Below are 72089 nucleotides of genomic sequence, written 5' to 3' on the forward strand. Positions count from 1 at the left end.
TTTTATGTATTATGAGATATTTACAAATCTGAGGACTAGTATGACAACCATCTCATTAAATATATATACATTTGCAAGCCAGCACACATAGAAACATTAAGCATTTGATTCCTTGTCCTGAATTCTTTCAACAGCTCTCTATTTTAATAATACGTAACAAAGAAGGGTGACAACAGTAAGTTTCAGAAATGAAAGATGATGCCAACTACAGCTGATGCCACAGAAATCAAAAGGATTATAAGGGACTACTATGAAAAGCGATACACCAAAAAAAATGATGACCTCGAAGAAACAGATACATTCCTAGAAACATATAACTTACTGAATCAGGAAGAAATAGAAAATTTGCACAGACCTGTGAAGGGATTAAAGAGATTTAATTTGTATCAAAAATCTCCCATCAAAGAAAAGCCCAGAACCAGATGGCTTCACTGAAGAATTCCACCAACATTTAAAAAAAACGAATTAACCCCAATCCTTCGCAAACTCTTTCAAAATATTAAAGAGGAGACACTTCGGAACACATTTATGAGGCCAGCATTGCCCTGATTACCCTGATATCAAAGCCAGGCAAAGACACTACTAGAAAAGGAAACTACTGGCCAATGTCCCCGTTTAATATCGACACAAAAATTCTCAATGAAATACTAGCAAACAGAATAGGATCATACATCATCATCAAGTGGGATTTCTCCCTGGGTTGCAAAAATGATTCAACATATGCAAATCAATAAATATGCCACATTAGAACAAAAGATAAAAAATCAAATCATCATATCAATATATGAGACAAAAGCATTTGGCAACATACAAGTACTTTTATAATAAAAACACTCAGTGAACTAGAGATTAAAGGAAATGATCTCAACACAGTAAAGCCCATATATGGAGACCCCACAGCTAACAGACTACTAAACAGTAAAAGACTGAAAGTTCTTCCTCTAAGAGAAGAAACAGATAAATGTCCAGTCTTAAAACTTCTATAATACTGGAAATATTAGTTATAACAGTTAGATTAGAAAAAGAAATGAGGGGGGCGGAGCAAGATGGCCGAATAGGAACAGCTCCAGTCTCCAACTCCCAGCGCGAGCGACACAGAGGACCGGTGATTTCTGCGTTTTCAACTGAGGTACTGGGGTCGTCTCACTGGGGAGTGCCGGACAGTCAGTGCTGGTCAGCTGCTGCAGCCTGACCAGCGAGAGCTGAAGCAGGGCTAGGCATCGCCTCACCTGGGAGGCGCAAGGGGGAAGGGAGTCCCTTTTCCTAGCCAGGGGAACTGAGACACACAACACCTGGAGAATCGGGTAACTCCCACCCCAATACGGCGCTTTAAGCAACCGGGCACACCAGAAGGATATATCCCTCACCTGGCCGGGAGGGTCCCACGCCCACGGAGCCTCCCTCATTGCTAGCACAGCAGTCTGTGGTGATCTAGCGGCAGGGCAGCAGCGAGGCTGGGGGAGGGGCGCCCGCCATTGCTGAGGCTTAAGTAGGTAAACAAAGCCGCTGGGAAGCTCGAACTGGGTGGAGCTCACAGCAGCTCAAGGAAACCTGTCTGTCTCTATAGACTCCACCTCTGGGGGCAGGGCTCAGCTAAAAAAAAAAACAACAGGGGAAACAGCAGAGGCCTGAGCAGACGGGAACGACTCTGTCTGACAGCTTTGAAAAGAGCAGTGGATTTGGGAGGCCGAGACGGGCGGATCACGAGGTCAGGAGATCGAGACCATCTGGCTAACATGGTGAAACCCGTCTCTACTAAAAAATACAAAAAACTAGCCGGGCGACATGGCGGGCGCCTGTAGTCCCAGCTGCTTGGGAGGCTGAGGCAGGAGAATGGCGTAAACCCAGGAGGCGGAGCTTGCAGTGAGCTGAGACCCGGCCACTGCACTCCAGCCTGGGCGGCAGAGCGAGACTCCGTCTCAAAAAAAAAAAAAAAAAAAAAAAAAAAAAAAAAAAAAGAAAAGAGCAGTGGATCTCCCAACACGGAGGTTGAGATCTGAGAACGGACAGACTGCCTGCTCAAGTGGGTCCCTGACCCATGAGTAGCCTAACTGGAGACATCCCCCACTAGGGGCAGTCTGACACCCACACCTCACAGGGTGGAGTATACACCGAGAGGAAGCTTCCAAAGTAAGAATCAGACGGGTACACTTGCTGTTCAGCAATATTCTATCTTCTGCAACCTCTGCTGCTGATACCCAGGCAAACAGGGTCTGGAGTGGACCTCAAGCAATCTCCAACAGACCTATAGCTCAGGGTCCTGACTGTCAGAAGGAAAACTATCAAACAGGAAGGACACCTATACCAAAACCCCATCAGTACGTTACCATCATCAAAGACCAGAGACAGATAAAACCACAAAGATGGGGAAAAAGCAGGGCAGAAAAGCTGGAAATTCAAAAACTAAGAGCGCATCTCCCCCTGCAGAGGAGCACAGCCCATCGCCAGCAATGGATCGAAGCTGGTCAGAGAATGACTTTGACAAGATGAGAGAAGAAGGCTTCAGTCCATCAAACTTCTCAGAGCTAAAGGAGGAATTACGTACCCAGCACAACGAAACTAAAAATCTTGAAAAAAGAGTGGAAGAATTGACAGCTAGACTAATTAATGCAGAGAAGGTCATAAACGAAATGACAGAGATGAAAACCATGACACGAGAAATACGTGACAAATGCACAAGCTTCAGTAACCGACTCGATCAACTGGAAGAAAGCGTATCAGCGATTGAGGATCAAATGAATGAAATGAAGCGAGAAGAGAAACCAAAAGAAAAAAGAAGAAAAAGAAATGAACAAAGCCTGCAAGAAGTATGGGATTATGTAAAAAGACCAAATCTACGTCTGATTGGGGTGCCTGAAAGTGAGGGGGAAAATGGAACCAAGTTGGAAAACACTCTTCAGGATATCATCCAGGAGAACTTCCCCAACCTAGTAGGGCAGACCAACATTCAAATTCAGGAAATACAGAGAACACCACAAAGATACTCCTCAAAAAGAGCAACTCCAAGACACATAATTGCCAGATTCACCAAAGTTGAAATGAAGGAAAAAATCTTCAGGGCAGCCAGAGAGAAAGGTCGGGTTACCCACAAAGGGAAGCCCATCAGACTAACAGCAGATCTCTCGGCAGAAACTCTACAAGCCAGAAGAGAGTGGGGGCCAATATTCAACGTTCTTAAAGAAAAGAATGTTAAACGCAGAATTTCATATCCAGCCAAACTAAGTTTCATCAGTGAAGGAGAAATAAAATCCTTTACAGATAAGCAAATGCTTAGAGATTTTTGTCACCACCAGGCCTGCCTTACAAGAGACCCTGAAGGAAGCCCTAAACATGGAAAGGAACAACCGGTACCAGCCATTGCAAAAACATGCCAAAATGTAAAGACCATCGAGGCTAGGAAGAAACTGCATCAACAAACGAGCAAAATAACCAGTTAATATCATAATGGCAGGATCAAGTTCACACATAACAATATTAACCTTAAATCTTAATGGACTAAATGCTCCAGTTAAAAGACACAGACAGGCAAACTGGATAGAGTCAAGACCCATCAGTCTGCTGTATTCAGGAGACCCATCTCACATGCAGAGACATACATAGGCTCAAAATAAAGGGATGGAGGAAGATCTACCAAGCAAATGGAGAACAAAAAAAAAGCAGGGGTGCATGCAATCCTAGTCTGATAAAACAGACTTTAAACCATCAAAGATCAAAAGAGACAAAGAAGGCCATTACATAATGGTAAAGGGATCAATTCAACAGGAAGAGCTAACTATCCTAAATATATATGCACCCAATACAGGAGCACCCAGATTCATAAAGCAAGTCCTTGGAGACTTACAAAGAGACTTAGACTCCCATACAATAATAGTGGGAGACTTCAACACTCCACTGTCAACATTAGACAGATCAACGAGACAGAAAGTTAACAAGGATATCCAGGAATTGAGCTCATCTCTGCACCAAGCAGACCTAATAGACATCTATAGAACTCTCCACCCCAAATCAACAGAATATACATTCTTCTCAGTACTACATTGCACTTATTCCAAAATTGACCACATAATTGGAAGTAAAGCATTCCTCAGCAAATGTAAAAGAACAGAAATTATAACTAACTGTCTCTCAGACCACAGTGCAATCAAACTAGAACTCAGGACTAAGAAATTCAATCAAAACTGCTCAACTACATGGAAACTGAATAACCTGCTCCTGAATGACTACCGGGTACATAATGAAATGAAGGCAGAAATAAAGATGTTCTTTGAAACCAATGAGAAAAAAGATACAACATACCAGAATCTCTGGGACACATTTAAAGCAGTGTGTAGAGGGAAATTTATAGCACTAAATGCCCACAAGAGAAAGCAGGAAAGATCTAAAATTGACACTCTAACATCACAATTAAAAGAACTAGAGAGGCAAGAGCAAACACATTCAAAAGATAGCAGAAGGCAAGAAATAACTAAGATCAGAGCAGAACTGAAGGAGATAGAGACACAAAAAAGTCTCCAAAAAATCAATGAATCCAGGAGTTGGTTTTTTGAAAAGATCAACAAAATTGACAGACTGCTAGCAAGACTAATAAAGAAGAAAAGAGAGAGGAATCAAATAGATGCAATAAAAAATGATAAAGGGGATATCACCACCGACCCCACAGAAATACAAACTACCATCAGAGAATACTATAAACACCTCTACGCAAATCAGCTAGAAAATCTAGAAGAAATGGATAATTTCCTGGACACTTACACTCCCAAAGACTAAAGCAGGAAGAAGTTGAATCCCTGAATAGACCAATAGCAGGCTCTGAAATTGAGGCAATAATTAATAGCCTACCCACCAAGAAAAGTCCAGGACCAGATGGATTCACAGCTGAATTCTACCAGAGGTACAAGGAGGAGCTGGTACCATTCCTTCTGAAACTATTCCAATCAATAGAAAAAGAGAGAATCCTCCCAAACTCATTTTATGAGGCCAACATCATCCTGATACCAAAGCCTGGCAGAGACACAACAAAAAAAGAGAATTTTAGACCAATATCCCTGATGAACATCAATGCAAAAATCCTCAATAAAATACTGGCAAACCGGATTCAGCAGCACTTCAAAAAGCTTGTCCACCATGATCAAGTGGGCTTCATCCCTGGGATGCAAGGCTGGTTCAACATTTGCAAATCAATCAACGTAATCCAGCATATAAACAGAACCAAAGTCAAGAACCACATGATTATCTCAATAGAGGGAGAAAAGGCTTTTGACAAAATTCAACAGCCCTTCATGCTAAAAACGCTCAATAAATTCGGTATTGATGGAACGTACCTCAAAATAATAAGAGCTATTTATGACAAACCCACAGCTAATATCATACTGAATGGGCAAAAACTGGAAAAATTCCCTTGAAAACTGGTACAAGACAGCGATGCCCTCTCACCACTCCTATTCAACATAGTCTTGGAAGTTCTGGCTAGGGCAATCAGGCAAGAGAAAGAAATCAAGGGTATTCAGTTAGGAAAAGAAGAAGTCAAATTGTCCCTGTTTGCAGATGACATGATTGTATATTTAGAAAACCCCATCGTCTCAGCCCAAAAGCTCCTGAAGCTGATAAGCAACTTCAGCAAAGTCTCAGGATACAAAATTAATGTGCAAAAATCACAAGCTTTCTTATACACCAGTAACAGACAAGCAGAGAGCCAAATCAGGAATGAACTTCCATTCACAATTGCTTCAAAGAGAATAAAATACCTAGGAATCCAACTTACAAGGGATGTAAAGGACCTCTTCAAGGAAAACTACAAACCACTGCTCAGTGAAATCAAAGAGGACACAAACAAATGGAAGAACATATCATGCTCATGGATAGGAAGAATCAATATCGTGAAAATGGCCATACTGCCCAAGGTTATTTATAGATTCAGTGCCATCCCCATCAAGCTACCAATGAGTTCTTCACAGAATTGGAAAAAACTGCTTTAAAGTTCATATGGAACCAAAAAAGAGCCCGCATTGCCAAGACAATCCTAAGTCAAAAGGACAAAGCTGGAGGCGTCACGCTACCTGACTTCAAACTATACTACAAGGCTACAGTAACCAAAACAGCATGGTACTAGTACCAAAACAGAGATATAGACCAATGGAACAGAACAGAGTCCTCAGAAATAATACCACACATCTACAGCCATCTGATCTTTGACAAACCTGAGAGAAACAAGAAATGGGGAAAGGATTTCCTATTTAATAAATAGTGCTGGAAAAATTGGCTAGCCATAAGTAGAAAGCTGAAATTGGATCCTTTCCTTACTCCTTATACGAAGATTAATTCAACATGGATTAGAGACTTAAATGTTAGACCTAATACCATAAAAACCCTAGAAGAAAATCTAGGTAGTACCATTCAGGACATAGGCATGGGCAAGGACTTCATGTCTAAAACACCAAAAGCAATGGCAGCAAAAGCAAAAATTGACACATGGGATCTAATTAAACTAAAGAGCTTCTGCACAGCAAAAGAAACTACCATCAGAGTGAACAGGCAACCTACAGAATGGGAGAACATTTTTGCAACCTACTCATCTGACAAAGGGCTAATATCCAGAATCTACAAAGAACTCAAACAAATTACAAGAAAAAAACAAACAACCCCATCAAAAAGTGGGCAAAGGATATGAACAGACATTTCTCAAAGAAGACATCCATACAGCCAACAGACACATGAAAAAATGCTCATCATCACTCGCCATCAGAGAAATGCAAATCAAAACCACAATGAGATACCATCTCACACCAGTTAGAATGGCAATCATTAAGAAGTCAGGAAACAACAGTTGTTGGAGAGGATGTGGAGAAATAGGAACACTTTTACACTGTTGGTGGGATTGTAAACTAGTTCAACCATTATGGAAAACAGTATGGCAATTCCTCAAGGATCTAGAACTAGATGTACCATATGACCCAGCCATCCCATTACTGGGTATATACCAAAGGATTATAAATTATTCTACTACAAAGACACATGCACACGTATTTATTGCAGCACTATTCACAATAGCAAAGACTTGGAATCAACCCAAATGTCCATCTGTGACAGACTGGATTAAGAAAATGTGGCACATATACACCATGGAATACTATGCAGCCATAAAAATGGATGAGTTTGCGTCCTTTGTAGGGACATGGATGCAGCTGGAAACCATCATTCTTAGCAAACTAGCACAAGAAGAGAAAACCAAACACCGCATGTTCTCACTCATAGGTGGGAACTGAACAATGAGATCACTTGGACTCGGGAAGGGGAACATCACACACTGGGGCCTATCATGGGGAGGGGGGGGGGGGGAGGGATTGCATTGGGGAGCTATACAAGATATAAATGATGAATTGATGGGTGCTGACGAGTTGATGGGTGCAGCACACCAACATGGCACAAATATACGTATGTAACAAACCTGCACGTTATGCACATGTACCCTAGAACTTAAAGTATAATAAAAAAAAAAAAAAGGAAAAGAAATGAAAGATCTTCAAATCAAAAAGGAAGAAATAAAATAGTCTGTTCCCAGATGACATGATCTCTTATGTATAAAACCTTAAGGATTCCACAGAAAAGGTTGGAACTGATAAAATGAATTTTGAAAGTTGCAGAATATAAAATCAACATACAAAATAAGTAGCATTTCTATATACTAGCAATGCAAATCCAGCAAGGAAATTAAGAAAACAATCCCAATTAAAATAAAAAAGTGTAAAATGCTTAGGAATAAGCTTATCCAAGGAGGCAAAGGATATATACTAAAATCTATAAAACATTTCTGAAAGAAATTATAAACACAAATATATGCAAAGACATCTTATGTTCACAGATCGAATACTTCATATTTTTAAAATGTCTACCCTACCCAAAGCAATCTGCATATTCAATGCAAACCCTATTAAAATCCCAATTTTGCAGAAAGAAAACCCAAATCTAAAATTGAAATGGAACCACAAAAGACTCCACGTTGCCAAAGCAGTGTTGAAGAAGAAAAATGATGAATGTCTCACACTTTCTGACTTCAAAATATATTTAAAAGCTAAAGTAATCAAGACAGTATGATAGATCAATGGAACAGAATAGAGATCCCAGAATTAAATCTATGCATAGGTGGACTACACAATGGAGAAAGGACAGGCTCTTCAACAAGTGTTATTGGGAAAAATGATTATTCACATGCAAAATAATGAAATCAAACCATTATCTTGCACCACCACAGAAATTAACTTAAAATGGATTAATGACTTAAACATAGACCGGACACTATAAAACTCCTAGAAGAAAATATAGAGAAAAATGCTCAACATCAGTAATCGTCAGGGAAATGCAAATTAAAACACAATAAGATTTTATCTCACACCTGTTAGAATGGCTATCATAAAGAAGACAAAATGCAACAAATGTGGGCAAGGATATGAGAAAAGGAAACTCTGTACACCATTTGTAGAAATGTAAATTAATTTAGCCACTACGGAAAACAGTGTGAATTTTCCTCAGAAAACTAAAAATAGATCTACCACAAGACCCAGCAATTGTACTTCTGGTTATATATCCAAAAGAAAGAAAATTAATATGTTAAAAAATATTTTCACTCCCATGTTTATTAAAGCATTATTAAAAATAGCCAACATATGAAATCAACCAAAGTGCCCATCCACGAATAAATCCATACAGAAAATGTGGTATATATACACAATGGAATACTATTCTGCATTAAAAATGAAGGTAATCCAGTCATTTTGTGACAACATGGATTAACCTGTAGAGCATTATGGTAAATAAAATAGGTCGGATACATAAAGATAAATATTGCATGATCTCACTTACATGCAGAATTTTTAACAATTGAACTTACCAGAGCAGAGAAAAGAATGGTGGTAACCAAGGCCTGATGGGGAGCTGATGGGAAATGGGAGATGTTGGTACAAAGTTTCAGTTAGACAGGCGGGATAAGTTCTGGAGACCTATTGTACGACATGGTGGCTGTAATTAGTAATAAAGGATTGCATGTTTTTAAGTTGCTAAGAGAGCAGATTTTAAGTGTTTTTACAAAAACCATGTGAAGCATGAATACATTAATTAGCTTGATTTGCTCGTTTTACAATGTGTATTTATACCAAATATCATCTACACAATAAATATACAATTTTTGTCAATTAAAAATAAATTTAAAAAATAAAGATGTATTTTAAAACGCAGATGTATTTTAAAATGCACAATAAATATAAAATTTTTGTCAAATCAAAAATAAAAAAGATGTTTTTAATAATGCAGTATATGTATATGTGTGTATATATGTATGTGTATATGTGTATGTGTTATATATGTGTATATATGGCATTTTAACCGTATATGTTTGTATATATATACAGAGCATGTATACATATGTGTACATAGCATATATACATAGTACATGTCTTTACACAACACACACATACAGTGAAATATTCAGGCTCAGAAAAGATGTAAATCATGTCAATAATACATGGAAAACTCTTGAGGATAAATACTTATTTCACTATGCCAAGTAAAATAAGCCTGTCACAGAAGGACATATGGCGCATGATTCTACTTGTATGAAATGTCTGAAGTAGTCAAATTTATAGACACAGAAAGTAGACTTGCCAGGGGCTGAATGGAAGGAGAAATGGAATAGTTGCTCTTCAATGGGTATACAGTTTCAATTATACAAGATAAAAAGATCTAAACATCTAGAACATTGTATAACAACATACATTTAGTTAATGGTACTGTACTGTACACTTAAAATGTGCTAAGAAGTTATATGATGTTACATGTATTTTACCAAAATTAAAAAGAAAACAATTAAACTAAAAACTTCTGTTCTCTAAAAGACAGAATAAAATAGAAAGCGACAGATTAAGATACTTGTAAATCATATGTCTGATAAAAGATTTGTATTCAGAAAACATGAAGAAGTCTGAAAACAATGTAAAAACAGACACCTATTTTATAAAAAGCACAAAGAATATGAACGGATATTTTTTCAAAGAAGATATAAAGATGGCAAATAGCACATTAAAATACGTTCAATGTCCTTAGTCATTAAGGAAATGCAAATTGAAATCCTAAGTAGATATCAATATACACCCATTAGAATGGCTAACATAAAAAAAAGCCTGACAATAACAGGTAATAGTAAGGGTACAGAATACCTGGTGTTCTTATTCCTTGCATGTAGGCATGCAAATAGCTCAACTTAAAAAAACAATTGGGCAGTTTCTTATAAACATACATTTTTTATTATTACCCAGCAATCTCACTCCTATGTATTTACCCAAAAGAAATAAAAATACATAGTCACACAAAAACCCATACAGGAATGTTTATGGCAACTTTATTCATAATTGTTCCACAATGGAAATAATCTAAATGCACATTAATTGGTAAATGGATGAACAGATTGTAGTATAACCATACAATGAAATACTACTTAACAGTAAAACATAATTAACTGCTTATACAAAAGCAAATGTAAATGAATCTCAATTGCATTATGCTGAAAGACAGAAGCCAGATCCAAAAGGCAGAATTGTCTTTACTACCAATTAAATGACATTCTGGAAAAAGCAAAATTATAATGATTACCAGTTTGCAAGAGTTTGAAGGTGAGAGGCAGGACTGACTCCAAAAAAACAGCATGAGAACATTTTGGAAGGTGATCAAACTGTTCTATATCTTGCTTGTTGTAGGGGTTTACAAGACTATGCATTTGTCAAATTTCATAGAACTGTACACCCAAAAAGATAAATATTAGTAAATATGAATTTAAAAATAATTTTTTAAAATTAAAAATCATAGCATATGAAGAAATGGAGCCTCTCTACTACATGTTTTGTCTTCCTCTTTTTCATTTCAACTGCTCAAGCACTGCATCCCTCCATCCAAGCATAATCTGTATAGACACACATGACTGCATTTGTTACTTCAGCTTTTCAATTCCAGTGACCTTTTAATGTTTTTTTTTTTTTTCTTTCCATGGGTCACTATCTTTTCTTTTACAAAGTAGTATATTTTTTATGAATTATTTTATGTTATTTCATCCAAAGCTTCCCTCCACCTTCCAGGATGGTCAACATGCCTTTCCTGTGAACTCCTATACATTCCATATGCATTTTCTTTGTTCTGTTCATTTTAATAAATTACCATTGTTTACTTTTGGAAATACTCATCATACTAAAGCAATTTATTACCAATGCCTTACCTAATGTCTAAAGGAGAAAAGGTATTTGAAAGAAATATTTCAAATGAGCAAAAATAAATAAAGATTGCCATTATTAGAAGAAATTAGATATATACCAAATTGCTATTTTTGTCTTTAAAAATTTTATAATACAAGTGTATTGTATGTTAACACTTTCTAACTCCTAATTCTAGGGTCTACCTATCTGAAACATGTTTATTATTATTTTTTCTCTAAGGCAGAGATCAGGAAAGTGTATCATCTACTCTAAGATAAATAGATTATTTTTGTGGCTTTGGAAATGTCTAATTCAGAGATACACTTCTAAATTCAATCTAAAGTTTAACTCAATGAAATATTTTCGAGAGTTTTGGAGTTCTACCACACAATAAGGCTAGCACACAAATAACTACTTCTGCAACTTTAAATTACTTTATATATTTATTGAAAAACTTGGCAGGGTTCATAGATAAATTTTCAATCTTCATTTTGTATATATCTGACAATGCCCCCAGACTACAGAATTTCAGTGGAAGATGTTACGTCCCCACATATCTTGGTTGGAAGTGATGTTTCTTAATCACTTCTGCTTTTTAAAACACCCATACTAGGTAACTAAAGCTATAATGCCAGGATAACATTAAAAAGAAGATAGAATGCTCTTCGCTTCCCAATGTGCTTGCAAATTGATCAACATATTCAACTTGAACTTGATGGCCAATAATCATGACTTAGCCATGTATAATTAGTTTATAATAACAGAAGTGATAATCTGTTTATTTAATATCTTAACATTTTGATATACAAATTTTTAAAAATTATGTTTAAGTATTACCTTCTAACACAGATGTTTGTGTGTGTGTGTGTGTACACATTGGATGGAATGAGAGATGTGGGTATAAGACATTGGATGTGTGTACACATTGGATGGAATGAGAGATGTGTGGGTATAAGACATTGGACTATTCAACTTCAGTGAACATTCAAAAAAATCATGATTTTATTCTAAGAAAACACTTTGTTGAAAATAAGAGTTAATTATGCTAAACATAGTAGAGTGATACCTAAAACTTAATTTTTATAGTTTAATTTTGCTAAACATTATGCATTCTTTAGTTTTAATTCCAAAAGATATTTACTCTTTCTTGTGTCCAGTTGTACCATCCTAATGCTAAAATCTGAATAGAGAACATATTTACCAGTCTTAGGTTTTAACACATTCATATATTTACTCTATTAAAAGCAAATATGCAAACAAGGCCCAGGATGTTGAGACTACAGTAGCCTTGGTCCTGCCACTGCACTCCTGACTGGGTGACACAGCAAGACCCTGAAAAAGAAAAAACGGAAAGAGAAGAGGAGAGGAGAGGAGAGAAGAAAAAAGGCAAGACAGGGAAGGGAAGGGAACGCAGGGCCTTGTTTGCATATTATCTTCCTGCCTCAGCCTCCTGAGTAGCTGGGACTACAGGTGTGCACCACCACGCCTGACTAATTTTCATACTTTTTGTCGAGATACAGTCTCGCTATGTTGCCCAGGCTGGTCTTGAACACCTGGGCTCAAGCGATCCTCTTGCTTTAGTCTCCCAAAGTCCTGGAATTACAGGCATGAACAATCTACTGTTCTCAGTCATTTGATGCACAGTGAGAAGATCAAATATTAGCATAAACATGATAGCAGATCCAAATGGACAGGAGTTGATAGAAGCTGTCAGTCACTATGCTCTTCTAGTAGTTCTCTTGATGGAAATTACAGCAGCACACCCACATGGCCATCACAGTTCACTCTTGTTATACATAGGTCCACTTCTCCATCTATACTTGGCAGCAGCTACTTCATGGTTCTTTAAGAGGGAACTTAGCAAAAGAAAGTTAGTGAGTTGAATTGTAGCCATCATCCTTGCAGTTGCTCTTGGGAACACACCTGTAACTCATGCACTTTGCCTCTTATTGGACATTCTACATTCTCCGTACATCTAAATTCCCCCCCTCAGCTATCATCTCCATAGGTTTTGGTGTCTTATGTGGTAGTGTGAATGAAAACTATATTCCAAGTGGTAAGACCCTTTGACAATCATTTTTCCCAGGTCTAGTTGCTTTATATGTCCATTTATATGTTCAGAAAGTATGGAAAAGGGCTCAAGTACATCAGCTATTTTCCGCAAGTATTTCTTCGTGTCCTCACATGTAAAACAGCCCAAAGTCCTCTGGCTGAGTAGGGCCAATTATCCCAGTCAGGACGATGACTTCTTGTCTGATGGCTGCAGAATAAAATGCTCTGACAAAAGCAGCAGTTTATAGCTAAATGGAACGATTACGATGTCCACATCAAAAATGTACCTATTTGGGGGATAAATAGCTTCAATTCTCAAGATCCCAAACATGGAGGGACAAAAAGCACAAAATTCCTGGGGGTTATTGGGTATCAGTGAAAGAAGGGCCACTCCTGTTTTGTAATCTTTCATTCCTGGACCTGTCTATTCTTTTTATTATGGACACAATGCCATAGATGGTTCTCTGATTTGATGAGTGTACTGCATCCTGAAGGGTGGAATTTCTTCTTTACAGAATGTTATCTCAATGCTACTACTTCAGCCGTACCTTTTGTAGGCAATTCCAAAAGTGTATGAGAACAGGTGTGTTGGCGTGATACAGCATGTGCCATAGCCGGTGGAACCCATGGTTGTGGGACCACTGCTGTGCCTCCTTCACTGTGAGAATTCTTCCTGGTGAGTAGCCATGTCTTGTCATATGGGAGTTTATGCCAATGTATCAGTTATAGTGTAAACCTCCAGATAATTGACTGGCTGAGGTTGTTTGGGTAGAAAACGTAAGTTCCTATATTAAATATCCCTACAGCTGTGAGAATGAACTGTTGGCCTTTCTAAGATGGAAGTGATGTGATGTAATCTACTTTCCACCAAAGGGCTGGCTGGTCTCCTTAAACTATAATTCAGTATCAGTAATTCAGAATTATGCAACATTCTCAGTATTATAGGGAACTGCACTACTTTTCATGAAGTTTGCATGTCCTCTCTGGTCCATTCAAGTTCAGTGCCTCTGGTGGTATTATGGCTGGAATTATGTAACCCCCCAAAATATATACATTGGAGTCAGCTCCTCAATAGCTGAGAATATGACCTTATTTGAAAACAGGGCATTTGTAGATGTAGTCAAGTTAAGATGAAATCATCATGGTGGGATCTAATCGAATATAACTAGTGTCCTTATAAGAAGAGGGAAATACCACGTGAAGATAGAGACACAGTGAGAATGTATGTGATGACAGAGACAGAAATTGGAATGATGGAGCAGAAAGCCAAGTAAAACCATCAATTGATGGCTACCACAGAAGCTAGGAAGTGGCAAGAAAGAATTCTCCCCTATGGTTTCAAGAGAGAACGCGGCATTGCTGTCACCTTGATTTTCAATTTCTGACCTTGGAATCTAGGAAGCAATACACTTCTATTGTTTTCAGGCACCCAGTTTGTGGTATTTCATTATGGCACACTAGAAAACTAATATAGGTGGCTTTATAGAATATCAATTTGGCTCAGTTGAACTATGTTTCTTCTAATAGCCTTGCCTGTATATTTCCAGTTAGGATGAACCACAAGAAATATTGTACAAGCTTTGTAGGTGAAGGCAAAGCAACAGCCATTATAGTTCCATGGTTAGGAAAAATTATTTTTTAGCACATATACTTTGTCATCTACCTGCTAGCTAGCTTACCTCACTGGTTACCTAGGCATAAGCAGGTTTGCAACAACAGTTGGCCATCTATATCCGTGAGTTCCACATTCATGGATTCAACCAACCACAGATGAAAAGTATCTGGAACAAACAATAGAATAGTTATGTTTGTACTGAACATCTACAGACTTTTTTCCTTATCACTATTCCCTAAACTAGACAGTGTAATGAATATTTACAAAGCATTTATATTGTATTGGGTATTATAGTTAATCTAGAGATTATTCAAAGTATATGGAAGGATGTATATAGGTTTTATGCAAATACTGCATTATTTGTAGAAGGGACTTGAGCATCCTTGGATTTTGGCATCTGTGGAATATCCTGGAATCAATTCCCATTAGGTATGAAGGGATGACAGTACTACACCTTTTCCTGCATCTTTGTGATGGTTGAAATTTGGTGTCAACTTAACTGGATTGAAGGATGCTGATATCTTTTGGCTATGTCCCCACCCAAATCTTATCTTGAGCTATACTTCTCATAATTCCCACATGTCATGATAAGGACCTGGTGGGAGGTAATTAAATCATGGGGAACAGTTAACCTTATGCTGTTCTTCACAGGTATTTTAGTACATTCGGGCTGCCATAGCACAACAATGTAGACTGAGTGGCTTATTAATGATAGAGTTCTCACAGTTCTGGAGCTGGGGTATCCCAGATCAGAGTGCCAGCATGTTGTTTATCGAAATTGGGTGATCTATGCATTTTTGGCTCAGTTGATTCTTACAGTAAGACTAGTGGATGTCCAGGCCCACTCGATGACTATTTCTTAGTCAGGAATGCAAAATATGAATAAACTTTTTCAGCTATTGGCTCTGCTATAGGTTCCTTGAGTCATATAGTAGAACTATTATGGTAGAAAAGGCCACAAAGAAGCCCCTAGAGCTATAGCTACATGCAAATGTAGCAAACCAAAGGCAACTCTATATTCCTTGGGAAACTGCAAAGATAGCCGGAAAGATAACTGGTGGTGACTCCTACCAATCTCCATTCACCTCACTTATTTGGTCTATGCAGAAGATGCATAGATCTTGGGGAATTAAAATAGATTATTGTATATTTTATCAGTGGTGACTCTAATTGCAACTGCTTTTCTAAATGTACTGTAATTGCTAGAGCGAATCTATGCATTCCTTGGTACCTGGTGAGTCATTATTAAGCTGGACACTGCATTTTTCTCCATACCTATTAATAAAGATCATCAAAACCAGTTTTATTTCTGTTAAAAGAACTAGCATTTGACTCCCTTGCTCTACTTTAGCATTATGTCAACTCTCCAGTCTATGTCATGTCCTAGGCCACAGAGATCTTGATTGATTTTCTAGTTTACTAGCCCAAGAACCAAAGAAGGCTTGGCAATAGATTCAGGCTGCCATGCAAGCTTTTCTACCATTTGGGCCATGTGAGTTAACAGACCCTGTTGTTGCCTGAGATGAAAGTGGCAGATAGGGATGCTTTACAGAGGCTTTGACAGGGAGTTATAGATGGATCACAGGGCAAAGGTTTAGAATTTGGGAGCTAAGCAATATTGTCTTCTACTCTATGCCTAACTATTCTTCTTTTGAAAAATAGCCTTTGTCTTGTTATCAGGCCTCAGTAGAGACCAAATGCTTTATAATGGGCTATCAAGTCAATATGTGACCTGAACTACCTATCAGAAACTGGATATTGTCTGACTCCTCAACCCATAAGGTTTGGCGTTCACAGCAGTGCTCCATAAATTGAAAGTAGCATATATGAGATCAGCTTTAAGCATGTCCTGAAGGCACAAGTGAATAAGGAAGGAAGTAACACACATCTACACTTCATATACTCCTGCTGCACTGGCTTCTCTTTCTCAATCCACACACATGCTGAGCAGTTAGTTGAGGAAGAAAAACTCAAGCTTGGTTTCCAGATGGTTCTGCACAATATGTAGGCACTATGCAAAGATGGACAGTTTGAGTACTATTGCACCAATCCAGGGTGACCCTGAAAGACAATACTGATGGGAAATTCTCCTAATTTAATAGAAATTCAAGTAGCACAGTTTTTCATTCTGGCTGGAAGGAGGGGTGACCGCAGCTATGGATCCTCACAAGTTTAGGGGCTGTGGCTTTGCAATTTCAAGCCTCTAACAAAGAAATCAGAAACTACAGAGCTTTGTTTCTAGTTATTATAATTTAATAAAATCATTCCACCTATATTATTTCTCCACGTTTACTCTTTAGGGATCTTCTGTATGTTTTGGAAGTTTATAAGTAAGTGTTTTCAAGAATTGAAAGGATGAGTAGAAAATCTCAGTTTATAACCAGATTTGCATTAGAGTTGAAGAACCCCAAGAAATATTTCAGGTTTTGGTAGCTAATGAACAACAACATCAATAATAATAAGGAGAAGAAAAAGCAGACACAGGAGGAGAAGGGAAGGAGTAGAAGGAGAACAACATTACCAGATTGTTGAATCTAGTCCATTAGGGTATAAATGTGAAAAGATTACAGTTGTCTTGTTGCTCTCAAGTGTACTTTGTTAAATCTTTCATCCTTATGAAGTTACAGGAACTCTTCATACTTGAGACAGATTCCATCACCTTTCACCTTTTTTGGCTTTTAAATTTTAGTTCAGTCGATATTTAGACTTGAGTCACCTATCGGATCCAATATTGTCCTCCTCCTTCATCACGAGGAAGTCTAATATCGCAGAGTAGATGGTCTTCTCTCTCACATTTCTCCATTATTTTTTCTTTTTCATATTTCTTCTTCTCTCAGTTTCCATATTTTTAGAGCACTTTATACTAGTATACTTCATGCTAGCCACAAAGGGAAGCTGGGAAAAAAGAAAGAGCAAGAAGAGACTTGCCTCTAAACATTCTCCAATCTTATAGAACGACTAGTTACAACTTGCTTTTCTCTATGCACTTACTGTCTGTCTATCTATCTATCTATCTCTCTCTCTATCTATGATCTATCTATCCATCCATCATCTCATCTATCTGTATGTTCATGGAAAACTAAGATTATAAACGAGGTGATTGAAACTTTTACAGCACTTACGCAATCTTAAGATATCTTTCTAAGGCACCTTTTGGGATCTTAATACAGTTGACCTTGTAGCACTCTATGAATACCTGGTGTTCTAGAACTATTTCAAAAGCATGGTGATGATTAAATCCCTTGTATGTTGCATTATATGGATAAAAAGAAATAGCTATCAATATGGCTGCAGTAGACATTAAAAATAATTTAGACAAGAGAAATAAAGTGATTTATCCAAATTAACTGTGAACTGAGACTAGAATTCTCCTGTCTTATTTCCTATATCAAATTGTAAAATGTAAAATAATCAGTGGTAGAAATTATTAGATTTTTTATTCACACTTATAAAGTACATGGGTATAGAGTTTGGCTACTTCATGTGTTGTATGTAAGAAGTGCAATACGAGTAAATAAAATGTTTCCCAGCATTTGTGCCGTATGCATCCTAAAGACAAAATATCAATAAGTCAGAAAAAGAGAGAGTTTATCTGAAGATAATATTGGAGAATCTCTAGAGTTGACAGATGAGACCAAAGGAAAGTCTAGATAAGAAGCCTCAGCAAATGGAGTCAGGGGCTCAAACACCATTTTCTCTCTCTCTCTCTGTCTCTCAACTTCCTTGACTTTCTCTCTTTCTTTCTCGTTGCTCATAACTTTATTCCAGCCATGGTTAAAATGACTACTTCAGCAAGACTTCTTTACAAGAGAGTGATCAGAGCCCCACAACCGGAATGAAAAGGGATTATAGAATTATTAAGGCAAACTTCAGTGCCTGCACAATAGAATGAGAAGTAAGGACACACACAGATGTACACTAGGCAGATTCCTACTCATCAGTGATTTACAATGGGTCTGATGGTGGGGTAAGGCAGTCAGTGGATTGCTATCGGCCTCTTCACTTTTCTAGAATAATGATGAATTATTTCTGAAAGTGGCTGAGGTTGAAAACTTATGGCCTCTGGACAGAAAGATCATTGTGAACTAAATAGGCACTCCCAACCTTCCCCATTCGAGTTTACTACATCTAATTAAAACAGTGTACTGGATAAAAGAATGCTCAAGAGAATCAAAAAGGATAAGCTTCCAATACCATGGACTACTGCTAGTGTCTTAGTTGCAAGAAAGGGGCAATTTCACTGAGAAGTTTTCTTCATTTGATTCTGAAAAGGTCATTGATATTTATATTCCAAATGAATTCACAATGTATTATGAAAATGCTTAGAGATTTTGAGTTGTATGAATGGTTTTAAATATTCCTGCAGAACATAACAACATAGGTGACAGAGAAGCCACAGCCCCCTGCTTGGCACAGCTACATTTATTACATGCCACATTAGGAATAAAAGAGCAAGCTTGACATTAAATTATCAAAAAGAAGGGATCATCTATTTTTCTCACATTGCTGCACGTTTTTAGCTCACGTGTCCCGGTAAATATGTGGTCAACTCTTCTGAGATAAGTATGGTATTATCTTGGCAAACAAAATATTTCATTAAAAAATGAACAAAATTTAATTTTACATTTAAGGTTTTAAGACAAATAGATTAACAATGGCATTAAACTTACGTATGTTTTAAAATTCATCAGTAATTTTTATGCCATATTATGTGTGTGGCTTCTGAAGAAATATTTTAAACTCATTTAATTTTTTCAGCTTGCCCTGATACCTCTGGTTGAAGTCACCATCATCTCTCACCCATATTATTACAATAACCTCCTAACTGGGCTCTTCGCCTGCACTCTTGACACTCTTTAATCTACCCTTAATAGAGTAGCTAGAATGAACTGGTAAAATCGTACATCAGATTATGTCAGTTGCATGCTCAAAATGCTCCAGTGATGACCCATTTCACTCAGTGTAAATGACAAAAACCGTACAATGAATTAGAAAATCCTATATAATCTGAATTCCATTATCTCTCTGAGCTCACCTCATATCACTGTCCCAGTCACAGACTGTACTGCAACCACACTAGCTTCCATGGTGCTCCTGAAACACTCCAGAGTGACTCCTGCTTCAGAATCTTTGCTCTTACTATTCGCTCTATGTTTAAAGTTTCTAAGCTTTGTTTGTCTTGCTCTCCATCACCTCCCAGTTTCCTCAGATCTTTACTCAAACATCAGCTTCTCTGTGAGGCACTCCATATCAACCATTTTTAAACGTGCAGCCATCTGCAACAGATCCAGTGTTTCCAATCTCCTTTTCTTGTTTATCTTCACATCACTTAACATTTTCTAACACAGATGGATAAATAAATCAATAAGGTGATGGCTAATTTTATGTGTCAAACTAACTGTCTCATGGGATGTCCAGATATTTGATTAAACATTATTTTAGGTGTTTCTGTGAGGATGTGTTTAGGTTTAATTAACATTTACATAGGTAGATCTAGTAAAGGTGACTACCTTCCCAAATGTGGGTGGGCCTCATCTAATTAGTTGAAGGTCTGAAGAGAACAAAATGGTGGACCCATCCCCAAATAAGAGAGAATTAATTTTACACAACAGCCTTCAAATGGGGATATTGACTTTTCCCTGCTTTTAGACCTGAACTGAAATATCAGCTGTTTCTGAGTTTTGAGCCTGTGAGCTTTAGGACTAGAACTATATCATCAGCTTTCCTGGGGCTGCAGTTTGCCAATTCACCCTGAATTTCTTGGGATTTGTTGGCATCCATAATCACATGAGCCAATTCCTTATCATAAATTTATATCTACATATTTATATATATGTATATACATATAAATCTACTTTGTATATACACATATGTACACATAAATCTCTTTATATATGTACATACACCCATATACATATATATATCTCATTGCTTATGTGTCTCTGGAAAACTAATATAGATAACTAGATAGACATATATGATTGGTAGACATTCATATATGAATGTACATGTATATATACATACAGTGTGTTTATTAATTTTTTATCTCACCCTTCCACTAAAATGTAAATTCCATTGATGCATGAATTTTTGTTTTCCTTGTTCATTGTTGTATTCCCATTGCATTGTATAAATGTACATAAATGAATGTACATGAATATATATAATCTAAATATTAGCACCTTCAAGGCTATACAACACTAAAATCAAATTTTAAACAACTGCAATTATACATCATTTTCACCTAATTCTAGCAAAACCAGCTGTGTGGGAAATTAAAAAAAAATAAGTATACATATTTGATAGGGGAAAATGTTTATATAGTCACTTCAATAATTTTAGTCATTTTTGCCACTAATCTCTGTCACAAAATGGCCTATGTGGTTAATTACCTAAATCGGAGTTTCTGATGCAGCTGAAGATAAGTAAAGTAAAATGCCATAAGCAATTCTAATGGATCACAGAGTCATAATAAAGGAGGGGAAAACACATACAGTTGTTTACGTAACAACGTAATGATGTAATACTCAATATTTCAGACTTGAATGGATAATTTCAGCAGCAGCATTGACATCATTCATTAAGAATCTATTGTGTAGAGCATCTGCAAACCATTATATCATTATTAAAGATTTCTATTTTGACTCAACAATTAGAGTATGTATTATTTACAGGGAAAGACCTATTTGTACCACTTTGCACATAGTAGGGCCTCAACAAGTTTACATTAAAATTGTAATGAGCTTGATAATAAATGCAAATCCTGTGCCAACAAGTCAAACCTACCCCCTGCTTAAAATTCTATTTTTTTTCTGCCAAAGAAAATAAAAATTCCACAGATTCATAGCCAATGCCCTTTTTAGCTCATCTTCGATTACATTCCATATCTCTTATAATTCCCCTTTATTTTCCTAATGCAACAACAAAATTAAATGTTTCTTGCTTCCTGAGGATAATTTCTTTGTGCCATCTCAGTATCTTTGTCCATACTATCCCGTCCACACACACACACACACAAAAATGAAAAATAAAAAAATCTCTTTCTATTACTTCTGAAATAATCTTTGATAGTATGTGACTATAGCAAAAACTATATTCTTAATGTTTCCTAATCTTCTCAATAAAACTTTAATAATCCAAAAAAATTATAATATTTTTAAAGCTAATTACAATGCAACTGTAAGAAATAGTCACTTCGGACTTCAAGTTCTTAAGAATCTATATTTTGAAACTTCAGTATCAAATTGGGTGCCCACAGGTATCTGTTGAACTAAGGAGATGATAGATGTATCTCAAGACTTGAAGAATATTTCCAAAGTAATTTTCAAATAATTGTTTTTCTATAGCTCAGATGGACATTTTTGACTTATGTATCAGGTGATTCAGAAAGAAAATAAATGTTTACAAATGCATTACAAATTAATGTTTAATGCCAAACAAAATATAAGCAGGGCTATGTTAATGCTTTTAATGTATCTCCTTTTCTTATTATTTTTCTTTCTAACAAGGTTATTTTTTTCCCTAATATTATAGCATATATCACTGTATTACTTCATTCTCACACTGCTCTGATGAAATACCCAAGACTAGGTAATTTACAAAGGAAAGAGGTTTAAATGATTCATGGATCCGTATGACTGGGGAGGTCTTACAATCATGGTGGAAGGCAAAGGAGAAACAGACACCTTCTTCACAGGGTGGCAGGATGGAGTGACTGCCAGCAGCGGAAATGCCAGATGCTTATTATAAAACCATCAGATCTCATGAGACTCATTCACTATCACGAGAATAGCATGGGGAAAAAGACCCCCATGATCCAAATAACTACACCTGGTCGTGCTCTTGACACCTGGGGATTATGGGGATTAAAATTCAAGATAGGATTTTGGGCACACTCACAGTCAAACCATATCGACCACAGCACAATAAATGTTTATTCTTTTGGCTGTCTTACTAGATGATAAGCTGGTTGAAGCCAAGCACTGTATTTTTTTTCCTTGTTGCATACCAAACATCTGGCATAGTTCATGGCATATAGCAATTTTTTTGGGTTGAAATCCATGGCATTAAAAATATTGACATGGTTCTCAGGTAAGAAAAACAAAATACTGATATGAAATCAGACAGATGTGTCATTGAGTCCTGGTTACCTCACTTCATATTTGTGCTATTTTTCCCAAATGCTAATTTTATTAAATATTTCATTAGTTTTTTTTATTAGTAATGTTAGTTATCTTGCTGAGACACCAATTTTCAGCTTATTCATACGCAAAATGAGAGAAACAAAAGCAAATAATGTAGAAGGTTATTGTAAGAATTCAAATGTTCATCACAGTGTTTAGACACAGTTGGTACTCAAGGATTCCTTAGCTGTGAGTGGAGTGCATGGGTTGGAAATTGTAGAATCTGAACAGACAATCTAGATTCAAGTGCCAGCCATCACACTAGCTGGTGACACTGGACAATTTTCTTAACCTTTAACCTTTTCTTTAATCCCTTAAGGGATTATTATGACGATTCATATTTTAGAGAGTTATTCTGATAATCATGTTAGATAGAGATGCACTTAAAATTGTCATTGGCTCTCATAAGTAAACACTATATAAACATTTACCAGTATTATTGATCTAAAAATTGCAAGTTGGGGCTTTAATTTTGTATATCATTTCTAATACATGTCAATAGAATTTCTTTATTTTTATATGTACTTTTTAGTCTATGCCAAAATGTTGAAATGTAAGCATACATCCTCCATAGCCTTAGTTCTGTCTCTTAAGTTCTGGACTATTGCTTGCCGCGGTCTCCCAAATGACCTCCCTGTCTCTTATGTTCTTTCTTTCTAACCTGTCCTCTACCTTTGTCCTTAGATAATCTCTCTGATTGTGCCAATCCCATCCTTAAAATGCCTCAATAACTTCCTCTTTCATAGATTTCTTGGCACAGAACACACAAACCTATGATCTGGTTCTCCCTTTCCCTAATCCCATTATCTGCTCCCTCCATTCCCTACCTATCATTCTTACTACTTTGAACTTTTGCATATGTTATTTCTTCTACTTGAAATTCCTTTCTGTCTTCTCTCTTATTTTGCCTGGTTAGCTCCTACTTAGCCTTGAAGACTTACCACAAATGGCATTTTCCTACCACTCCCTCCCTAGCATAAGCTCAATTAAGCAACCTGATCCCCTCTGTGATTGAACACTTTGAATAGGCCGTCAACTTTTGTATTCATGTTTGTTTTTTCTGCCTCTCCTAATCTGGGAGCTACTCAACAGTAAGTGGAGAGCCTTAATTTTCTTTCCATCTGCAATACCTTCCCAAATGTCAATTGTGAATAGACTGTCACTGGAAGAAAGAAGGGATAGTGCTTAAAGTCATGAAACATGCATTAAATAAATATAAATGACTATCTTTTTCTAAAATGTTGTAATATCCATCACAAATCCATTGTGAATGGCATACTTAATTTTAATTTTTTTCCCCATAGTTTCTGAGGGATGGGCTTTATTTCAGTGGTACATAGATTTTACAATTTGATGCAAATATATTCAGACTTTCTGGTATAAAGAAATTACGTGTAAGTGATATTTTAATATGAAATGAAATATTCACATAACATTAAAGAAATAAAGCCATGAATCAAATTCTATTAATAAGGCTCATGGGAATCTGAGAGTATTTCTGTTTTATGCCAAAAGGCAACTGGTCAATTCACTGAATCTGTTGAAAATTCAGATAAACTGTTTTTTCCTTGAAAGTATAAATATCCTGTGATACAGAGAAAAAAAAATGACCAGCCTCAAATTAGAGAATCTGACCAGAATCCATGTCTTCAAGCAAATAATTGCTTAATGCAATCCAGTACCCTGTCATAGAAGGAGGTAATATGCTATAGAATACAATTGCTTTTTTAAGGTGCTCAACCCGTTCCCCAAATTATAAATTACAGCTGTCATTTTACTTATAAAAGAGCTTTCTAGAAGCAATGAATCATTATGATAATTACCTGCCTATCCCATTTAATTAATCATGCAAAATACAAATGGCTTTGAAAGAAAATGGACCTATGTTGAAATCAGTCTCCTATAGGAACTGGTTGTATAACCTAGGATAAACTGATTTTTCCAGGCCTCAATGACCATGTGCCTTATGAGTAAAATGGGCATAAGAATAACACCCGTAAATTTTATACCATTGAGAACTTGTTTAGTTGCACTGATAGAAAATCTCAGTTTATAGGGTAAAAAAAAAGAGTGTTAGTTAACGCATGAGGTATTGAAATGGCAATGACCAAATTGAGTTAAGCACCAATCCCTGAACAACTTGCCATGGTGGCTAGCAAAACGGGTCTGTTTATTTTCTATGCCTGGGTTACATATCTTCTATATGACTCAGGGTTTATCCAGAGAAGCATAACTTCATAACTACTAGGATGTAATTTATCAGGAATTAGAGATTTGGTTTTGTACAATTCTTAGGGTGAATGAAGCAATCTTTGTAAAGCTGTTGCCTTTCCAGCTGATGCTGGGGCTTGAAATCCACAGGGCAAATAGTGAGGAAGGTAAGATGAATGTACAGAGAAGGCAGAAACACACACACAAAGTGGGAGTCCAGGAGGAGAGACTGAAACTCTTGTCAGTCTTTCTTGCCTCCAGTGTTTGGGATATGGGCATACTGTAGAAGGCAGGGGTCTTTTTCACTGAGATAAACACTGACACACACACACACACCACACACACACACACACACACACACACACGAGTGCCAGTGTTAGAGAAACTGAAGGAGAATTCAGCAAAAAGTTGAGTTCTGGGAAATGTAGTTTACCCTAGTCAAGCTGACACATTGCAAAGCCTCCATACTGCCTTAGAGCTAGGATGCAATGAGACCCAGAGAGAATCACATTTCCACTGAAAGAATGTGAACATGGATGGGAGAAAGCAAGGACATTTCCCACTGATCTTTTAAAATTATTCAAGGTTGGGCCTTTAACATGGTAAGCACTCAATATTTGTAAAAAAATAACAAAAAAAGCCAGAATGAAACCATTGACTCAGAAACCTTTAGACAATCTAAAATATATTTGAAAAAGAATACCATCTATGAACTTATGGGCTTCTTTGCAGTAAGAAATACAGGTTATTGCCATGCAGATATGACTGTATCATTACTGTAAACTTTTCAGTGATCCTACTCTGACCCATGTTTTATTGTTGTGGTTCATCATGTGATTTTTCTCTTCTGATACAATGCTTAGCCTCTTGGGATGAAATATAAGGCATGAAATAAAGGATGACACTGAGGTTATTCTTCTCAAATCTCCTGGATGCTATGGGTAAGCAAAGACAATAAGCAATTTTCATAAAGTGCTCTGCTCTCTGAATTCCCTCAAGAAAACTGGCATTTCATTTAATGGAAACCTTCATAACCATCCTCCTCCAATGAAAGCAGTCATTTGAGACATTAGTGCATATGTAGGTTCATTATGAAACCTAAACACTTCCATTAGATAAAAGACCTAAAATGATTATGAAAAATGTTCTTTTTCTTCCAAAGTACTCTAAATCAAACACTCAGTAGTACAATATGTTTTAGGTTAATTAGTTTAATCCAGTTTTAATTAAACTGATGTTTCCATGCCAACAAATGGTTTTTAAATTGTTGAAATTTTGATGTTTTGGAATATGACTAAAATTAATTACCTAAGAGCATTTGACTCAATTTTTGGAACCATGTAGTGCACTTTTAGCCTCAATATAGAAATGATTTTAATAATGGCAACAAATTATGTTTAAAAGCTTTGAAAAAATGTTCTATAAGATTTCCATTAATTTCCAGATTTTTTCAATGCATTTTTTATGATGCACATATACTATTCAGGTTAAATATAATTTAACAACAACAACAAAAACATTAGTTACAGAGACACAAACACAGGCACACACATGTCAACTCACTATTAGCCCTAAATGAATCCCATTTCCAAATGTTCAAACTCAATTTCCTGGTAATATTTGTTTGTGTCTGTACATTCAACTGGAATATTAAGATCAATAACAAAACATGTGGTTTTGGCCTAATTTTAAAATTTCAATTCTCTCACTGAGCTACTTAAAAATGAAGAAAAATTCTCAATACAAGATAAGGACAATCATGACTCTCCAATGCTAGGAACAGTGATATACCAGCTGAATAAAAATTGTATTTCCATTTAAGAATTTAATTTTTATATTTGCATTGCTTTTTCTTGAAAAGGCCTTATTTTTGCCAGGATCAAGTTGGTAAATAAAAATTATCTTACTTATTTCAACAGAAATCACATAATACAGGGAGCTTGTTACACAGGTATTAGAGACCTGAATACGTAACGGGAACCTTGAGTCACTCAGAGATAATAATTGCAGGAACTAGCTCTCGTCTCTAGGGCTGGAGAAGACAGGAATGACATTAGGATTAAGCACACATTAGAAGCTCAGATGAGGGTCCCCACATAGCTGGGGCTCAAAACTAGAGAAAACAGTGTCACCTGGCTGCTGTTAGTACCTCCGAAAGGATGATATGTACTTGGTTCTGGAAGATGCTGGAGGCTGAAATCAACTGACAGTGCTTTAGTAAATAGCTGCTGCTGGGCTGAAAGGGTGATTCTCATAGGGAACCTCGCCAGAATCGGAGTACAAAACAAGAGAACATCCCTTCTTGCCTTTGCCTTCTTTTCAGTCTCCTCTCTACCTTCTATTGCCTAAATCTAAGGAGGTTACAGCTAGTTAACACAAAACAGAACAAAAACCTATGGCTTGTATAGTGTCAGCCATGGCATTACAGAGTGATGGGAAATGTAATTAAAGGATGAATTTGAAGCTGTAAAACGACAGGGAAATGACCAGCATATTTAAATCATAATTTTGTTTTCTTAGCTGGTCTGTTAGCTTATGTCTTGCGTTAAATGCTCTGTATTCTTCCTAGAGGTTTCCAGTTTGCTTACAATTGGGATATCCTTCGAATTGTCCACTTTACATGGAAGTCCTTGGTCTTTCTCATGAAATCAGTGTTTCATAGGCCACCCTTTTATTTCATCAGGTGTTTCTGTGCATAAAGGTATTCCAGTATTTTCTATCTTGGAACCAACCGCTGCCTATCTATAATTCTAAAATACAACTGAACTTCCCCAGTTTAAATGATGAGACAGGGAAAGCAGATTTACAGAGGAAAACCTCATGACATTTATACTTACTAGAAACCAGGAATGAGAAGCAAAAAAAAATATTGAACATAAACTATGGGTGAGGCATGATTGCTAGGTTACCTCTCTGATTTGAAGAGCTATGTGACAAAACATTTAAATTGAATTTAATTAAAATTTAATTTAAAATTTAGATATCTTCAATTTTAACACAAGAGAAATAGCACATACACTGCTCAAGGAGAATTATTAAAGTTAAGTAAAATCAAAGTGTAGAACTATGTTGTAAACACTAGACACCCAATAGAAGTGATACATGCACAAAGGCTTCTGTAGAATTCTTTGGAGAATAATTACACAAAACCTTATTGGTACTCAATCTGAAACAATTAACACAGAGTTACAAACCTGGGGATAAAAAAACAGCTAATTGTCAAATCAATGCCTGGAATTTAGCATATCTGCTATTGTGACTTTCAGTTTGACTTTCATATTTAAGGTTGTAGTTTCTTTGTAGTAACTTTGATGTGTGGCCTACTTCAGTGTACAAAGCCACATAGCTTCACATTTTAGTGCAGTTTCAGTCCAGATGACGATGACCTACTCTTAGAGGTATTGTCCAGGAAATCTTGAAGTGAATTTCGCACATACTGTAAGAATCTACTTAACTTAGATTTCTCCAAGCATGCCTTTAGAATTAGGTGAGAATTCACCTGGCTGTTTTTACCTGATAGAGAAATAAACATTCAAATAATATCTGATTTGTTAATATTGATCATGAGTTTTAGAGGAGAAGAAAACCTAGTAGATATTGAGGGGAGGAGAATAAGGGATTAATAGAAGGGAAGAAATAAAATAACATAGCTTAATAATAGCATGTTTCCTTTGCATTTTTTATAAACCATTGTAGATGGCAACTTCCAGAATAAGAAATCTTGAGACTATTTTTCATGAAGCTTAATGATATTTAATAGTTATTTGGGAAGAAAGATAAACTCAACATTGTACACAAGTTACACACTTGTCCCTAAGTTCTGTGTCATAGCAATAATGCTAACTTCTGTAGGTATAATAATTAAATGGTCAGGATACAGAAGAAATCCAGAGAACTTGATTTTAGGGGGAAGAAAACAAGAAAACTTTACCTCTGCATTGCAATTTTTGAGTGCTAAAATGGAGATAGCCACATGAAGGCACTTGGCATGGGTCACTGGTAAAGCATGCTCATAAGAAAAGATAAGATTAATGTGCTTACTTAAGAGAAGCCTCTCATCTGCAGTGGACCTGAATATTAATAAATCTTCAGCTTTGCTTTCTTCATAGGAATATGTTTGCTTGAACAGTTAATTCCACCAGAAATGTAACTTGCATCCTGATTGGTGAGACACTAAAGAAGTAAGTCAGGGCCATTGCTCTCAATGGAAGCCTTGTCTAAAAAGAAACCACAAAAAAGACAGTGAATATTTGAGAGGGGCTTATGTATAATGACTTCAGGAATAAGCTGACACATGCCCACAATAAAATTCAGAGTCAAAAATAGAGTCAGATCAGCATTATGCTAAGTCAAATCACTGCAGTGAAATGAGAATAAATAACAATGTGTTTGGAACAAGATGACTTTAGGAAATCATGGTTTTAGTGAACTGCTCCTGATCACAAAGGCATTTTCATAGCATAATTTCCATATTTTGATTATACAAAAATAAGATTATATTTGAATTTAATTGGTGTCCTACATATTACCATATCAAAAAAGCTAACTGGCTGTAATATCTATTTACTGAGGGAAAAATAAATTAAAATATACTTAATATATTTCATGTATAAGCTTTTTATAATTGAGAAAAAGTATTTTTTCCCTAGACCTTTACAAAACAAACAAACAAAAAAACAACCACAAATACTTCATGTGTCTTGTAAGAGGTACAGAGAGTTTCTTGGACAATTGAAGTATAATAGTAAAAATTACCTTAGAAACTGCATGGATCAGCTCTGGTTTGAACCAGTCCTTGCAAAAATATATTCCAAAGAATGTTAGGACTAAAAGGTGCTTTAAATGCACACATACACACTGAAGTTGTTTAGGATTTATATTTTATCTCCCCTTCTTAGAGACTTAAAAATAAAAATTAGCATTTTGTTCCTGTAAATTCCTAGATTAAAGAAATGTTTAATTTTTTTATTAATTCAGCATTCCAATTTTGCAATGAAAACATTTTTCTCTTAACATCTATTAATATCTGTACTTTTAGCATTAAATGTCATACCTGTTAAGGAATAGCAATTTAAATATTTAGGAGATGAAATTCTCTAGACTCTACTGGAAAACCTCGCAAGTAGTGGTCTTACATGACTGTCTGGAAGCCCGCTTCGTGAATTCATTCGTTTATTTATTTTAACTTTTATTTTAAGTTGAGGGGTACATGCGCAGGTTTGTTACATAGATAAGCTTGTGTCATGGGAGTTTCTTCATCTCAAGATTTTATAGCCACTCTCCTCATTTTAAATTTACTTCTTCGTTTACTTTTCCACAAGTTGAGAAATAATGTAGTTTTCTCCCAATTTTATTTTCCTCTGTATACTTCCTACCCATTCATAGTCAGATACATGGTAATAAAAATATTCATAGAAGTCATCATAAAAACTTATAATCAGGCCGGGTGTGGTGGCTCATGTCTTTAAATCCTAGCACTTTGGGAGGCTGAGGTGGGTGGATCACTTGAGGTCAGGCGTTTGAGACTAGCCTGGCCAACATGGTGAAACCCTTTCTCTACTACTTCTACTACTAATAAAAAAAATAGCTGCGTATGGTGTTGTATGCCTGTAATCCCAGCTACTCAGGAGGCTGAGGTAGGAGAATTGTTTGAACCCGGGAGGAGGAGGTTGCAGTGAGCCCAGATTGTACCACTGTACTCCAGTCTAGAGAACAGAGTGAGGCTCCATCTAAAATAATAATAGTAACAATAACTTATGAGCACTTTTAATTGAAAGTTGTATTGAGATAATCTGATAAGAAATAACACAGAGTAGTCCTACATGTATTTTACCTATATACATTTTGTAAAACTATGATGTAATTCCACAACTCGTATATTTTCATCCACAAAATTCATCAATGTATTCATATTTCCTTACTTTCTTGTACTTGTATGTATGCATTTAGTTCTATACAACTTTATTAAGTGTGCGGGTTTAAGCATTTGCTACTATGGTCAAGATATCAAATAGTTCCATTGCCATGAGACCCTTCCTCTTGTCCTTTCATAATCACATCCATCTCTATCCAGCCCTTCCAAATTGTGTGTAGGAAATGTTTGACCATTTGAGTTGATGAGTAGGTGCAAGGTATGCACCTACTTCAGAATTTTTATCATTCATCATTTGAAGAATATCTAGACTGATGCCAGATTTGAGCCATTATAAATGCAACTTCTTTGAATAGTGTACAGATACATGTGTTAAAAATATTCTGATTTCTCTAGCATAAATGATATGATCATCTCTCTTCTCCTTTTCTTTTTCCTTTACCCTCCACTCCCCTCCCCTTCCCTTCCCTTTCTGTTTTTTTCCTTTCTTCCTCCTTTCCCTTGCTTCTTTCTTTTTCATTAATAAACTGCTGACAGATTTTGTTTTTTCTCAGAATGGCTATAACGTTTTACATTCCCACCAGCATTGCACAAATGACTTAGTTTGTGCAGATCCCTGCCATAATGTGTTACTGCTACACTTTTAGTTGTTATTGTTGTTTTCATTCTGTTGGTAGGTAGGGATATCTCATTGTGTCTTTCATTTGCACTTTCCTAATGGCTAATGATTTCCAACATCTCTTCAAATGCTTATTTTTGACATCTATATAGTGTCTTTAGTAAAATGTCTGTTCATGTTCTTTGCCCCCTCATTTGTTATTCTGGTTAATTGATATATTTACACTTGAATTTTAGAAGTTCTTTGTATATTCTAGATATATCCTGTGATAAATAAGTATTTTCCAAATATTTTCTCCCTGTCTGTAGATTGTCTTTTCGTCCTCTTCGTATGGGCTTTTACATAGCAAATTTTATTTTCAATGAGATCCAATGTATGCATTTTTTATGGACTGTGTCTTTGGTGTCCATTCTCACAACCCTTTGCCTGACGCTAGATTCTAAAGATTGTCTTCTATGATTTTTCTAACACTTTATACCTATGCATTTTAAATTCAATATTATGATCAATTTTGAGATGATTTTCTTATAAAATTTGATGTGTAAGTAAAAATTAATATCAAGCTTTTTTGTTTATGGCTGTCCAATTACCTTGGCATCACATGATGAAAAATCTATTCTTCCTTATTTGAATTTCTTTTTCACTTGTGTCAAAAATCAATTGGGCATATTCCTGTGGGTCTATTTCTAGGATCCTTCCTCTTGTCCTTTCATAATCACTGTCTCACTGACCTATGTGCTTATTTCTCTGTTAATACTAAAATGGTTTGGTTACTGTAGGTCTCTAGTAAGCTGTAAGATAAGATGAAATAATTCCTCTCATTTTATTCTTCTTTGTAAAGGTAGTTTTAAATACTTTAAGGTCTGTGCTTTTGCATGTAAATTTTAGAATAAGCTTGTAGAGGTCTACAAAATAATCTACCTGGAATATTAAACTATAGATCATTTTTAAGAATATTGGTGTCTTTTTTGTTTTTACATTGGATTTTTTTCATCTATAAATACACTATGTCTCTCCATTTGCTTAGGTTTTCTTTGATTTTATTCACCAGCATTTTCTAATTTTTAGCACAAAAATCCAATACATGTTTTGGCAAATACATTACCTGTGTATTTCACTTTCCTTAGAGTAGTTTTTTATGCTTTTGTGTTTTAGTTTCATTTTCCAAGTGCTCCTTGTCAGTAAGTAGAAATGTAATCAATTTTAGTGCGCTGACCTTATATTCTGCAAATTTTCTGAGCTCATTTATTATTTTAAAAATTTCTTTTGTGTATTTTGTTTTACATGCTTTTGGATTTTTACATAAATGATAATATCATCTGCAAACAGAGACTGTGTACTCCTTTCTAATCATTATGGTATTTTCTCGACTTGCTTTATTGCAGAAGTTAGAAGTTTCAGTATTATGTGAACAAGAGTGGTGAGAGCAGACACACTTGCCTTGTTCTTGATCTCAGGGGAAAATGTTCATTTTTTTTTTAACCACTAAGTAAAGTGTTACTTGTCAGATATTTGTAGGTAGCCTTTGTTAATTTGAGGAAATTTCCCTGTGATCCTAACTTACTGAGAATAGTTATCATAATAGGTATTGGATTTTGTTAAATGTGTTTATTGAATTGATGTTTGTTCTTTAGCTTTTTGATATTGATGTGAAATAGATTGATTTTCAAATACTGAAGCATTCTTGTATTTCTGGCATGAATCTCAGTTGGTTATGTTGTCCACGTAACAAAATTGCACTTGTGTCTTTTATAGTTATGCAAAAATTAAAATTATATTTATATATTGCTGAATTGTATTTATTAATATTTTGTTAACAATGTTTGTGTCTCAGTCCTTGAGAAATATGTTTCTGTAGTTTTATTTTATTTTTTATACTCCTGTGGTTTGGGTATCAGTGTAATACTAGCTTCATATGCTGAATTGAGAAATATTTCTTCCCTCCTATTCTACTCTTCATTAATTGTTAAATTGAGTTTGCCAATGAAACTCACTTGGTTAGAGATTTGTTTTTCTGTAAAATTATAAATACAATGATTGTAATAGTTATAGGAATATATAATGATTCATAGTAGCTCTTTATCATTCTTTTAATGACTACAGTATCCATAGTGAATCCCCCATATCATTTCAAATTTTGGTAATTTGCATCTTTATGTCTTATCTATTTCTCAATGCTTTGTCAGTGTTGCTCGAATGTTACCAATTTTATTGATTTTTTGAAGAAATAACTTTTTGGTTTTTTTTCTCTATTGCTTTTCCAGTTTTAATTACATTGATCTGCCCTATCCTCATTTATTGCTTTAATCTATTTAATTTGGTTTCATTTTACTCTTCTTTTTCTACTTTGGATGTTAAGTTAGATTATTTATTTGACTCTTTTTCTAATTTCTAGTTGATTATTTGTGCTATAATTTTTTCCCTCAGGATAGATTTAGCTGCATTCCATATACCTTTATAAGTTGTGCTTTCAATTTCATTTTATTTCCCTGTATTTTTTTATTTCTTTTGAGACTTTCTTACCTATGGACTAGTTAGTGTATTTAATTTCCACATGTTTAGAAATTTTCCTGTTTTCTTCAAGTTACTGATTTTTATTTTGATCCTATTATGACCAGGGAACATGTTGTATATATATAATTTCAATTCTTTTAAATTTGTTGAAGTTTATTTTATGGTTGAGATACAACTTATTTTAGGAAATGGTCCAAAGATATGTGAACAAAAAGATGTGTTACGCTATTTTGGGTGGATGAATCTACATTTGTCCATTGGATTAAACTTGTTGATCGTGTAGTTCAGTTCTTCCATATCTTGCTGATTTTCATTTTTCCCCCTTGGGTTGCTAAGACAGGGGTGTTGAAGTCCCCAGCCATAACTTGGTTTGTCTACTTTTCTTTCAGCAATTTGGTTAGTTTAATTGTTGTATTTTGAGGCTCTGTTGTTACTTGTTTAAATATGTAGGATCATTGGGTCTTCCTGGTGTACTTACTTTATCTTTATGTAATGTCTCTCTTTGTTGCTAGTCATTTCTTTACTGTGTACTCGACTTCATCAGATATTAAATATAGCCACTCCTACTACTTCTGGATTCATGTTTTCATGGTATATTTTTCCCATCCTTGCTTTCAATCTGCTTATATTATTAAATTTGAAATGTATTTCTTTTTAGCAACACATAATAGTCCCCTCCCCTTTTTTGTTATTAACTTTCATAATCTCTGACTTTTAATTGGAGTATTTAGATCATTTACACTTAAGGTAACTGATATGTTAGTACTCGAGTATGCCATTTGATCATTTTTGCTTTCGATTTCAGTCCTCTGGTTCTTATTTCACTGTTTCTTATTTCTTGCCTTCCTGCTGTTTAACTTGAATACTTTAAAGATTCCATCTTGATTTATTTATAATGTTTTTGAGTGCATGTCTTTGAAATCTTCTATATTTGTTGCTCTGGGTTTTATAGTATGTTTGTGACTTATAATCGTCTACTGGTATCAGCATTTTACTACTTTGAGTGAAGTGTGGAAACATCACTTTTATTTGGGTAACTTTACCTTCCCCCTTTGTAAATTCCATTTTCTTGAGTATGAGATGGTGTTAATTTTTTTAAAATCATCAAGTATTTGTTACAAAACTCATGAAGAGAAAGATAGACCTATGTATTCATAGGTCTGCTCTTTTCCTTACTCTTCTCACCTGATTCTCCAAACATTTTATACGTATTAAGTATTATAATTTAGGGATGGTCCTGTCCAGAAATAAATAATTGGCATACATTATCTCATTATCCTTCTATTACTACTTCTATGAAGTAATACCTATGAAGCACATAAAACAGTGTCTAACACATAGAGATTAGTAAATATATGTCTCCAGGTTTAGCTTTTGTTCACTATTTGACCTTCTTTACCACATTTCATTTTTATACATTTTATATCACCAACATTAAGCCATGTTTTAATATACAAGTATGTCATACTTTTTAATGTCATGTTTATATATATTGTTTTTATATTCTACAAATCTTTTCCCGTCTGACAATTTCTTGCTCATCTTTCAAGATGATTTCAAGCGTCACGCCATTTGTCTTAATATAGGCAGTACCTCTCAGAGCAATCCACATCAGGTGATAGAGTGATGTAACAGAAGTGTAATTGTTTTGTTTTACTGTGAGACAGCTCTGATGGGCAATACTAGAACTTCCCGTTGGGTTGATTAATGATTTGTTGATGCTGTAAATAATTTTGATTTATTGATCTTACAAATTTTATTTTCTTTTCCTACCTTTTATAGATGTTGATCCCTAATAAACATCTTACACCCCTAACAAATTCTGTTTCCCGAGGGCCCAAACTGTGGCAAAGAATGTCATAAATGCAGCTAAGTGATTTGCATTTTATGCAGTGAAACCAGGTGTGCAGACAACTAGAACATCAGAACATATAGCAAACCAGAATTCCAGTTTTTCAGAAAAGGGAAATAGCAGGGTCAGGTAAGCATGATGAGTACATGAGGGCTCAGGAATCAAACCAGGTTCTGAAGCCTAGACATGATCTCTACAATCTCCCAGGTAGTAAGATTCCAAAATGTTTCACCTATCCTCTGATGATAGTAAAGTTGGTAGGATAAGAATAGACAAAAAATTTTTAAAAATCAAATTTACCTAAAAAAGTGCATTTAGACAGAAAGTATAGTTAACTGTGAACTACCTGGCAAAAATATAAGTTACAAATACAAATATAAATAAGCCATTGATGATTCTTAACTCAACTGATGAGTCTGCCTATAGTGAGCATGCCTGTTTTTGGATGAGGACAATTGAGGTCAGAAAGGAATGGGTACTAAGGAATAATAAATATTTTTTTTCAGTCTGTTTGAAAATGACATTTTATAAAATATTAGCTTTTTTTTTTTCTTAAACAATATATACTTATTTTCTCACAGTACCGGAGGCTAAAAGTCCATTATCAAGGTCTGAAATATATGGTTTCTTCTGAGGCCTCTCTCTTTGACGTGCAGATGGATGCCTTCTCATGGCCTGACGTCGTCCTTTTCTCTGTGCATACACACCCCAGTATCTCTTTGTGTGCCTAAATTTTCCCTTTTTTAAGTACACAAATCAGTTTGAGTTAGGGGCCCACCCTATCAACCTGATTTTAATTTAATCACCCCTTTAAAAGTCCTGTCTCCAAATACAGTCACATTCTGGAATACTGAGGGTTCGGCCTTCAACATATGAAATTAGATGAGATGCAATTCAATTCATAACACAATCTATTTAGAAATCACTTTTCTTCCATCCCTCTTGGTTACTGGACATTAGACTTTCGCTAGATAGCACACAACACAAGAAGTAATACAAAAGATGTCGTTTCATGTTTTAGTAATATATCAGGATTTTCTGATCAATAACCTCATTATTTTAATGAATATAGAAGCAACAAATATAATATTATTTTAGTGGTAGTGATGAGAGCTGTTTCATATTAAACCACTAAATCGATACATAATGTGTTACAATATATAATGTGTTAGGAATACCTTTATCTATCTAACTTTGTAATTTACCAATACCAATTTGCACAATACAAGCCATTGTTGAAGAAAATGCCATTCTAAGTCAAAGGTGTAGGAATTATTACATTCAATGCTAGCAAACACAGATTTTATTCAGCACTAGCACAATAGCTGCTGATCAATACTTTTTTAAGTTCAGGGCTACATGTGCAGGTTCATTACACAAGTAAACTTTCGTCATGGGGGTTTGTTGTACAGATTATTTCATCACTGAGGTATTAGAACTAGTACTCATGAGTTATTTTACCTAATCCTCTCCCTCATCCCATTCTCCCAAATATCCCAATGTGTATTGTTCTCCTCTCTGTGTTCATGTGTTTTCATCATTTATCTCCCACTTATAAGTGAGAACATATGGTATTTGGTTTTCTGTCCCCGCATTAGTTTGCAAAGGATAATGGCCTCCAGCTCCATCCATGTCCCTGCAAATGACATAATCTTGTTCTTTTTTATGGCTGCATAGTATTCCACCGTGTATATGTACTACATTTTCTTTATCCAGCCTATCATTGGTAGACATTTAGGTTGATTCTATGTCTTTGCTAGTGTGAATAGTGCTGCAATGAACATACAGGTACATGTGTCTTTATAATATAACAATTTATATTTCTTCAGGTATATACCCAGTAATGGGATTGCTGGATTGAATGGTACTTCTGTCTTCAGGTCTTTGAGGAATCATCACACTGTCAAATGGTTGAACTAATTTACACTCTATCGACAGTGTATAATTGTTCCTTTATCTCCACAACCTCACCAGCATTTGTTATTTTTTGACTTTTTAATAGCCATTTTGACTTCTGAGAGATATTATCTCATGATGGTTTTGATTTGCATTTCCCTAACAATCAGTGATGTTGAGCTTTTTTTCATATGATTGTTGGCTGTATTTAGGTCTTCTCTTAAGAAATATCTGTGCATATTCACTGCACACTTTTTAATGGGGATGCTTTTGTTGCGATTCCTTTTGGCATCTTCGTGATGGAATCTTTTTCCATGCCTATGTCCTGAATGGCTCATGGATAGAGAGAATCCGTATTGTTATAATGTCCATACTGCCCAAAGAAAACTATAGATTCAATGCTATTATTTTTAAACTACCATCGACATTCTTCACTGAACTAGAAAAAAAAAAAAACTGTTTTAAAATTAATATGGAACCAAAAAAGAGCTCAAATAGCCAAGGCATTACTAAGCAAAAAGAACAAAACTGGAGGCATCATGCTAATCAACTTCAAATTGTGCTAAATGGTTACAGTAACCATGTAGATCACTATCTGATCTTCAACAAACCTGACAAAAACAAGCAATAGGAAAAGGATTTCCTATTCACTAAATGGTGCTTTGAGATAACTGGCTAGTAATGTGCAGAAGATTTAAATGACTCTTCCTTTCATCACATACAAAAATTAACTCAGGATGGATTAGAGACTTAAATGTACAACCCAAAAGTAAGAAATGTTAATCAGCATATTGATTACATATACGGGAAGAAATAGTACGCAATTTTAATCACCATGTTGTTAAAGTAGCATTTTGGATAAAGAGGAAGAAAAATGCACTAACATTTAAAATAAGTGCAAAATGAAATAGGCTTTAGCCTTTATTTGGAATAAATGTAAGGAAAGAAGAAGGATCATATATTGGGCTTATAAAACAAAAATAGGAAAGTTAATGATGAGAGTTGTCATGAAATAAAGAAGTGGATGAAGTCACTTGCTGTAAATGTTTAAAGAATATGTGTGTGTGTGTGTGTGTGTATGTGTATATATACATATATATATATATAGGTTTTTGGGAAGCAGGTGGTATTTACTTACACGAACAAGTACTTTAATGGTGATTTCTGAAATTTTGGTGCACCCATCACCCAAACAGTGTACACTGTACCCAATGTGTAATCTTTTACCCCTCAACACCCCCCACCCTTTCCCCTTAGGGAATGATTCCAAAGTACCATTTTTATGCCTTTGCTCCTCATAACTTAGCTCCTACTTACGAGTGAGAACATGTGATGTTTGGTTTTTCCATTCCTAAGTTACTTCACTTAGAACAATAGTCTCCAATTCCATCTTGGCTGCTGTGACTGCCATTATTACATTCCTTTTCATGGCTGAGCAGTATTCCATGGTGTGTGTGTGTGTGTGTGTGTGTGTGTATGTGTATATATACATATATATATATATAGGTTTTTGGGAAGCAGGTGGTATTTACTTACACGAACAAGTACTTTAATGGTGATTTCTGAAATTTTGGTGCACCCATCACCCAAACAGTGTACACTGTACCCAATGTGTAATCTTTTACCCCTCAACACCCCCCACCCTTTCCCCTTAGGGAATGATTCCAAAGTACCATTTTTATGCCTTTGCTCCTCATAACTTAGCTCCTACTTACGAGTGAGAACATGTGATGTTTGGTTTTTCCATTCCTAAGTTACTTCACTTAGAACAATAGTCTCCAATTCCATCTTGGCTGCTGTGACTGCCATTATTACATTCCTTTTCATGGCTGAGCAGTATTCCATGGTGTGTGTGTGTGTGTGTGTGTGTGTGTATGTGTATATATACATATATATATATATAGGTTTTTGGGAAGCAGGTGGTATTTACTTACACGAACAAGTACTTTAATGGTGATTTCTGAAATTTTGGTGCACCCATCACCCAAACAGTGTACACTGTACCCAATGTGTAATCTTTTACCCCTCAACACCCCCCACCCTTTCCCCTTAGGGAATGATTCCAAAGTACCATTTTTATGCCTTTGCTCCTCATAACTTAGCTCCTACTTACGAGTGAGAACATGTGATGTTTGGTTTTTCCATTCCTAAGTTACTTCACTTAGAACAATAGTCTCCAATTCCATCTTGGCTGCTGTGACTGCCATTATTACATTCCTTTTCATGGCTGAGCAGTATTCCATGGTGTGTGTGTGTGTGTGTGTGTGTATATATACACACACATATATATACGTGTGTATATATGTATATATACACACACATAAACTATATATATATATAAAACAGATATATATATAAAGATATATATCTTTATCCACTCGTTGATTGATGGCCATTTGGGCTGGTTCCATATTTTTGCAATAGCAAATTGTGCTGCCATAAATATGCACGGCAAGTATCTTTTTTTGTATAATGACTTGTTTCCCTCTTGGTAGATACCTAGTAGTAAGATTGCTGGATCAAAAGGTAGATCCTTTTTAAATTATTATAGGAATCTCCATACCCTGTTTTCCACAGTGATCATACTAGTTTACATTTTCACCAGCAGTGTAAAAGTGTTCACTTTTCACCACATCAACACATCTATTGTTTTTAATTTTTTGATTATGGCAATTCTTGCAGGGGTGAGGTGGTATCGCATTGTGGTTTTGATTTGCATTTCCCTGATGATTAGTTATGTTGAACATATTTCCATGTTCTTGTTGGCCATTTGTGTATCTTCTTTTGAGAATTGCCTCTTCATGTACTTAGACCAATTTTTGATGGGATTGATTGCCTTTTCTTGCTGATTTGAGTTCATTGTAGATTCTGAATATTATTCCTTTGTCAAATGTATAGATTGTGAAGAGTTTCTCCCACTCTGTGGGTTGTCTGTTAACTCTGCTGATTATTTCTTTTACTGTGCAAAAGCTTTTTAGTTTAATTAACTCCCATATATATATCTTTGTTTTGGTTGCACTTGCTTTGGGTTCTTGATCATGAAGTCTTTGCCTAAGCCAATGTCTAGAAGGGTTTTTTCAATGTTATCTTCTAGAATTTTCATGGTTTCAGGTCTTAGATTTAAGTATTTGATCCACCTTGGGTTGATTTTTGTATAAGGTGAGAGATGAAGATCCAGTTTCATTCTCCTACATGTGGCTAGCCAATTATCCCATCACCATTTTCTGAATAGGGTGTCCTTCCTCCACTTTATGTTTTTGTTTGCCTTGTTGAAGATCAGCTAGCTGTACGTATGTGGCTTTATTTTGGGGTTCTCTATTCTGTTCCATTGGTTTATGTACCTACTTTTATGCCCATATTGTGCTGTTTGGGTGACTGGATTTACTGTATAGTTTGAAGTTGGGCAATGTGATGTCTCCAAATTTGTTCCTTTTGCTTAGTCTTGCTATGGCTATCTGGGCTCTTCTTGGTTCCACTGAATTTTTTTTTTTTCCTAATTCTGTGGTGATGGTGGTATTTCAATTGGAACTGCATTGAATTTGTGGATTGCTTTTGGCAGTATGATCATTTTCACAATATTGATTTTGCCCATCCATGAGCATGGGATGTGTTTCTATTTGTTTGTGTTGTCTATGATTTCCTTCAGCACTGTTTTGTCATTTTCTTTGTAGAGGTATTTTACGTCCTTGGTTAGGCACATTCCTAAGGTTTTTGTTTGTTTGTTTTTTGTTTTTTTTTTTTGCAGCTATTGTGAAAGGGGTTGATTTCTTGACTTGATTCTCAGTTTGGTCGCTGTTGATGTACAGCAGAGCTACTGACTTACATACATTAATTTTGTATCCTGAAACTTTGCTGAATTCATTTATCAGTTCTAGTACCTTTTATGATGAGTCTTTAGGGTTTTTTAATGTATATAATTATATAATCAGCAAACAGTGACAGTGTAACTTCCTCTTTAATGCTTTGGATGTTCTTTCTTCCTTTCTCTTGTCTGATTTCTCTGGCTGGGACTTCTAGTACTATGTTGAATAGAAGTGGTGAAAGAAGGCATCCTTGACTTGTTCCAGTTCTCAGGGGGAATGCTTTCAATTTTTCCCCATTCAGTATATTGTTGGCAGTGGGTTTGTCATAGATGGCTTTTATTCCCTTAAGGTATATTTCTTCTATGCTGATTTTGCTGAGGGTTTTAATCATAAAGGGATGCTGGATTTTGTCAAATGCTTTTTCTGTATTTATTGAGATGATAATGTGATTTTTACTTTTAATTCTGTTTATATGATGTATCACATTTATTGACTTGTGTATGTTAAACCATCCCTTCATCCCTGGTGTGAAACCCACTTGATCATGCTGGACTGTCTTTGATATGCTATTGGATTCTTTTCACTAGCATTTTATTGAGGATTTTTACATCTATCTTCATCAGAGATATTGGTCTGTAGCTTTCTTTTGTTATGTCCTTCCCTGGTTTGGGTACTAGGGTGATACTGGCTTCACAGAATGATTTAACAAGGATTCCCTCTTTTGCTATCTTTTGGAATAGGGTCAATAGGATTGGTGACAATTCTTTGAATGCTGGATAGAATTCAGCTGTGAATCTTTCTAGTCCTGGACATTATTTAATTGGCAATTTTTTTATTACCATTTCAATCTCACTGTTTGTTATTGGTCTGTTCAGAAGTTCTATGTCTTCCTGGCTTAATCTAGGAGGGTTTTATATTTCCAGGAATTTATCCATCTCCTCTAGATTTTCTGGTTTATACATGTAAAGTTGTTTATAGTAGCTTTGAATACTCTTGTATTTCTGTGGTATTCGTTGTAATATCACCCATTTCATTTGTAAATGAGTTTTTCTGGATCTTCTCTTCTTTTTCCCTTGGTTAATCTTGCTATTGTTCTATCGATTTTATTTATCTTTGCAAAGAACCAGCCTTTTGTTTCACTTATCTTTTTTATTTGTTTATTTCAATTCCATTTAGTTGTGTTTAGGTCTTTGTTATTTCTTTTCTTCTACTGAGTTTGGGTTTGGACTGTTCTTGTTTCTGGAGTTCCGTGAGTTGTGACCTTACATTATCTGTGCTCTTTCAGACTTTTCAATGTAAGCATTTTATGCTATGAATTTCCCTCTTAGCTCCACTTTTGCTGAATCCCAGAGCTTTTCATAGGTTGTGTCACCATTATCATTCAGTTCAAGGAATTTTTAAAACTTCATCTTGATTTCCTTGTTGCCCCAATGATCATTCAAGAGCAGGTTATTTAATTTCCATATATTTGCATGATTTTCAGGGTCCCTTTTGGAGCTGTGTTATGCCCAGACCGTTTGTTCCCCGAAAAAGACCACCAGAGTCCAGAGTCAAAGTCAAGCGGCAAGGATCTTTAATGCAAGTTCGAACTTGGTCCCTCCGTTCCACAACTTACAGGAGGGCCCTGAACAATGCGTGCGCTTGCCTTTTATAGCCTAATGTAAACAGGACTTGTAAAGTTGCAGAGGAATGAGGGAATTCTCTAGGTTACAGCATTACAATTGGTTAACATTTTAAGTTTATACATTTAGCAGTTTTTTTATTGGTTCCCGTGCTCTCACAAACGGCTGTGTTCTTATCGGGGATTTTTCAGGTGGTGTCCTTCTAAAGTTGAGATATATGGTAGTCTTTGAATTGAAAGATATATGGTGGGGAGACATATGGTGGGATGAGCCCAGGAAGTTGAGGGATATATGGAGGGGAGACATATGGTGGGATATGTTTATACTGGGCTCAGGAAGTTGAGAGATATATGGCAAGCACTAGTAATTAGAACAGAAAAAGAACAAGACAGGGACTTTCACATTGCTTGTCTATACAACATCTGAAATCTATAGATAACATTATCGGTTAGGTCCGGCGTCAACTTTTAACTAGGCTTAAGGCACCGCCCGGGCTGTTTGCCTGTGGACTTCATTTCTGCCTCTTAGTCTCTTCATTTGATCTCTTTCATTCCCCCCTTTCTCAGGTACCTCTGGAGCCAATCTTGGGTCTTATAAGTCTGATTCTGTTTCAGCGTTTACAGGTTGTTATTGGGCTATGAGGACCATGTGCTGTATGGTGTCAAACCTTTCCCTGACAAACCGCAAAATTCTGTTAATAACACAAGGTCCTACGGTAAGCAGAAATAGTAGACTTAGTAGAGGTCCAAGGAAGGGGGCTAACAGGGGAAACATAGAGGAATTTTACCATTGTCATCATGACACTGAGATTACAAACTTTACAAAGTAATAGAATATTACAAAGTAAGTGGGGGCAGGATGAGAGCACAGGATGGTGTTAACATTAAAATTGCTAATGAAATTTTGGAAACGCATACTCATTGATAACATTTTATCAGGAAATAGGGTTTGAGAGCAGACAACCTGACTGACCAAAATCTATTAGGTGGGAATTTCCTCATCCTAATAAGCCTGAGAGCACTACAGGAGGCCGGGGCTTATTTCATCCCTTCGGCTTCAACTGTAAAAGGCGGCACGCCTCCAAGGGGGTCGTTTATAGGCCTACCCTCAGAGCGCATTCTCTTTCTCAGGGATATTTCTTGCTGAGAAAAAGAATTTAGCGATATTTTTCCTATTTGCATTTAAAAAGAGAAGAAATATGGCTCTGTTCCGTCCGGCTCATCAGCGGCCAGTTCAAGGTTACCTCCCTTGTTCCCTGAGCATCACTGTTATCCTGTTCTTTTTTGGCTTAAGGCACCGCCCGGGCTGTTTGCCTGTGGACTTCATTTCTGCCTCTTAGTCTCTTCATTTGATCTCTTTCAGCTGATTTCCAGTTTTATTCCACTGTGGTCTGAGAGGATATTTGACATAATTTCGATTTTCTTGAATTTACTGAGACTTGTTTTGCAGCCTATCAAAAAGTCTATCTTGGAGGATGTCCTACGTGCTGATGAATAGAATGTATATTCTGCAGTTGTTGGGTAGAATGTTCTGTAAATATCTGCTAAGTCTATTTGTTGAGGGGCATAGTTTAAGTCCATTGTTTCTTTGTTGACTTTCTGTCTTGATGGCCTGTCTAGTGCAGTCAGTGGAGTATTAAAGTCCCCAAATATTATTGTGTTGCCATCTATCTCATTTCTTAGGTCCAGTAACAACTGTTTTATAAATTTTGGAACTCCAGTATTAGGTGCATATATATTTAGAATTGTAGAATTTTTCTGTTAGTCATTTTATCCTTGTATAATATTCCTCTTTGTCTTTTTAAACTGCTGCTGCTTTAAAGTTTGTTGTGTCTGATAGACAAACTGCTACTCCTCCTCACTTTTGGTGTCTATTTGCATGGAATACCTTTTTCCACTTTACCTTAGGTATATGTGAGTCCTTATGTGTTAGGTGAGTCTCCTGAAGACAGTGTTTTGGTGAATTCTTATCCATTTTGCCATTCTGTATCTTTTAAGTGAAACATTTAGGCCATTTACATTCAATGTTAGTATTGAGATGTGAGGTATTATTCTATTCATCATGCTATTTGTTGCCTAAATACCTCGCTTTTTTAAAAAAAAAATTTCATTGTGTTATTGCTATATAGGTCCATTGAGATTTATGCCTTAAGGAGGTTCTATTTTGGTGTATCTTTAGGAATTGTTTCAAGAATTAGAGCTCCTTTTAGCAGCTCTCATAGTGCTGGCTTGGTAGTGGCAGATTCTCTTAGCATTTGTTTGTCTGGAAAAGAGTGTATCTTTCCTTCATTTATGAAGCTTAGTTCTGCTGGATACAAAAATTATTGGCTGATAATTGTTTTGTTTAAGGAGGCTAAAAATAGGACCCCAATCTTTTCTAGTTTGAAGGATTTATGCTGAGACATCTGCTGTTAATCTGATTGGTTTTCTTTCATAGATGACCTAATGCTTTTGCCTCACAGCTCTTATGATTCTTTCCTTCGTCTTGACTTTAGGTAACCTGATGATTATGTGCCTAGGCAATGATCTTTTTGTGATGAATTTCTCAGGCATTCTTTGAGCTTCTTGTATTTGAATGCCTAGATCTCTAAAAAGGCCGGGGAAGTTTTCCTCAATTATTCCCTAAAATATGTTTTCCAAATTTTTAGATTAATATTCTTTCTCAAGAACTCCAATTTTTCTTAGGTTTGGTCATTTAACATAATCCCAAACTTCTTGGAGGCTTTGTTCACATTGTTTTATTTTTATTTTTTGTCTTTTCTGGATTGGGTTAATGTGAAAGCTTTGTCTTCGAGCTCTGAAGTTTTTTCCTCTGTTTGTTTGATTCTACTGCTGAGACTTGCAGTGAATTTTGCAGTTATCTTGGTGTGTCCTTGATTTCCAGAGCTGTGACTGTTTTTTGTTTATGGTATCTATTTCACGGAAGAATTTCTCTTTCACGTCCTGTGTCAGTTTTTGATTTCTTCAAGTTGGACTTCACCTTTCTCAGGTGCCTCCTTGATTAGCTTACGCATTGACCTTCTGAGTTCTTTTTCTGAGAATTCAGGGATTCCTCCTTTGTTTGCATCCATTGTTGGTGGGTAGGTGTGATAACCTTGTTTTGTCACACTACAAGAATTGTTTTTCTGGTTCTTTCTTATTTGGGTAAACTATGTCAGAGGGAAGATCTGGGATTCAAGGGCTCCTGTTCAGATTCTTTTGTCCCATGTGGTGTTCCCTTCATGTGATATTCTCCCCCTTCCTCTAGGAATGGGGCTCCCTGGAAGCCAAACTGCAGTGATTGTATTTATCTTTCTGGGTCTAGCCACCCAGTGGAGCTACCAGGCTCCAAGCTGATACTGGGGAGTGTCTGCAAAGAGTCCTATGATGTGATCCATCTTCAGGTCTTGCAGCCGTGGATACCAGCACTGGCTCCCATGGAGGTAGCAGAGGAGTGAAGTGGACACTGTGAGGGTCCTTGATTGTGTTGTTGTTTAACGTGTTGGTTTTGTGTTGGTTTGCCTCAGTCAGGAGGTGGCGCTTTAAAGAGTGCATCAGCTGTGGTCCTTTAGGGAAGATGCAAATTTGCCCTAGGGAAACCTGGTTAAATATTCAGGTTTCTCATGCAGTGGACAGGGCCATAGAACTCTCAAGAGGTTACAACCCTTGTCTTCAGCTACCAGAGTGGGTAGAGAAAGACCACCAGATGGGAGCTGGGATAGGCATGCCTGAGCTTAGCCTCTTTTTGAGTGGGGCTTGCTGCAGCTCCTGTGGGAGATGGGGGTGTGGTTCCCAGTCCAATGGAGTTATATTCCCAGGGGCAGTATTGCTGCCTCTGCTAAGTCATACAGGTCACCAGGGAAGTGGGAGAAAGCTACAGTCACAGGCCTTACCTTGCTCCCACGCAGCCCACAGTCTTAAAGGCCAGTCTCACTCCCACCGTGCCCCTTGTCTCAACAGTACTGAATCTATTTCCAGTCAGTCAGTGACAAGGCCTGAGTACTTGTCCCAGACTATAAGCCTCCCCATTGAGAAAGCAAGCCAACTCACAGTTTTTTGGTGTTTCAGGGAGCCTAGTTCCTTCAAAGGGTCTGTGGATTCTCTTGGCTTTCCTGGTATGTTCCTGAGGTAGTTCTTGGAGCAAAAGTTCATGATGTGAGTCTCCACATGCTCCTCTGTCCATCTGAGCAAGAGCTGCAAGCTAGTCCTGCCTCCTATCTGCCATCTTTTCATTCACCCCATACATATTATTTTTCACTCATCTCTGTAGGATGTAGCCCAGAGTCCTGAATGTACTAACTACTCAACAAATAAATATATGTGTTACAATAATACTGATACATCCAAGCAGAGACATCTAGTTGAAGGTTTAATATATGGTTGTTATTAATGTAATATATTAGCAGTTTGAGCTAGAAATAGACAGAAGTAGTTGTTCATGTCATTACAGAGGTAACTGCTTCTTTCACTTTTTCTTCTCTTGCCCGTCCTCCTTTTCCTTTCCTTGTGTTTTCCCCCTCCTTTTCTTCCTCCTTCTTCTTTTATTTTAGAGAACTAAAATAATGAAGACCAGACTTAGACAAGTTATCCAGACGTACTCATTCCTTAGTTGATAAAGAACCTGTGCATGAGACAGTGATGTATCAGAGAGAGGAAAACATTAAGCACTGCGAGGGGACAAAGTGATGGATTCCTTGGCAAAGTTTCCTGACACAATTCACCTCCAGAAATGTTAATATTGCTTAGTAGAAAAAAATAAAAATCTCCATGTTTAAAAATAAAGATTCAACTTAAATGATCCTATTAATCATGAAGAAAATTGTCTTTACAATGGAGGTGTATTAACCTCCGTGAGGCCTAGAGAATACCTGGGGTCCACATAAGATAAGTTGGAATTTTTTAACGTTTAAATCAAGATTAGTTATTAAAACTATGTTTTATCTTTTTACCCTGACAAATATGCGAATAGCAGTCTTGAAACTGGGCACAAGTGTAGACAGATCGCCACTTAGAAATGGTGATGCAAGGATAGCTGGTTTGCACCTCCTGACTTAAGATGCCACCTGTCTTCTCTTCCTACTCCCAATTTCTGCAGTTACACACTTAGGCCCACATTCCACGTTTCTGTCACAACCTCAGAGAAACAACCATCCCTTGGCCACTCTTGCTATCCATGTGGCTACCACCTTCATGATGTGCCCTTAGGAGAAGGGAGCTTGAGATAATGCCCATTGAATTACTGGAAGGAGGTTTAAGTCTATTTAGACCAGACATGCAAGATCCTGGGCATTTAGAACAAGAAAGGTGGTGGTGATGGGGGTAGAGGGTGCATAGAGGTTCTGAGAGAGCAAGGACCCTTGGTTCCATGGCATGCTAACTGTGTGGTAAGTAGGAGCATGGCTAAAATAGGGCCAGAGTGGGGTTCTTTTGTCTGAGTCTATGTACAGCCTATGTGCCAATATACAAGTAAGATCTATACCACAGCTTGACTCTGTTATCCTATATACAGAATTTAGTTAGTGAATAAAATCTTTCTTCTGCATTCAAAAGCTTTGAATACAACTAGAACATAGAATATAATGTTTTTAAGAAGTAAATGTGTGCCCAGTTCCTTTGGCAAAGTTTTGGGCCAACTTAGCCCCTATTCCCAGTGGGAATTACACAGATCTATTGAGAAAGTTCTCTAAACCATCTGGAGTGTTTCAATGGCATTTACTTTCCTCTAATTTGCTCTCAGTGTGCCACTCAACTTTTTCTGTTCTCGAAGGACATCCCTGAGTTTTAAATTGGCTGTTTTCTTTATTCATTATCAAAGACTAACATTAAGACAACACAGAAAATAATGTTGCATTTCAAAGCAACAGCTGTGCTGGTTTCAACAGTGCTTTATTAAAAGTCTCTAAGTTGTGTACCACATTGCGTTTTTAACTTTCAGAGAACAATACCAATTTTTATCCATTTCACCAGATTTTTAATGAGCAGTTTCTCCTCTGATGTCTGTGTCAGAGGGTGGAGAGGTATGGTTTTTCGTTTCTGGCTATTTCAATTTAGGAGATAATCATTATTTTGCGTACTCTAACATCACTAATAAATCTGATTAGGGAAAATTCTGACACAGGAAGTGGTTGAGTTGATATTGATTTTTAAAAGACATTGATAATTACTCCAGATTGATAAATCTCATCTGTTTCAACAACAGATGCTTTCCACTAGAAGTCCCACACCGTAATTTATCTTCATTTTTCCTCCTGTATTTTTTGCCCATCATCCTGTACATTCTGGAGTGCGTAGGAATAAATAATCTCCTACAGAACAAAGGGAAGAACAGCAGATTCAAATCTGAATCAAGTCATCAAAGGCCCTTAGACTGCACAGTGATGCAAAGCTGCACAAATCATCAGTCTAAATCTATCAACACTTTCATGCTGTTTCCTCAATAGGAATAATTGGATGATTTATATTTCCTGCTGACTTTTCAACATGATTGTCAGTGCACAAAACAAATTGGTTTTAATAAGAACTTTTCCATGAGCATACAGAAATGGAATGATGAGAGAAGTAAATGAAGGTTTTAATAAGTGTATTGATAGAGCTGTACCAAAAAATATTCAAACAATTAGGATTATTAAACAATAATGAACATCCTACTTATTACTTTAACCTATTTCCAAATGTCTACTGCACTTATTAAAAAATAGCATATTGTCTTTAGAATAACGAGTCCCTTCTTTTTTCACCAGTGCTGAAATGTTACATTGATGATAGTAAAAACTAATCATACTTGAAAAGGTTAAAATGCAGATACCACACATTCATCTAAAATGCAGGTTTTATTATAAAATAAGTTCTTAATAGATTACACTTTACTAAAATATGTGATTTTCATTATTATTATTATTATTATTTTTTTTTTTTTTTTTTTTTTTTTTTTTGAGACGGAGTCTCGCTCTGCCGCCCAGGCTGGAGTGCAGTGGCGGATCTCAGCTCACTGCAAGCTCCGCCTCCCGGGTTCACGCCATTCTCCTGCCTCAGCCTCCCGAGTAGCTGGGACTACAGGCGCCCACCACCTCACCCGGCTAGTTTTTTGTATTTTTTAGTAGAGACGGGGTTTCACCGTGTTAGCCAGGATGGTCTCGATCTCCTGACCTCGTGATCCGCCCGTCTCGGCCTCCCAAAGTGCTGGGATTACAGGCTTGAGCCACCGCGCCCGGCCTCATTATTTTTAAAAATTTTCTTCTGGAACATATTTTAAAAAGAATAGCAAATTGTAATAGCTACAAAGCTAATTGTTTTATTTTGGGGAGTGGATTGATGGAATTACATAATGTTTGAATTGAATAACTTTGATTTTATTTTACAAAGGTTGCAAATGCTGACAGAAATGTCTTGACAAATAGAATTTATAATATTATGTTTTAAGTACACAGCATTGTCATGGAGTGGAGAGACTGGGGTCACCTGCATAGAGCCTTATCTATGACTAAGAGGGAGTGGTTCCAGTGAAGTCAAATAAATGAAAAAAAAAAATAAGTGAGGGTTGTGAACTGGTTGGATCAAATTGGGGAACCCTTTGAAAGCCAGATAAAGCTTAATATTATGCTTCATTCTGTACATAATATTGTTAGGAAAACAGTGAGAAAAGATGTCAAAAAATGTTGTCTGCTCAGTACTGTTAGAGTAAGATTGACAAGATAAAATGAAATCACTGAGACTTTATTTGACAAGCTTTATTTTCTGAATCTTTTAATATAAAACAGTTTAGTTAATAGAGTTGACCCTTGAACAATGTGTGGTTTAGACCTGCTGAGCCTCTGTGAAGCTGAAAATCTGCATATAACTTTTGAGTTCCAAAAAGCATAACCACTAACAGCCTACTGTTGACCAGAAGCCTTATCGATAACACAATCAACACATATTTTGTATGTTACATGTGTTATATGCTGTATTCTTACAATACAGTAAGCTAGAGAGAAGAAAGTGTTACTAAGAAAATCATAAGAAAGAAAGAATATATTTACTATTTGTTAAGTTGAAGTGGATCATTATAAATGTCTTCATCCTCATTATCTCCATATGAATAGGCTGAGGAGGATTGGGAAAAGGACGGGTTGGTCTTGCCCGCGCAGGGTGGGCAGAAGCAGAAGAAAATTCACATAAAAGTGGACCAGCGGCCAGGTGCGGTGGCTCACACCTATAATCCCAGCACTTTGAGAGGCCGAGGTGGGAGGATCACAAGGTCAGGAGATCGAGACCACCCTGGCAAAATATGGTGAAATCCCATCTCTACAAAAAAGTACAAAAAATTAGCCAGGCATGCTGGCAGGTGCTTGTAGTCCCAGATACTTGGGAGGCTGAGGCAGGACAATGGTGTGAACCCAGGAGGCGGAGCTTGCAGTGAGCAGAGACAGCACCACCACACTCCAGCCTGGGTAACAGAGCGAGACTCTGTCTCAAAAAAAAAAAAAAAAAAAGGACCAGCACAGTTCAAATCCTGGTGTTCAAAGGTCAACTGTATGTTGCTGTTTCATTTTAATTATTTAAAAACTCATGTTATTAGCAGATAAAAAGGATGGTAATGGGGTACAGAAGTTTGATGATTTTTCTATTATTACTAGAATATAGAATTTTTATATTACTATATTACTAGGTAATTTTTCTCTATTACTATATTTTATATTATCTATAGTATAGGTACTACTTGTAATAATATATATCATTAAATTTTTTGTAAAATTATTTTTTAAATATTCTTATTTAATAAGATGCAAATTATTTGCATTCATATATTAGTTTCTTATTGTGACATTTTAAATTTAAATGGAAAAATACAGTTTGTCAGATATTACGAGCAGGGACTCACCAATGAAATTTTAAGATCACATCTCAATTTAAATTGGAAAATACAAGAAAAAAAGATCTCCTCCTTATTACAACAAGTTTTAACTTCTGAAAATAAAGTTCTGAACTTACTAATAGCTTGAACTCAGCCTTAGCACAGAGACTGTGGTGAGGCATAGCTTTTGCTGTCTCCTCTCTTCCTTTGTGCATCTCTGAAACTTCAGTAGAGGCAAGACACTGTGATCAGATCCAGGATGTGCAATCTGGAGTGGAGGGTATTAAAAGGATTTTTAGGGACAGAAGAGAAGTTGGCTTAACTGGCTGCCGGACCCTCAAACAAGCCAACATTTTTAAACCAAACTTTCATTGAACTTATTATTTGCACAGTCCTCACCGATAAATGTACCAGGTAGAAAGAAAAGGAGGCTATTAAAACGAACAAGGGTCAAATGGTCAAAAAACAAATGAATACTAACATGTAAGCTAATATTTCATATTTCATATATATCTATATATCTCCCCATATAGGTGTACATATATACATGATAGATATGTGTATGTACATAAGATATATAAATATAATACTGTACATACATGCTATATATGTATACAGTATTAAATATTACATCTTTATATCTGTTTTATATATACTACATATATATTTACATGTACTTATACAGGACATATATGAAATATAAAGTTCTGGAAAAGATACAAAGCAAACTAATAAAATGGTTACTTTGGAGAAGACAGGGGGACGGTGACGGTATTTATAATGGTCAACAAATGAGATCTTAGATATTGTATTTTAAACATTTTTCCAAAACATATACTCATGTTCTATTTTTATAACTTAGTAATTTTAGCAAAGATTTGTTCCATATGAACAACAAGAGTTTCAATCACCAGTTGAGTTTCCAACAAGCTGGAACATAATGGCTTTCTTGCTTTGATGTGATGACAGAGCCAAGAAAAACTAAAAGCAGATACTGTCCTCTACTATTTTCACCATTGCCCTGTGATTGCCCAAACATATTTTTTCTTTGGCGAAGATCGTCCAGTCCCACGTGACCTCTGTCTGCTGTACTTTAGTGGGAACTCATTATTGGATTACCACAGCTTCCTTATAGCTTTTGCCAGCTGACAGCAGGAAATGCTAATATCACTTTAGCCAGTTTAACACATGTTTTATTCATTTGTTTATGTTCCATTTATTTTGCTGAGCTCAAGTCAGAATCTATAGGAATGTAGGAGACAGAATATTAAAATGTAAATAAAACATTAATCCATTACGGCAAAGCTGTTTCAAACTTTAAGAAAAAAGGACATCCTTTTTTTTTCTTAGTATGAATAATTAAGAAATGTATCTAATTTTATTCTTTTACATATTTTTCTGCTTTTCATTTGTTAAATCTTCTTATTATATCTATGGCATAAATTGTAATAACTAGCAATATTTGTATCAAATGCTTATAATATACTGCATACCATGAGGGAATTTAGAACTAATTTAGTAGGCTCCTGAGCTTAAGGGGTATTTTAGCAAATTAGAGAAGTAAGATACATGCCTGGACAAATTTGAATATGATATAGGAGGGACGGTGAGGGCTCACAGAGAGAAAGATACTCTCTGGAGTAATGAAGAAACTCTTGCTTCAGTTGGGATCAAATGATATCACAAAGCAAAACTCTGCAGTAAGGGTGCTTATAACTTAATTAGAAACATATGATACATATATGTTTACAGTATGCATTTATACACAGACATGAATATTAAAGTCATTCCTATATATGCACACAATACACATACACATATAACAATATGTATATAATATACATTTATATACAGGGAATGACTTCGATATTCTATGGTATGAGACACAAACTTATTTCCATCTTTCGTGTGTGATGTTTAGGGTCACATCATTATTACCTTATATTTACTTGCTCCATCTAGTATAAGTATTTTGGTCACAATTCTTACAAAATAAACATTCTTTAAAAATAAAGAAAAGGAAAAACTAGTGTTTGTGAAAGATGTTCCAAACTAACCAAATAAATACACCTAAAGTAACAATGAAAACAAAACAAATACAAGTAAAAATTACAAGAAAAGGTCTAAAAGAGTCACGTTTTTTTAAAACAAATTTTAGATTAAAAAAATAAATCAGAAGAGAGTCAATTTTCATGAGGGCTAAGATAGTAGAAGGAAGCAAGACCTTCATGTATACTCTATGACATTTAAAAAACAGTGATTAATTGTTTTCAGAAAAGCCTCAGCTGGGTCAAAATTTTCTCATCAAATTAGAAAATGTTAGTGAAATTTGGAAAGGCTTAAGGTGTAATATGATCAGTTTATATACCACTAGACAGAAATAAGATTTGAAGGAAAATTTGGAGCTCAAGTAAATATACAGAGACCTCCAAATATGTCTTCATAAATATAAATACATGTCATATAAACCCACCAAGAAGCTATGACATGCTAGGACTGAGAAGTAAGAAGAGTGTGGCCAGACAATAAAGGGTATTAAAAGCCAGGATGAAGATTGTGGGAAGAATTTGGAATTCTGTAATAGTTTAAAAGTTTGTAGGTTAGATTGATATAATAAAAAAAAAATATGAGTTACGGTTTTGAATTGTATTGGGAGGGTTTTTAATGTTAACTCATATTCTTGCTCTCTAATTCTCATTTGGACAACTATATGCATATTTTCATATTAAGAGACAAGTGTGATGAATATCAAATTAGAAAATAACCTCTGTTTGCAGACCTTAGGTTTCCTGGAAGTGCATTCACCTTGCACAGTAGTCAGACAATCACAGTGTGCATGGCTGGGAAGGAGAGGAACTCCTAATGCAATCCTGTATCATGAGGCAGCTGTTGAAATTCAGCAAGATTATAAACTGATCCTAGATACACCCTATTTGCTCTCAAAACTGCTTGGTGAAATACAACTAGCATCATCACCATTTTGAATTTGCATGACCTGAAAGACTTTAATGTTAATAAAGTTCAAGGAAAACTTCTGATTTTTAAAATTTAAAGACTCGGGCTTAAATTTGTAGCATCTGCATAATGAAGCTTTTAGGAGTTCCCCAAAACTCCCCTCTTTGAAAGTAGAAATGTAGTTTAGATAGCGACACTCTTTGTTGGGAAGCCCTAATAAATATCTTTCAGGGAATGAAATTATGAGGGTTTGAATGGAGAGAAAGGGCTGAGAAAATATTCTCATATACAAAAATGTGGGAAAGTAAGATATTTTCTTGTGTAATAATTCTCAGTTTTAAACAATTGAACACCACTAATAATGGCTTTTTGAGAGGCTATTTATACTAGATATAATATAACTCCTTTATATATATATAATCTTCTATTTTTAGAACATGGACTATTAATTTTGTTCACCCCGGGCAACCATAAGGTGCTGTAAATTTGTTTACAGATATGAGAAATAAGGATTTTTTTTAAATTTAGAGAACTGAACCAAAAAAGTCCATAAATTGTAAGACCATCAGTAATAGAAAAGCAATAATTTATTCTTATCCATCAATATCAATGCAACACATTACTTCATATGAAATTTCCTAAAATTTCAATAGTGCCAGGTATTTTTAAATTATATATTCAGTATGATTTATTTAAATGATTTACTTAATTTTTATTTTTATTTTCAGGATTTGCAGTTTATGAAGGTAAGGAATCCTTCTATCTTGCCTAGAGGTAACATTATATCCATAGGAACTAACACATTTATTTTCACATAATAAATACTCAGCAATTCTTGAGTGAAAGAATGCTAAAAAAAATGGCCAGTAATTGTTCAACCAAATAGCTGCAGAACAAAAGAGCTACAGAATTCCAGAACTCCAACAAAGGTGACTCACGAATAATCTAAGTGTGGAAAGAGTAGATGGCATGTTAATTTGATCAGCAGTTATATTCATCATGGTAGGAGAAAGAGTGCAAACAGAAGACAACAGTCAGTGTCAGGCTCCAGCCTGAGCTGGGGTCTGAGGGGAGCTGGTGGTAGGTAGCTGAAAATATACTCTAGGGACCATAGGCAGTTGTGATATGGTTTTACTTTCTCTCTCTCCATCAGCCTATGTCTCAGCCACCCGCTCTGTCCTCAACCTCTCTCAGCGCCAGCTCTGCCACTCCTGTTGCCCCATGCCTGCAGCTGCTCTCCCTGGCATGCTCACAGCTTTCTGGCTGCCCCCGCTTGTCTGCCTGCAAGGGGGCTGGCAGCTCTCTTACAGAGTTAGCAGTGAAGTTATATTACTCACAGACAACAGTGGCTCAAAGCCAGGTGATGAGCCCACCCGCAACATGGTCACATAACTGTGATTATATAATGCATACCCTTGTGTGCCTGCACTCCAATCCTGCTGTGTCATGCTGCACTGGATATTTACCTGGGCCTACTGTTGACTGAAGCACATTCATTATCCTTACACTCCACACCCTAGGCTAAGGGAGATTTTCTGGTGGGGAGACATGCCCACAGGGTGGAACCTTGAATTCATAGGCTACAGCACTAATGACTCACTACTAACTAGCTCTATTCATTATATAGAATATGGGTCTATGGGTCAGCCAGGGACTTCTGCCCTGAATAATGGTACCACATCTTTTCAGCTCCCCATGGTTCCTTCAGGTTCTATATCTGTGCCAGTTACTGGGGAGCTTATAATAGGCCACACAGACAACATACATGTCCCCAGGAGGAGGACTCTCCCTGGATGTTCCCTTACAAATGGTCAATCACAGAGGCCGTATATTAAATACCCAAGGAATAACATGTAAATTATACTGCAGGGCTTCCCCCAGGGGGCTATGATGGCCAACCACCTGCAATGGGGCCTTGGAGGGTCCACGGCTAAAGCCAGGTTTTTTGTTTCCCTGCCTTTAGGAGTGTTGGGGCAGGCAATAACATGTTACCATTTATATTAGTCAGGGTTCTCTAGAGGGACAGAACTCACGGACTAGATAAAGGGGAGTTTATTAAGTTTTAACTCACATGATTAATAGGCTGCCTGCTGGCTGAGTAGTAAGGAGAGCCAGTCTGAGTTCCAAAACTGAACAACCTGGAGTCCAATGTTTGAGGGCAGGAAGCATCATCACAGGAGAAAGATGTAGGCTGGGAGGCTAAACTAGTCTCTCCTTTCACACTTTTCTGCCTGCTTATATTCTAGTCATGCTGGCAACTGATTAGACTGTGCCCACCCAGATTAAGGATGGGTCTGCCTTTCCTAGCCCACTGACTCACATGTTAATCTCCTTTGGCAACACCCTCCTAGACACACATACAGGATCAATACTTTGTATCCTTCAATCCAATCCAGTTGACACTGAGTATCAACCCTCACACTGTTCATCCCTATTACTGGTTGGCAGAGGTCATCCTTCCTCCCATAGGTCTTGCCCATGGCCTGGCCCCACATGGGCTGGTGACCAACTAGCCAATTCTGTAACTTCTAGGTAGTTAACCCCAAGGTTAAGCCTTGATACACTGCCCAGCTGTTAGTGCAGATTTACAATCATTGTCTTCTCCTTGGTGATCATCATCCACACCACTCTGAGTTCAGCCCATTGACTATGTTGTCCACACCCAATATTAAACCATATGATGTCAGTATTAGGCTGGACCACATTAGTGGCAGCAGTAGCACCCCAGCTGGACCCATCTGTATACCATGCCCCATTGGGGCTGGCTTGGGGTGTCACTTTTTAAACAGTGATGAGGGTCTAAGGGTGCCTCAGCTGACCCATGGCCTTATCTTGCATTAGAATTACAGATCCCAAGATTTTTTGTAATTCTGCTGCCAAGGGGCTTGTACTCAGGGTACTCCACTGTTCAAAGTAGGCACCTCACTTTGCTAAAGTGGATGTTTGTGCCATCATAGTCCAGGGGGTTGTTACTCATGAATGTACCCACCCCACTGATGGATAAGCCGTCTGCATGTTGACTGTAGCCCCTGCTGTCATGCTCTCATGAGTCTGATGGGTGGCAAATGCAGCTGCTAAGTGCTTCTTTACTGATGCGTACTGGAGCTCAGCTCTCTTCCAAAATTGGGATTCAAAGTCTACTGGTGCTCTAAAGCTTTCTGTTTGCTGCCATAGGCCCAAGTCAAACCCATCTGTGGTCACATGAACATCAAGTTCAAATGGGCACCCTTGGTCAATCACTTGTAGGTTCTGTGCTTGCCAAATAGTCTGCTTGGCTGTCAGAAAGGCTAAGACATCCCAGTCCCAGGTAGTCTCCTTATTTTGTCAAAAGGTACAAGGTTTTTATTATTTGAGCCAAAAGGGACACAAATGCCCACCAATATCCCAGGAGGCCCACAAAGGTTTGCAGCTGCCTCACCATGGTGGGCCGGGGATATGCCTGAATTTTGTCTGTGATGGTCTCTGGTACGGATTTTAATCTTAAACAACAAGATAACTCTCAATAATTTGGCAGTCAATCCAGGCCCTCATTCCTTGGATTCATCGATGGCCTAACCACATGCTGCCAAATGTTGTCACAAGAGAGGTACTGCCACTTCTAAATCTGCAAGAGAATCAGAGGTTAACATAATATCATCAATATAATGGAATAGGTGGATTCCCTTTGGACATTTCCAAGGAGCTCAATCTGTGACAGCAAGACCATGACATATGGTGGGGCTAGGCACATAGCCCTGTGGTAACACTGTGAAAATCCATTGTCCCCTCTTCCATGTGAAGACAAATTGTTTCTGGCTCTCTGGAGCAATATCAATGGAAAAGAATGCATTAGCCAAGTCCACTGCATAGTGGTACTGTCCCATTTCCATCGTCAAGCAGTGCCTGAAATCCATGATAGGTGGCAGAGCTGCCAAGCCATGTAAAATATCCATTCCCAGAATGTATTCTGGTACAGGACAGACATACACAGAGTATAACTGTGGAGCCAAGCGGCTGATGCCGAGGTGCAGAGATACAGGTTTCACTTTCACTGACTGGCCTCCATAGCTGTCTATGTATGCAGCTTTGCCCAGAAACTTATCCAGATTCCTATAGACGAAGCTACAATTACCTCAGCCAGTTCCCTAATTAAACACAAAAGACTCTATTCCTCTGCTTATTTGCAAGTAATCCATGAGTTGGAGCATCCTGGCGGAACTGAGTCTAGCAGCTAACCCTATCCCATTATGGGCATTTTTCAGAATTGCTATTCCAGGGATAATTGCCTCCACAGTGGAGCAGAACAGGAAATACTGTCAACTCCTTAGTTCCAGCGGCCAAGCATCCAGGCAGGTAGGGGCTCCCCAGGAGGCTGCTGACATTGTTTACCTAATTCCACAACTCAGTTGGGATATAGGCAACTGAAGTGTGCTCTGCCATGGTAGGGGTCCCTGGGCCTCCCCCTGGTGCTGTTCATGCCCCATTTTCTGGTGGAACACTGGGCAAGCCTGAAAAAGAGGTTCTTCCTCCTCTGTAGCAGACTGAGTGGAGGTCCCTTACCTGAGCTGCATCCCACAGGGACTGAGTGTGCACTTCCCATAGTGTAGTCAGAAATGCCCATCTGACTCTGCCAGGAGAGACCCACTTCTGCTCAGTGTTCTGTGCTTCCAGGTACTTCGGCGCCTTTTCCGTGCTATGGGGGACCTGTCCGTTGCCTCCCCATGTTTCCATCGGAGGCCATAGGAGCAGCATGGCCACCCAGCTGACCCGGGATCATCAGGCCGAGGGCTCACTCACCTCAGAATCCTACCAACGATGCCAAGTATTGGGTTCCAGTCCAAGCTGGGGTCCATCCATGGGGAGCTGCAGCCCTTCTCAGTGACAACTCCATGGCTCCTGCCACCCGCATGTCTGCAACTGTGCTCCCTGGCACTTGCCGCTTTCTGGTTTCCAACCCTTGTCTTCCTGCAAGACAGCTGGCAGCTCTCTTGTAGAGTCAGCAGTGCAGTTATATTACTCACAGAAAATAGTGTCTCAAAGCCAGGTGCTGAGCCCACCCATAACATGATTACGTTACTGCGATTATATAGTGCATGGGATTGTGCACCTGCACTCCAATCCTGCTGTGTCATACTGCTCCAGAAGTTTACCTCAGCCTACTCTCGACTGAAGCACATCCATTTTCCTTGCAGTCAGTCCAGGTAAAATAGGAAAGGGCAACTCCAAATGTTGAAGGCAACAGTGCTAGGCTGACTAACTGTACTGTTGGGCTACATAACTTTTCACCTGCCCATGAACCAGGTATATTTGTCTTAAAGGCTGCATCAGGCTACTAGAGCCTAGAACTCTGATATTTGAAACATAAGAGTAACTCCTCTGGTCAGGATTAAGTCTATCAGTAAGCTTTTTGATAATCTGAATTCCCACATAATTTTCTTGCAAAGAGAAAATATGCCAAACAGGCTGATGCAAATGTCCAGCTGATTTGGGATTTTATTAATATTTCCTTCTTTAACTTCATAAATTGGAATGTCTAGGTTTTTAGTCTTATTAGTTTTGTGAAGATGTTATATCACTGAAAGATAACAAAACCAGGTTCCTAAAATTCGGGGCCGAGTGTACAAGCCCAGTTTGGTGAGAATTAGTCAAATACGGTATCACTTAACAGGCTTCTTGCCCTGACCTGTGATAGGAGGCCATATATCACAATGATCAATGTGGTATTAATAAGAAGCTATAAAAACCCTTCCTTTTCAGACAGTTATTTCCTGATTGTGACTGAAATGTAAGTTTGCTTTGTAATGGGTTTAAAAGCCATTTCTAGTTTTAATAGCATGCAATGCATCAAGATGCAAAAATCATCACATCACGTAGATATGTCTCTATGAAGGCAAAGCTACACATAAGAAAGTGAGTAAATTTCATGAAAGAGTCAATGAAATTGTGATGTTAGGCATTTGTCCTTTTGAAGAAGCTCAAATTTGCAAGTGGAGAAAAAGTTTTTAAAAATTTAAAATATTTTACACAATCACTGCTTAGTCCTACAGACCCCAAAATGTATCAGACTTCAAGCCAAAGAAAATTTAAAGTTACTTTTGACCATTACTCTGTGTAAACCCCATGTTTTTATCAGAAGCATGATGTATTCCATTATGAAAATGTCAGTCTTCTATGGATAGTTCCTGCTAATATCTTCAGCGCATTTTTTTTCTGTTGGTTTTCTCCCTGTGTCCATTTGATTTTGCCCTTTTGGCAATTACACATTTCTTGAAAGAGGCTGTATACGAATGATGCCAGCCACTGACCTTATCATCAGACAGATGACTGTCACTTCTGTTCTTCCACAAATTGGGCAAGGTGAGTTATTATTTCTTTTGTGAGAGAGACTTAACCTTGTATATTACAAGGCTGCTTTCATCAGGAGAAGCCTCAGCCCTAGTTGATCTGTGGAATGCTGATGATTCGTTTCATCTTTCACAGGGAACACCTCTTGCAATCACAGCTTAGATGTCTCTTGCTATTTTCTTGATATTATTGACTGTTAAGCATTCTGGTAGGGCTTATTGACCTAGCACCTGTGTATTTTGGGACGTGAAAAGCAGCAGGTGAAAGGCAAATGCAATGGAGGCATATTTTAGATGGTGACACCTGGTCCCCAAATCTTCTGATTTACAGGCCAATAGCTAATGAGTGATAAAGTGGGTGATCAGGTAAGACTGTTCTGTGGTTAGAAGACTGAAATGATGAGGCTGCTTCCCAATGGGTCTGCCTAAACGGATATTTGGTGAGCCAACATTTACAATTATATCATTAACACTTGGGGCTTTTGGCTGGGACTGGATTAGCCCAGGCTGCTGAGAAAGTGCCAAGGTAGGAGTTGGCCATTTGCTATCCACCACAGCAGGCTCCCTTTTAATAACTGTATGCTTATGGTGTAGGCTAGCGTTTATTATTTGAATTCCTGTTAAACATCAATCACGTCCAGGTTGAATGTTTATGTTACAAAAAGCCTGAGCCAAATCATCTCAGTTTCATTATCTGGAAATTAGGAAAATTAACCAATAAAATAGGTAGGTGATACCATATGTAGTTATAGGGATGGAGAAGAGTGTGTAGTTTGCAGTAAATCCTGAGTAAATTTTAACTATGATCACAAAAATGATAATGATGATGAAAAATACGTGGATGATAAAATGACATATGTAACAAAAACTTGAAATGCTTATGTCTCTGCTGGCTTTTAACACTCAAAAACACTACCAGACTTTTTACATTACCATATAATTCTCAAATCTTCACTAATCAAGATAATATGAAAATTTCAGAGTCTCAACTAGGTATAATACTGCATTGGGTTTCATGGGGATAGGCAGAGGGGGCAAAAATAACATAGCTTACCTGACCAACTGGGTATTTAATCTAATATCAGGCTTAGAAACTTTTCTCTAAGCAGAAAATTAGGACAGATATATACCCTGTTGAGTAATTAAAATAAACACAGGTACTACTTCAAAGAAGAATTTATCCATTTAACAATTATCTATTGGGAACAAGGTTCTTACAGTCATGAAATTTACATTCTGGTGGGAAGACAATGAGAAACTACTAAATATATAGATACATGATATTACTTAAGGAGATAAGAGATACGGAGAAAAACAGTGTTAAGAACATAGGTGCTGCTGGGCTAGGAGGCAGGTAGTTACCTTACACTGGGTCTTAAGGAATCACTGAGAAGAAAACATGTGAGCAGTTAATTGAAGGAAGAAGTAAATGAGCCACATAGCATTTTCTGTAAAGATCATTTCAGTTAGAGACAACAGCGAGTACCAATGCTCTGAGGCACTTCGGATGTGGAGATAGTTTACGGTGTTTCAGAAATGAGGAACCAGTGTGGGTGAAAATAAATGAACAAGGCAGGGAGCAATAGGAGATAATGGCAGATGGGTAGCTAGAGACTAATTTATGTAGGATCTTTTATGAATTAAATGAGAAACTGCTGATGGATTTTGTGCAAAGGAATGAATTTATCTAACTTGCAGGTTTAAAGAAGTGCTTTGGTGCTGTGTTAGGAATAGAGAATGGGGAAGAAGGTAAGTACACTGGCAGGGAATGCCTTTAGAAGTCCGCCACACAAGCCTAACCAAAGGCTGGTAGTTTCTTAAACCACAGTAGCAGTGGAAATATTGGAAATGGCTAGATTCTTTTTAAGAAACACTTTATTGAGGTATTGAGATATGATTAGTATACAAATAGCTGTACACTTTACACAACTTGATGAGTTTGGAGATAAGTGTAGAGTGGTAAAACTATCATCACAGTCTATACCATAAACATATCCATCACCTCCAAAAGTTTTTTTTCACCCTCTTAATATATTGTCGTTATTGTGATAAGATCACATAAGATCTATTCTCTTAGCAGAATTTTAAGTATACAATATATTTTTAACTATAGATACTATGTTGTATGGTAGACTCCTAGGATTTATTCACTTTGTATAATTGGAAGAGGCTTAATTCTAATTGTATTTGGAAGCCTGAGATAAAATAGTTACAAATTAAATACATGATAGAAAGAATAAATAAGTTTCAGGGGCTTTGGGAGGAGAAATTTAGAAGGATGTAACTGCCTTTGGGGAAAATGCAGGACAAACAATTTGGCAATGGTGGAGGTAAGACTAGGGAATCAGAAAAAGACACTGAGATGAAACACTAACCAGGAGAAAATGAGACTCCCAATACCAAATGTGGAAAATATTTCAAGCAGAAAAGTATCAAATGTACCAACGGATGCTGTTACATCAAGAAAAGTGAAGAATGAGGTGTGACCGTTTGGTTTAGTATAAAAGTCTCGGGTCATCTTAAATGAATTAGTGTTGATAAAAGTCTCATCAGAGTGGGGGAGAATGCAAGAATTGCTTTTCTTTTCTTGAGTACCTTTTCACAGACACTTTAGTGTGAAAAATTTGTCACATCAAGGCCACTGAGTTCAAAGAGAGGTCTTTGCTATTACAGGCTCCTGCTGATTCTTTTTCTTGAACCATGTGGATTCCATTAGAGTACAAAAGCTCTGCCAGAGTCTTAGTGACTGGCAAGCACGATTACTTTCTTTTTCTGTTCTTCTGGTGAACTAGGCTTATATTATATAATGGATTTCATTGGATTAAACTCAATAAGCAGTTTTGCGTGAGTACTCATTACATCTGCTGGCACTCAGTAACCTGTCCATCGTTGTTTAAGCCGTGCACACACAGGTTGGAAGCTGGAATTGTGATAATAAATTTTATATCAACTGACCTAGTATTCAATATACACGAGACATCATCATCATCTCCTCTGGGGACTTGTTCTGTAATCTAACAAAATTAGTTTACATGACAATGTCTCATAGAGCCATTTTTAAGGGTGAATTACGTTATTTTAATTGTGTTATTTTACAGTTGGTTTCTCTACACTTCTATTTGAAAGTCAGAAAGTCATGTGGCCTTTGCAAACTTAACACAACCTAAAGTAACTCCCAGTTTTCTCTGTGAAACCTGTTTCTCCTGGAGTTTCCCCATTTTCTACTAGTGACAACTCCATTCTTATAGGCACTAATGTCAAAATATTTACAGTCACTTCGAAATCCTTTCTTTCTCTTACATGGCATTTCCAATTCATCCACAAATTCTGTTTTCCTAACCTTGAAATTATATCCAAATCCGATGACTTCCAACTACTGCCACTGCTAATGTCCTGGCCTAAGCCACCGCTAATTTTCATCTAGATGACTGAAGCAACTTCTTCATTCTTTTTGCCTTTCTATACTTGTTCCCTACCTACATGCTATACAGTCCAGAAAGCAGCCAAAGGAGTCTTTTCAATGTATATAATGATATTCCTCCTCTGATCTGAGTCCTAAAATAGTTCTCAAGTTATTTCGGTGTCCTACAAACACTTACATTATTGGTCCTCTCATCCTCATTTGTATAACTTACACTTCTACCACTTTCTCTCTCACCCACTGGGTTCTGTCTAACTGCCCTCTTTCTTGTTCCTTGGGTTTATGCATATTCTGTCTTAAGACTTTTCATTGTCTGTACCATCCATCTGGTAAACATTTCTCCCCAAGATCTCAAAATTCCCTACCTTCAAGTCATTACGCATATTACCTTCCCTAGCATGCCTATCTCAAACACCTATTTAAACTATATGTGCAGATATAAAATTCACCACAGTCCTAATGCCTCTTAGTCTGGTCTATTTTTTTTTCCTATTGTGCATGACACTCGTAATGTTCTCTATAACTTATATATTTATTTATATTTTCTGTATAAAAATAATTTCTATATCCCCTTGCTAGAATATAAGCTCTATGAGAGGAAAACGTTATTAAGTGAAGATTCAAAAGTACCTGGATCTGTATGGCCCATAGTAGGAGCTTAGTAAATTATTTGTTAAATACACCGATGAACAAATTAACCATTTAATCTCAAAACAATCATATATATACATATATATATATATATAGCCACCTTACAGATAAAAAGCCTAGTGATTAACAGCTTTAAGGTTGGGCGCGGTGGCTCACGCCTGTAATCCCAGCACTATGGGAGGCTGAGACGGGCGGATCACAAGGTGAGGAGATCGAGACCATCCTGGCTAACAAGATGAAACCCCGTCTCTACTAAAAACATACAAAAGAATTAGCCGGGTGTGGCAGTGTGAGCCTGTAGTCCCAGCTACTTGGGAGGCTGAGGCAGGAGAATGGCGTGAACCTGGGATACTGAGCTTGCAGTGAGCCGAGATCGTGCCACTGTGCTCTAACCTGGGCAACTGAGTGAGACTCCATCTCGAAAAACAAACAAACAAACAAAAAACTTTAAAATGCCTGAATTAATATAGCTAGCAAGTGATTGGATTTTAATGTAAAACGAATTTCAGTGCTGGTTTGAGAATCAACAGTTGGCTAAGTATTCAAGTTAGTACTCTTAAGAACTATACTTTCTCCCTCCAATTGTATGTTAATATTGTAGAAGATTATTTATTTTGAGATTAATGAATATAACTTTATATGTGCAGACATAAAGAAACAGCCTTGTCATGTATTAAGTTTAAGAAAAAATCAAAACCAAATTGAAGAACAAGTTCTATAGTATATCATATTTTAAAATGTATGTGTATGTATATATGTTTAAACTCATATATGTTGTCCACCCCGTATTTATTAATATATATGTATAAAACATTATCATGAAAAGTAGGATATAATACTGAAAAAGGAAAGTTTTAGGGTAATCTGTTATTCTTGACTGTTTTGCAACCAGCATTTGTTATATTATCATTTAAATAATTTAAAAATTGGTAGATAACAACTATAACAACAGAATCCCCATAAATACTAAACATAAGCCCATATAAAAATCAATTTTTCTTGTCCCCACTGAGTTTCATGATATCTTCGTTCACTCCAAAACAGAGACCTATCTTTGAGGATGGTAACTGGAATAAGTTCATCTGGTCCTCAAGGGAAGTGAAATGTTGCATGAATCTTTATTACTCCTTATAAATATCATTACATTTTGATTTCAAAATGCTTTTTTCAACAAAATCCCAAAAGACCTATGGAAGATGCTAATAGTGTTTCCTTCTTTCAAATGTGATTTAGTTTTCAGGCTTAATCCCCTTGACCCTCCAACGATGGCCCTCTGAACAGGACGAGTAATGTGGCATGATTTCAACAGCAAGAGCAGTGGTTTCCAATAGCGGGAGAGAGCTGGGCACAGCATATTTGAATTCTTTATGGGATATCATTCTTTGATGAACCCTTGAGGGTACACATTTCTTATTAAGAATAAATGTTCTAATATGTTAAATGAGTTAGGAAAATTAACATTGTCTCAATTTATTCATTTATTCATCCTCAAATTTAGGATTAAATGTGCTTTATATAAATTATAAGTTATTATTCTTACACATCTGAATAGAGCTAGCTTTCTGTCTACACAGTAACTGATTTGTTTCCTTCAGATCATTTGCAAAATTCAAATATATCTTTTTGAATCTTTGGAAGTGGCAAACAAACAAAAATTCAACTCTTCTGGGTTTGTTTTGCTTAAATATTTTCCTGGTGATAATTCTTCTGCCCCTATTTATATTTAACATATACTGTACACATACCCGCATCATTCTCTCTCTATATAAATTTAATCACTTTATATGTGCATAGCAATCTAATTGTATCACTTTTTTTCACGGTATGTCTTCTTTTCTTCAAGACAGAGTCTCGCTTTGTCATTCAGGCTGGAGTGCGGTGGCGTGATCTCGGCTCACTGCAACCTCTGCCTCCTGGGTTCAAGCGATTCTCCTGCCTCAGCCTCCCAAGTAGCTGGGTCTACAGGCACACATCACCATGCCCAGCTAATTTTTGTATTTTCAGTAGAGACGGAGTTTCGCCATGTTGGCCAGAATGGTCTTGATCTCTTAACCAGGTGATCTACCTGCTTCAGACTCCCTAAGTGCTGGGATTACAGGCGCAGTATGTCTTTTTAAAAATCATAAGCAGCAAAGTGAAAGCAGTGAGCTAATTGAAGAGGAGCAAATGTGTTATCACAGTGCTTTCTGATATAGACAGAGGTATGGAAGAGTGAGCTTATGCTATAAGGATGCCTCGTAGACAATGGAAAAGAGGAGGAGATAAATACAGTCTGACTGGATCAAACGAAACAACATAAAAGTTGAACTGACACAGGAGTTTTCAGAGCCATCCTGTAATACCTGTTGTGGTAATACCCTAAAAACTTTAAATTCAATTTTTAAATTTATATTTTCTCATTATCACTGCTCAAAACCAGATAATTATTTTTTCATTTAGTGTCATCAGCTCTTGCTTGAATTGGCCATCTAAGAGCCTTTCGGGGCCAAGGTCATTGCAATATTTCTAAACAAGAAGTAATTTCCCATGAAGTCTCCAAGGTGTTAGATTTCAAACCAATATACATATTATGGTATTCAGAGTTCTTTGATTTTCATTTATGCATATCCCGCTCAGCATATGATCACAGCTGAAAAAATAAGCTTGAGTAATGAAATAAAGGAGATGCCAAAGTAATAGTTCTTCTTAGAATGGAGGTCATTAGTCTAATTGCCACAAGCGAATGATAATAAGGTCCTGTAGCCCTGTTACTTGGAGCTGCCTTTTAAACCACAAACATGAATGTAACATTTTAAAAGTATGACCAGGCTGGAGAGTGTTAAATTTACAATTTCCGGAAGGAATATTCTGGGACTTCTAGCATCTCAAAGTGATCCCTCAAACCTTAGCCTGTTAAGTTCAACATGCAGGATGTGGTAGATGGAGATGTTTACTCCTGTTCCTTACCTATAGAAAGAATATTATCATAGTCATCATCCTCTGCATCATCATCCTCATCATCATTGCCATCATCATCATCATCATCACTATTTTCATTATCATTCCTGTCTAACACTGGGTGATTTATTGAGACATCTGAGCTGAAGGCTTTAGCATATACCCTGGCAGGTAGCAACCACATAAAAATATTCTAAATATACTTTGTTAAGTAAAAATATATATTTTTGAGATGTTGGCTCTTCTAGTTGCTACTTAAAACAAAATAGTAAGAAAGTTGTATAATCTTGGTAAGCCTCAGATTCACAGTTGTAAAATGGGGATTATAGTGCCTGTTTCTAGGTTTTCAACAATATAGTTATCAAATTTAAATAGCCTGTATAACACTTAACAAATAACTTGACATATAGTGCAAGCTAAAAACTTGAATTCAACTTTAGCAATCCAAGAATATTGCCATAAAGCAGATGGTCAAGGCTATGCACATTGAGCTTTTAAGAAGTAATCATTCTTTGTGACTAAAAGTTTTTGGATATAAGTTTTTGTTCTTCCCTTTGTCTATGTCTGACAGAATCCTGCCCTATAAAACCATTATAGACAAGTAAATTTGTCAAATTCGTATGAGAAACATCCCCTTAAACAATACATCTTAGGTAAATTTTTTAAATCCAGTGAAGGAAGAATCTAAGGTAATTTATATTTGTTACATTTCTATATATCTTAGATCTTTAATACACAATTCCCATCCTTTTTGAGTCATCCACATGTTACATTTGTGTTAAAAGAAACAATTCTCATTGAAAATAAATAAAGTGGAAAAAGTAAGAACTTTGGAGCCACAATGACTCTGTTTCTAATACCGGCATTGATTGCTGCTTATAGGTGTGAGGCTTGGGCAAGTTATTTGACTTCTTAGTTTCCTCATCTATAAGAGATAGATAATGGTGCCAGTACTGTAAGGTTCTTATAAGGATTAAATATCACATATGTAAAATGCCTAATAGATACTCATTAAACTGAAGCTTTCATGACCCTACTAGAATTTTATGCCAAATGTACCCCAGTCTCCATTTGTTACTCATTTTTTTCCATTGATAAGATTCTTTAGGAAAAATTTTTTGAGACCATTCCTTCAGAGATGTTTTCAAGATGAATTTGCCATGTGATTTTCACCTTCACTCAGTTCTCTTTTTCATTCTCCCTCTAGAATGGGAGACTATGAAAAATGAATAACTGGGTCTATGGCCTTGACTTTAGACACTACACTTGAAGGGGGTATTTCAAAGTTTCTGCCTTCTAAACTAAATGGAGACAATATAAGCTACTTTCCTTCAACAACCATAGTATCTAGGCCTCGGTATTTAGAAGTTTCTGCATTTCAGAAACAATGGTGATATTTTTACTTCTCAGAAAGATCTGAGCTCCTCCTCCCCCAGCCTTCCCTTGCTCTAGTCTACCCTGTCCTTAGACTGTTCTTTCTCTGTACCCATCCCACCTCGATACAAGAAGTTCTCTTCCTTCAGATCTAGGTTCATCTCAGAAAAATGCTTCTTCCTTGTCTTGATTTAGAAAATTTACCTTCATATTATCTAAAGTCTCTCCTGCAGGATGATCATGACAGAGGCAATTATTTTGTTGGTTTATCTTTCTGGTGAAATGTCCGTGAGAGCCGGGATGAGCATTAATGTTATTCACTGTATCATGCCAGCATAGGCACAGTACCAGATACACCTCAATCATTTAATGAATATTTTCTGATTAAACAAAGACAGCAGTGGAGAAAGGGTGAGCTAGAAATGCCAGTGATGTACCTATTTGTTAGGTGTTATGCAATTCTTTTAATTTGTTCCTTTGTTTTTCTTTAATTGTGATATGGTTGCACTGGTAATTATTTTCTTGTTCTCATAAAACAAAACAAAATAATAAAAAAGCCATTTAAAATAACATCCTAGTAAAATTACAACTGAAATGTAATTGGGTAAAAATAAAATTTACTTTTGTAAGTCGTAGAGTTTTAGTTTTTACGCTCAAGGTCAATTTCTTAATCTCTCTGGAAATTTATTAATTTCACTAAATGGTATAAAGAAAATGACACCTGCAAAGATCAGTTTAACTACTTTTAACTCTTGTTCTATTTTTAGCTCAGCCATATACTGCGTGATTTGGGACATGTTATGTAATCGCTTTGTGTTATGGAAATTTCTATAATCAATCAAAATGAACAGAAAGAAAACTGTGTGATTGGGGGCATGTTATTTAATCTTTCTGTGACCAAATCCTTGCCTAAAAGTTAGAGAAAAATTAGAACTAAGCTCACAGAGATTTTAAGAAGCTAAAATGAGTCAATATATGTAAAACACTTAGAATATTATTGTTAGTTTTTTGAAAAAACTTGAACAGTATTCGATACTATGCCTTATTCAGTTTTTAGAGATGCCACTTGAATCATCAAAGGACAACCATCTTGTCATTTCACCTCTCTATTTAGTAGAAATACCTATTAAATGAGTTAGCATTCACTATTTAATAACTAATTTGCTCAAGGTGGTTTCCACACTGCATGTATCTAATTTTTTGAAACATAGGAAAACTTAAAACTCAACAGAAGTTTTGCTCTGGATTATAGATAAAATTGAAATGATAATAAATATCAACTAGTCTTACTGAGTTGATTGACTAGTTCAATAAATATTGCCTCCTTCTTTACAGTGGAAATAAATTAGGCACGTAATGAGCTTTCATGAACAGTTCAGTTTTCCAAATAGCAACCTATAGATGGAAAACTTCTTCCCATGGTATCCAAAAATCACACTGGAGTGTGGAACATTCTGAAACAACAGCTGTACCACTCGGCAGGATATACCCAAAATGTTAATTCAGGGGAGTCTAATGAAGGTTTGTAATATAAGATCTATTCTTAGACGTGAAGGTTGGACTTAAGGACGCCAAAATAAGCAGTGTTACATTGGCAATTGCTGGATACCTTCACGCCTTTTACTGCTTGTTCACCCAAAGGAGAAATGCAGCATAGAAATATGAAGTCTGGCACCTGGAGTGAGCAGCAGAGGTGGAAGTTTCCTCTACGTGGAAGAAAGCAACCCCTGTCCAAACTGCATCCTGGCAAAAAAGAGAGGAAAGAAAAAATTCTCGCTTTCTCTGCAGCTCATCACTTTTCTACTGCTGTCTCCAAGCTCAAACTGCGGATGGAGGAGTTAGGATGTGGGGGGTGATGAAACCTATAATTCAATCTCCTGTGGCTCAGAGCAAGGTAGTGAAGAAAGTCTAAGTGAAGCCTCTGAGAGAAAATGGAGATTATATAGCCCAGAGGCCTTAGGGAAAATTTGGTAGCTTTAAGGTACCATCATCTTAGTCTAAATGAGTTTGGTTATTTTGTTTTGCTTACAATTAAATTTGTATGATCAATCAAAATGAATAGAAAGAAAATGTATACATCAGTCATCTATCTAAGTTAATTAATTTGTATTACACACTCTTTTTGAGTAAAAATAACACAGGAATAA

At 36.6% G+C, this 72089-nt stretch overlaps 1 long non-coding RNA gene across 1 annotated transcript; it reads right to left on the reverse strand.

Moving 5' to 3' along the window:
- Positions 1 to 14977: 14977 nt before the first annotated feature.
- Positions 14978 to 40195, reverse strand: LOC117086309. The gene is made up of 3 exons (XR_004438274.1): positions 40159 to 40195; positions 17420 to 17793; positions 14978 to 15064 (listed from the first exon to the last, which is right to left on the reverse strand). It is a non-coding gene; the product is annotated as an uncharacterized LOC117086309 (long non-coding RNA).
- Between the last annotated feature and the right edge of the window lie 31894 nt (positions 40196 to 72089).

The sequence above is a fragment of the Trachypithecus francoisi genome, unplaced genomic scaffold, assembly GCF_009764315.1.
Source record: "Trachypithecus francoisi isolate TF-2019V2 unplaced genomic scaffold, Tfra_2.0 Lachesis_group1, whole genome shotgun sequence".
NCBI lineage: Eukaryota > Metazoa > Chordata > Mammalia > Primates > Cercopithecidae > Trachypithecus > Trachypithecus francoisi.